The sequence below is a fragment of the Mercenaria mercenaria genome, chromosome 19, assembly GCF_021730395.1.
Source record: "Mercenaria mercenaria strain notata chromosome 19, MADL_Memer_1, whole genome shotgun sequence".
In the NCBI taxonomy this organism is placed as follows: domain Eukaryota; kingdom Metazoa; phylum Mollusca; class Bivalvia; order Venerida; family Veneridae; genus Mercenaria; species Mercenaria mercenaria.
In genome coordinates, this window is record NC_069379.1 from 12,282,522 (window position 1) to 12,345,604 (window position 63,083).

General features: G+C 34.0%; 3 protein-coding genes across 3 annotated transcripts in view; 2 read left to right on the forward strand and 1 right to left on the reverse strand.

Annotated features, from left to right (window-relative positions):
- Positions 1-2,074: 2,074 nt before the first annotated feature.
- LOC123542108 (fibropellin-1-like) lies at positions 2,075-27,018 on the reverse strand. Its single transcript, XM_053531167.1, has 12 exons — positions 26,523-27,018; positions 25,266-25,376; positions 24,913-25,023; positions 23,715-23,825; positions 23,360-23,470; positions 22,169-22,279; positions 21,815-21,925; positions 11,061-11,171; positions 9,903-10,036; positions 9,114-9,210; positions 6,901-7,065; positions 2,075-5,406 (listed from the first exon to the last, which is right to left on the reverse strand). The coding sequence occupies exons 1-12, from the start codon at positions 26,800-26,802 to the stop codon at positions 5,156-5,158; spliced, it is 1,704 nt and encodes a 567-aa protein (XP_053387142.1). The 5' UTR covers positions 26,803-27,018; the 3' UTR covers positions 2,075-5,155.
- A 14,786-nt stretch (positions 27,019-41,804) lies between these two features.
- LOC128550876 (uncharacterized) lies at positions 41,805-44,978 on the forward strand. Its single transcript, XM_053530818.1, has 4 exons — positions 41,805-42,225; positions 42,692-42,711; positions 43,172-43,214; positions 43,704-44,978. Exons 1-4 carry the CDS (start codon positions 41,871-41,873, stop codon positions 43,724-43,726), a joined length of 441 nt encoding a protein of 146 aa, XP_053386793.1. The 5' UTR covers positions 41,805-41,870; the 3' UTR covers positions 43,727-44,978.
- A 1,908-nt stretch (positions 44,979-46,886) lies between these two features.
- Positions 46,887-63,083, forward strand: part of LOC128550875 (CBP80/20-dependent translation initiation factor-like) — an 18,444-nt gene continuing 2,247 nt past the window's right edge. The window contains exons 1-4 of the mRNA XM_053530817.1: positions 46,887-47,000; positions 60,882-61,206; positions 61,327-61,523; positions 61,949-62,040. Coding sequence (XP_053386792.1) covers positions 46,893-47,000; positions 60,882-61,206; positions 61,327-61,523; positions 61,949-62,040 — 722 coding nt within the window. The 5' untranslated portion in view covers positions 46,887-46,892. The remainder of the gene's footprint in view (positions 47,001-60,881; positions 61,207-61,326; positions 61,524-61,948; positions 62,041-63,083) is intronic.

The following is a 63,083-nucleotide window of genomic DNA, read 5'->3' on the forward strand; positions in this document are numbered from 1 at the left end:
ATACAGTTTCTGGTGGGTTGAGGTATCTATCGGCCAAGTCGCAACTCGCTCCTGGTCATGCCTTTTACATCTCTGAAGTATATGCTCCGCAGTCTTATCTTCTTCACCACATGGACAAGTTGGCGATGATGTCAGTCTGTATTTCTTGTACATGTGAGCATTGAGCTTATTGTGTCCTGAGCGGAGCCTGACGATCATCACTTGTTCAGACCGATCAAGGAGATGAAAAGCATCTTCCTTCATCCTTGGTCTCGTTAGTGCCTTGATGATGGTGACTTTCTCCTTGTAACTCATAGGTTCTGTTGGTTGTTCTGACTGAGCTCCTAGCTTAGCCAGTTTGTCTGCATCTTCATTGCCTGCAAGTCCACAATGGGATGGAATCCACTGAAGTGCTACTTTGCAGGTTATACTCAGGCTCTGCATTCTCCTGACTAGCTGCGGAGCTTTATTGTTGATCAGAGCTTCCATGACAGACAGTGCATCTGTGAGAAAGGTTATACTCAGGCTCTGCATTCTCCTGGCCAGCTGCGGAGCTTTATTGTTGATCAGAGCTTCCATGACAGACAGTGCATCTGTGAGAAAGACGACTGAGGAGCTTTCTTCTGCCGAGTCTTCAACCATTGAGACGGCCTTCATGAGTGCTTCAGTCTCTGCCTTGTAATTGCTGCAGTGTTTTCCTGTGGCTGCATATAGTGTTTCTCTCTTGCCAGATGGGTATTGAATGAAAACTCCTGCTCCTCCATCTTTGACGGCGCATGTGGCTGATCCGTCTCTATAGACATGAGTCCATAATTCCGGAGGATAGTCTTCATTGATCATAGCAAGTGTGAGGCTCTTCCAAATGCCTTCATCCTCTTGCTTCCCGCGGTCAAGACGAGGAACAGCAAGTCTCACAGTCACTGAGGACAGATCATTCGCTAGTAGGTTTATGATGTCTTCACTACCTAGAGGAGTCGTTGGTATGCTCAGCTCAGTTTTGAACTCTCGGTTGAGTTTCTTTGCCTCATGTACGAAGCTGCTACGTTTGAGCCGATTCTTTGTGTAGCCATCTAGCTTGGCTTTCATGGGATGGTCTTGAAAAGACCTGAACTTCTCTGCTTGAAGCAGCACCTTTGCATGTCTTCTGTCTTGTAACGGCTGTGTGCCTGTTAGCTTCTCCATGAAGGAGATTGGTGTAGACTTTGTAGCACCTGTCATGATCCGCAATGCTTGGTTCTGAACCTTGTCTAAAGCCTGTTGGTTAGTTTTGGCAGTAGTGGACCAGGCAGTTGAGCTATACTCTAAATGGGGTCTCACTGTTCCCTGATATACTGTCTTGAGTATTTGCTCATTTGCTCCCCACGTTGTTCCAGCAAGTTTGCGCATCATGGCAAGCTTCTTACGGGCCTTCCCTTCTGCTTGACTAATGTGGGGCTTCCAGGTTACCCGTTTGTCAAAAGTCACTCCAAGTTATTTTGCCTCGTCTGCTTCACTCAGCGAAGTATTTCCCATCTTGATTTTACCCGCCCTCTGCTTTGACGACATGGAGAATAGTGTGGTGGACGATTTCTCTGTATTGATCGATACACACCAATCTTCAGCCCAAGCTGAAAGCGTTTTTTTGAACGTGGCATTCTCTGTTGGATATTTATCCTTGTCTTTTTCCTACTGAACTGAACAGAAAGATCATAGATTTTTTTTTTAATTTCAGCAACCAAAGGTTGCTCATTTATTATCCCCGTCATTGTGGAGAGTGGGGTCGGAGAGCCATCCACCACTTCCCCTTGCAGAATCATGTATGGCAACTACACATATAATTTTTCTTAACTAATAATAAAGATATAGTTAAACTTCGTTTAAAAATGGTTTTTTCGTTTTGTTTTTTTTCCATTTACAATGTGTTTGTGCTATTCTAGCCAAGCAAACTGCCCTATATTGTATAGCGTTTTAACTCTTCGTTTCAAAATGTTTGATATGATCACTTGATGCATGCATTTGTTTATAGTAAAGACTTTTATAGTATGTTTCAGACACGTTACTGAAATTTCGTTATTTTAAATTACAGTTGTAACTATGCTATAGTGATCCAAGAAGGTTTCTTTTTACATTGTAGCAATATCTAACATTTTGTTTCAGTGTTCAAAATGGATTGGTAGATTTTGTGGCTAAATAACACTATGTACCAAAGATACAAGAATTATATTATATACAACTTAGTTTCAAAACACAGATTAGCCTAATTTATACTAAAAAAAAGGTACACTGTAACAAGTTTTTGTACAGAAACAAATTTGATATGGATGTAGTGACTGTTTTGGTTTTCTTTTACTACTGTGTAAACCTACATTACAGTCAATAGGATCCTTATCTAATGAAGGTGTACCTGAATATTCGGAGCGTTTGTAATTATAATAATTTACATAAGTTCCATTTCTAACATAATGAACATGCTGTAAAAAAAACATATATGTATACAAATGTATTTCTTCAGTCTGTGTTAAATTTGAAAAAAAAAAACAACAGAGATACAGTATCAAATTTCAAAAACCAGTGATACAGCTAAGGCAGTATGCTTTTGCATCTATCATCTACAAAAAAAACTTTTAAAAGGTCTTCGGTGCAAACTACTAAGGTTTTCTTCTTACTGTAAGATATTCAAGAGAAGAAAAAAAAGTTGGGGTGGGGGAGGGGGCGAGAAGATGCTGGCGGAGGACCTCATTGTAATGATAATGGGTAGGCTTTAATAACTTTTTGCTAATTCTTTCTCTAACAGTAGTGGTTATTAAAAATGTATTTATTTAGATACACATGTACGTGTATATAGTAATATAACTTTTAAATAAAATTATAACAGACTTTTCATATAGTATGTATGCTATTCACCTATTGAGATATTTCTATAGAACTAAGTTTCTTTTCCCATGACTTTTCAAATTTTTCATGTTTGAGAGTTTGTTTAGCAACATATTTTTCAATGTTATATGTGGCAACAATTTGAGTCTTAAATTTTTCTAGACTAGGCCTTTATCTTTTCAACCTACTATAATATATATAATGTTTCGCATATAATATTAGTTTGTTTAATACATTTTCCATCTTTGTATTACCAAATAAAATATCTGAAATAGTCAAATCTTCAAAATTCAGAAAACATTTATTTTTTATGTAGGACTGAAGCTGTAGCCAAAATTGTTTAATTACTTCACAGTTATAAAACAAATGAATCAAAGTTTCTGGCTCATTCTGACAAAAAGAGCAAGAGTCTTAATTAATAATCTTCATTTTTTTCAGCAAATAATTTGTGGCAAGGATTCTATGGTTAATCCTGAATTGGAACCATATTTTTGGATTTTTTGTGAATTTATAAGCCATATCATATATCGAATTCTTTTGAAAAATCTCTGCTTCTGTGGTATTTCTTAGTTCATCCTGCCATTTTTGTAAAGAATTTGGATAATGTCCTACATTCTGCATTGCTTTATAAATTTATCTACATCCTTTTTTATCCTTAATTATTACTGCAAGACTTTGCGGAATATGTATATGATAGTTGATCTTCTTTGGCAGATGTTGGATATTGTTTACTTCAAGAAATTCATTTCCTGCTGTCAGCATTCCTCTATATTCTAAAAAGTTACTTCTGATATTGTAAGTGACTAGAAAATCATTGTATGTATAGAATTCTCCATCTTGATTTAAAAGATCACCTAAAAACAAAATTCCACCTGAAATCCATCTATTTATACAAACACTTGAATTTCCAACGTTAATTCCAGGATTAAACCATAAATGAACAGAATAACTTTGTGTACTATTCCCCGGTGTTGCATTTAAAGAGAGAGCATAATAACTATAAAGAACATCTTTCCAAAAAGGGTTAATATCTAAATGTAGTTTTGTTTTAATATAGTCTATCCCATACTTAGAGATTTGCTTTACAACTGGACAAATACTATCTACTAACTGACTAAATTTATTATTTGAATTAATGAGTCTTCTTATCCATGTTGCTTTTAAGCTATTCATAAAACATTTTAAATCTATCATTTTTAGCCTCCCAAACTTGTAGTCTTGGGTTATAATATTTCTTTTTACTTTGTCTCTAGAGTTATTCCACATGAAGTTGTAAAAAAGGCTCTGTATAGTATAAATCTTGGCCAGTGGCGGATTTGGTATACTCAAAAACAAATGATTTAATTTTGCAAGAGCAAGGGATTTTATAACAACTAGCTTGCCTATTGGAGACAGGAATCTTTTAGACCAACTTGCAAATAGTTTCTTAATTTCTTCAATTTTTGAATCATAGTTCAGATCTATAATTTCAGATAATTCTGTGGTAAATTTAACACCTAGGACTGTAAAAACTTCATTGTTCCATGCCAAGTTATATTCTGGGCAAAGAATGGTGTTACTATTTTTTGTGATCCAAACCAAATCACTTTTGTTTTCTCCATGTTGATATAAAGGCCTGAAATTCTAGCATAAAATTTTAATGTTAACATTGTGTTCTTTAGAGATTTGTTTGTACCATCCAAAAACAGACTAGTGTCATCTGCATACTGGGAATACTCCTTTCCATATATCATTATTCCTTTTATATTTTGATTATTTCTAATTAATATTGAAAGTATTTCAGCACAAAGAATGAACAGGTAGGGTGACAAGACATCTCGTTTGCGACAACCTCTCTGTAATGGGAACCATTCAGACATATGTCCATTTACAATGACACAGGATTCAATATTTGTGTAAAATAATTTGATCCAGGATTTTATGGAATGGCCAAAGTTAAAAATGTCTAAAACTTGGTGCATAAAATTCCATGAGACAGTATCAAACGCAGCCGCTAAGTCAATCAGAAGTAGTAAACCAGGCATATTATTTTTTTCTGTATAAAAAAGCAAGTCATATAACATTCTGATGTTTGATGCAATTAGTCTAATACATTTTTTGGTAAATAGCTAAACAATGCTGTAGCTGTAAATAAAGTCTAAGTGACATAGTGATGCTAGTGATACGATTATGCTTAAAACAAACCAAAACAGTCAAATCTTAATAAATATTATTTTATTGCAGAAATATGATCGAAATCTGTTAGATGATATTATGTACAACATGTTAAAAAATTATAATATACCGGTATATATGTTTATCAACAATAATGTTATATTACTTTTTAATTTCTTCTCATCATCATCTTGCTACTTTTTAACGATCTGGAAACAATAAAACCATTATAAACCATGCCTTTGCCAGTCCTAGTACCAGGTGTTAGATACAGCCCATTTAAGTTCATTGTATAAGCACTTTTATACCACCATGCACCCTGGAAACTTACAGCACTGTTACTTATTGGAGATATGTCTGCATCATGGTCGTAGGTAGAAAAGTTGGCGCCATTATGAGATGCTCTACCGTCACCTTTAACTAAAGACAGTAAGTACGTAATTAACTAAGTAAGTAGATAACGACTTTGTTTAGGAAGGCTACATATTTGGGTATTCTCAATCTACCATGTGGTCCTTATATAGTAATGGTAAAGTTAGATATAGAGGATAATAGGTCTACATATCATAGTACTGTAACAGTTGTTATATATCTTACGACATTACTAGAACAATAAACAGTATACTTATTATGAGAAAAGCTGCTTAAAATTTTAACATATGGTAGGTCAGTTGTATCTTTATTTTATTTTAGTCTATTCAATATATTTTTTTTCAACAAATAGCAAATAGTGGTAAACTACTTTCTGAAAATGTTTATAAAGGTGGAGTTTGATTTGATTTGTTTCTGTGCCTAAAGAAAAATCTAATAACTCACAGTAGCATAAGGCAAAGGATAGCCGTCTTCAGCCTTGTTTGTATACTCAGGTGCAAAAAAGTGTGCACATGCTCAGTTGTAAAATAGGTATCCGTCTACAATTTGCAACATACTATGCTCGGAGCATGTACTATAGACCTTTCTTCAATTTTACGATAAAAACTGGGTGGAGTCATAATAACTAGTGATAGTGGAATTTTGCACTATTTGCACATGCTGCCTATCGGAAATGTACATGTCTACAAAAACGTGTTTTGACAGATTTTTATACCTTTGGTGAAAGGAAAACACATTAGATTTTAAATCTGTGCGTCACGACTTAGTGAAACTCAGCGAATTGAAGCATTAAAAATGTTTCAACGGGGTGACAACGTTATTTACGTCAGCAGAACGTTTGGGTGCCAAAGTAATGTCAATTCTTTTGCATCAGCAACTTCAACAAACTAATCGAGTTGCTGTACGCCATAGATCAAGCAGACCTCGGGTAACAACCGCTACTCAAGAATGGAACAAAATTCCTCGTGACGTCATTCTTCTGTTACGTTAGGCATAAGCGTTGCCATATCAATGCTTGAATAAATAGTAGAGAAGGTGGTCACACACGATATTTAAACAAATTAATGTTTGAGGAACAGGCAGTTTTTTATCATCTGAAAAAAAAGAGATTTACAACTTCCGTTTTAAACCCCTGTTGGTTTTGAATAGCCAAGAATCCCTTTAAATGTTAAAAGTTTGAAAATAATCGAAACATATTAAATTGGCCATAAACTGAGATAAATTTTGGTACCAAACAGTACATACTTTTAGACAAAATAATCTACTTTGGACAACATAATCTACTTCAATTGACGAAATCCTGAGTGCACACTTTCTTTTGCGTTTGAGTATATATACTGACTTCCTGATTGCCGTCTTTAGCCTTATTTGGATATACTTGCTGCCCGATTGCCGTCTTAAGCCTTGTTTGTGCATACTTACTTCCCGATTGACGGCTTTAGCCTTGTTTGTATATACTTACTTCCCGATAACCGTCTTTAGCCTTGTTTGTTTAAACTTACTTCCTGATTACCGTCTTTAGGCTTGTTTGTATATACATACTTCCTGATGAAGCTATAGAAGGTCCAAGATGTAGTGTATACGCTGGTCCAGGAGCAAGGCTGAAACTTCCAAACGTTTGATATGCCTTTGTGCCGTTTGCAGCTTCTAAATCTATACGTAAACTTGTCTGACCTTGACTAGCTAGCTCTTCGATGCTACTCAAACCTATAATTAATTTACTGACATGAAGAACATTCCTTCAGTTTGAAAGCCAGATTCATTTTGGTATGAAATATTCAAATTATACAATGTCATAATGGAACTGATTCACTGCAAATGAGTGAGGCAGTGAATAAATGTAAAATCAGCAGTATCTCGACTTTTCAACTATTATAACTATCTAACATAACAACATTTTCCTAAGAAACTCGATTGAGCGTAAAAATGTTAGAGAAAAGTATTCTAGAAAACATTTATATAAATCTACTTGAAAGAGTTCTTTATCCTATATCCATATTTTGATACTATTAAGATTCTTTCTCCAAGCAAATTGCTTTAAACAGACTGGAATTTGTCCCTTTAAATTGAAAGAAATGAAAAGTTACAAAAATTAATATTTTGTGACATATTCTCCACTATCAGTATAGTGGCTAGTCTATTGAGAGATTTATGTACTAAACAACTTTTCTAAAGCCGCACGTTGTTTTTTTTGTGAAATAAATTTGTTAAGCCCGTTGCTGTTACTACAATACAACCCTAAAATGAAGAAAACATTTTTAAATCACCAAAATCTATTTTATTTAAGATTAAAATATGTCTCATTTGTCGCTGAATAAATCATTGTTTGGAGTTCAGCTGCATAGGAATTATACATGTATCACGAGGGCGAGCCCGAGTGATATAATAATACGCATCTGAACGACACGTCAAATAATGATTTTATTCAAGAGCAAATCACTAAATCAGACATATTATTTCGATTCTAGCACGTTATCATCGACTTTAAAGTACATCCTTCACAGCATTCATTAAATACTTGCCCGTTTTCAATTGGTTTCTTTTCCAGCGCCGCGATGCCCTTTTACGCCATGACGTTATGATTGTGACGTGATGTCAGAACAGTGAATTGTTTTCAGCCTTCTTTTTTTAATAGGAAAGTGAATCAGACCGTGTTAGAATTATTGTTTCAGCGCACATATCCCGTGATAATGTAATTCACAATTTACGCATATTTGCCGCAAACGTATTGACTGCAAACTTGAATGAAATATGACAAAACTTGTCATACAATTGTCAACACTCAGATGTGCTCTTTATATATATATATTTCGATCAATTGCCATTTCATTGCAGCTGTCACTTCTCAATCGATTCGCTGCCGACTGCAACCGTTGTTTTAGAAAGATATATCTCATTTAGTGATTTGTCGCTGAATAAATCATTGTTTGGAGTTCAGATGCGGAGGAATTATATCACGAGGACGCAGCCCGAGTGGTAAATTAATACGCATCTGAACGACAAACAGTGATTCTATTCAAGAGCAAATCACTAAATGAGATATATTTTTTTCGATTCTAACACGTTACCAGCGCCTTTAAAGTATATCATTGACGCCATTCATTAAATATTTGCCAGTTTTCAATCGGTTTCTATTCCAGTGCGCCGCTATGCCGTTTGACGTCATAACGTAATGATTGTGATGTCAGAACAGTGAATTGTTGTATAATTTTTCACTTTCAGCCTTCTTTGTTTAATAGAAATATAAATTGGATCGTGTTAGAATGCATTTTATTTTACCCTGTAATGCCAATTGACAATATTCATGCAATAACTCAGTCTCATGTGCTTTGGCGGCTTCCTTTGGCCTCGACAAATATATTGTTTACATAACAACTGTAACAACTGGCGCATGCTGCATTTGCAATTTCAGAATACGTAACCTTACAGCTAATGCCGAAGGTCATTACGGGCCTACGTACTTAATGTCCAATTTTCATTTTAAAGATTTTGATTCTGTATTTCACAGGAACACAAACGTACATAACAACAATAAAATCCGAAGTGTTAAGTTTGGGAAAAATTTGGGGAAAGTTTGGATTTACTTTTATCAAGTTTCTGTTACCAGATATAACAAAGTATTGTGATATTGTAGCCGTTTATATACAGTAAGTATACATGTACATTTTAACTGTGTTAAATTTATTTGATGTTTATGCAATATCTAAAGATCAAATAATTTGGTTAATTATGAGCATAGAATATATGTAACTAACCTAGCCAAAATTCTGCGTTCAAGTCTCCAAATCCAGCTTCGTATTCAGAAAAGTTTCTGTAGAAATCTACCGACCCATCAAAGCGATTCTGAAATACCTGTGAAATGTGTGTCAATATTATACATTAGTAGAAATCTGAAAAAGGTTTATTTCCCTGTAAATTGAAATAATTTGAAAAAGAAATGCAATATTATTTCTTTCTAAGAGCTCTTATGTATTCAAACATTCACACAATTGATATTTGGTTATTTTTTTATCAAACATGTTATTAAAAAGCTGGAACAATTCATCAAATAAATGAATATTTGTCATTTGTTTGTATAATGAACGGAAGAATATACAAATATTAGATTTCTGTGTTGATGTTTTTAAATATCTAAAACTCTATGAGCATTGTAAAACTGATTTAGGTATTTTAGTTCGTTACTGTTGTCTTCTTGAAATTATGGCTTAGCTTTTGACTGCCCCTTGGACTGAATTGAGTATTTTACATGTTTCCACAATGACTTGTTTTGTTACTAACAAAAGACTTGGAGCGCCTGTGATAAATTACAGACTCCGGCACATACTGAAGCGATTTGAATGATAAGCATATTTAATGTATGTATTTGTAGACATGTTAATCCTAATTCTAATCTTTAGTTAGAATATCATACACATTATACACTAAATCAGTGCGGACATGCAATAATTTGCGTGATTTTGTCGTGTGCTCCGTTTGATGAACACTTCCGGACATGTGCAGAGGACCGCTCCAGGTATGCAGTGAGCAACATCGTTTAACCATACCGTCCATCCCCCGCCATCTGTAGACATATCACAATATACATCAATAAGCCGGTGATTTGTCCATGTTGTAATTGTATAGATTCCATCAGCACTGCTGTTGTCGAAACGCAATATTTCCAAACAATCAGATAATCCTGAAAAGCAGGTTTTTCGAGGCTTAAATTCAACCTCTACTCAACGTTTTCATGGGTTCTTTGTTGGCAAAACATTAACTAAGCTGACTTAGAATTCACCGAGCTCTTACTTTCTTGCCTCTCTAGGGTCATCACGTTAAGTCACGATTCAGTCGACTTCGTGTGAACTCATATATGAAATATCACAACAGTTTGTGCAATAAGACAATGACGTGATTCATGTCGTGAACATAGATATATTTGACATACGCATCATATAATAACCAGACATATTTACCAAATAAATAATACTGCTTTAAACATATTTCATTTAAGTTATTTTAAAAATCATTTAAAATAACAATGGCTAATGAACTAGACAGAAAGCTGCTGAGCTAACGGAAATCTTTTCTCTTAACATATTGTAAAAATAAGCATTCGTGGCACGATATTATACAAAACCAGTTAGGAAGTTACATCATAAAGAAATAAAACTGTAGTGTTTTAAAATGTGAATTAATTACAGTGACTAATACTTTCTGAAGACTTGGGGTTTTAGTAAAGGTATAACTTACTAATTTAATATATCAAAAAAGGAATATATGTAACAAAAGCGGAAAAACAGTATAGGTAATACTATAAGACTAGACACGAATGATGAATCACAATAATAATATTATTGCTGATAGAATTGATATTTGTGACGTGCTTTTTTTTTAACTGATGTAATAAAAATCGCCAAACGATGGTATATAGATTGCATTACAGTTAATATTACGTTTACACTCACTAATGTTGGTTTGGACAGCTCTAAATAATGTACCATTGGATTCTCAATAACATGAGTTATCTAGTTACCCAACATTGATCAGAAAACTTGTTTAAAAGGTGTCTTTAAATGGCAACTAGGAATAAAAAAAAAATGAAAGATTTGCCCAGTTTAATTGCTTAAGTTAACATCAATATCTATATTGAAAAAAAAACAAGACTCTGTGTGCCACTCTAAACAGAGCTGACAACAAAGATACATGTATAATCTACTTACCGTGTTCGCAGTTTGTTCCATTAATACCATCATCGCATAAGCACGTGTATTTATTTATGGCATCAATGCAGGTTACATTTCCACATGGACTTGAACTGCACTCATCTATGTCTTAAACAAGAATATGCTTAAATATTGATCGTTGCACTCTGAAAGCTATCATTACAGACTGAATGCAGTTGTGTATCGCCTTTTGTAGGAAGAAAAAGGTATTTATGGAAAAAGGGAGATTCTGAGACTCAAAAGTAAAAAGGTTAACCACTTACTGTGTTCGCAGTTTGTTCCTTTAAATCCTTCATGGCATACGCATCTGTAATTATTAATGCCATCAATACATGTTCCATCTCTACATGGACTTGAGCTGCACTCATCTATATCTTAAACATGCATATTTGAGAATGTAGAATTAATGTTACATTCATTAATGTCTTAAAGAACAAGAGCTGTCCGTAAGGCAGCCGGTGCTCGACTATTCAAAGTACGAAAGGGGGCATAATTTGGCCAAATTGCCAGTCAGGGCTATGGGACTTGATGTTGGTTTTATAATCCCAAAGATACATGTGAAGTTTCAAATCAATATCTGCATTAGTTTTGTAGATAATAACGTGCATGTAAAACTTTACGCAGGATTTTCTTAGTCCAAAAGGTGGGGGGGGGGGGCATTATTTAGCCAAAATACATATCAGAGTTATGGGACTTGGTCCAGTGCGATTTGTAACTGACCTAGAAAAGGAAATAAATTTCAAAGCTATATGCCTTCAAATGATATCCATATGTACTTGCACGCAAAACTTAAACCAGGATTTTCTAAATACAAAAGGGGACATAATGTGTCCAAAATGCATGCCAGCGTTATGGGACTTGATGCTATCACCTAGTTTTGTAACCCCGGGGACACATGTGAAGTTTCAAATCAATATCTGCATTTGTTTTGGAGATAGCAACGTGCATGTTTAACTTTAACCAGGATTTTCTTAGTCCAAACGGAGGTATAGTTTGTCCAAATACATGTCAGAGTTACGGGACTTGACCCAGTGAGGTTGGTAATTGACCTAGACAAAGAAAAAAAAGTATCAAAGCTTCATGCCTTTAAATTATAGCCATATGTACTTGCATGCAAAACTTCAATCAAGGTGTGACACCGACGCCGACGCCACAGTGTGAGCAGAATTGCTAGACTATTCTCCGAAATGTCATATTGATAATTGCACTTTGAAAGCTATTGAAACAGACTGAAGGTAGGTGTGTATTTAAATTGCCTTTAATGAATATGGAATAAATAAACGGATCTTTTGTACTCAGATGGAAAGGGAAAAGCAACTCCTGCGTTCTCAGTTTGTTTAATTATGCCCATCATCGCAAGAGCGACTTTAAATATTTATGCCATCAATGCATGTTCCATTTCCATATGAATTCCACCTGCACTCATCTATATCTTAAAGATAAATGTTTAAACATGACATATTGATAATTGAACGTTGAAATCTATTAAACCAGACTGAAAGCAGTTGTGCAGCACTTTTTATAGAAATATACAAATTTATGGAACTGATAAACATACATTTTGCGAATCAAAAGTGAAAGAGTTAATCACTTACTATGTTCACAGTTTGCTCCATTAAACCCTTTATCGCATACGCATCTGTGATTATTTATGCCATCAATGCATGTTCCATTTTCACATGGACCTGAACTGCACTCATCTATGTCTTAAAGAATAAAGCACATTATATCAATAATTGAACTTTACTAAAACGGACTGAAAGTAGTTTGTGTTTTCACTGCATTAAATAATGCACGTTTGAACATATAAATCAATGTTGCCCTATGAAAGTTTAAACGAATAAAATTAAAGTCATATGTCGGGTGTATCTTACTGTATGCACTTGAAGAAGCTTAATTTTGATTGTACTTAATTGCATTTAATTTTTGTTTAGGATGATGTCTTCACCCAATCATTGACTTAAGTGTAGGTAAAACAAGCATATATTTTGAGTGTACATGTATTATTTTCTTCATATTGGAAAATGGTCTTTGGCATCTTAGTATTTCTTTCATTACAAATCACAACTGAATGAAACCCTAGTTTTAATTTCAATCAAATAATCAATACTAATGAGAAGTGTGCAACACCTCCAAACTTAAGTGGAATTCTACTTTAGTAACCCAGAATGTTTAACATCACCTCAGACGGACAAAGAATATAAAAACAGACCAAGAACGGGAAAGATTTTTTTTCAGTCACATGGCATTCATTTTTGTCGTGTGTGAGTGCCCTGTGGTTTTCCACTGTTTTTTACAATTTTAGTAGAGAAAATGTCCTGTAAACATTCGGTCATTCATCAAATTTAACCCGTTTAATGAGATCTACTTTGACTAAAGGAAAACTGCTACTGCTATTTTTGAAAGCTAATATTTTCAAACATTTTAATATTATCTTCAATTCCCTAAATGCTTCCGGGTGTAGTTGATATTTTAAAAGATTTTAAACATTTGAGGGAATTAATTGAAACAACTTCACTGTGCAGCAGATATTTAAAAAAAAACTCACTAAAGACAATAATTATGTTAAACGTACCTTTTTCAGAAGTTGCTGCTAAAGTTATAACAACTGCAATGAGCGTTGCTATGATTACCACTGTCACGAGAATACTAACCACACAAATCACTTTGCGACGTGAAATAAACTTCCTGGGTGTATTTTTAACATCCTGAAATGACTTTTCATAATCTGACGTTTTATTCACTTCATTTTGTTTGTTTGTCTGCAACGCATCGAAATCATCCGATTGCAATTCTAATTCCTGCAATGTTGATTGACCTATTTTGTCGTTAGCGTCAATTTTATATGCGCTCGCCATTAAAATAGCAATTCGTGTTTCGCTAAAATACCTACCCGTTGCGCCTGAGCGATTCCAATTGTATTTATAATATTGTAGAGGTAGTCGATAATCGTTTTAAATGTTCACATGAGCGTATAACCGTTAATCAATTGGACTTGACTGCCTTGACATTAATTACAGTAGCTATAATAATACATCTTTAAACAGGATATGGTTCAATTTCTACCCGTCATAGGTACACATAATTAGAAGGTCAATGCCATTGATAGTTCTATATTCGCTCGTGTTTGATATAGTATCCATTCGTCATATAATTATGCACCGGTAGTAGTTTTGAATAACTTAACAATAAGTGTTACAAGTTTAAACATGTATATATCTAAAAGTCACAAATAAATAAGTTAATTGATTCCAGTTTTGTAACATACACTTGTTTTTGTTTAAGGTATTATACCCTTAAATATAACTGCGTATTGAAAAAAATCAACAAAAACGAAATAAGCATCAATAATATTATTTAAATACCATCCAGTTATATCGGTTTTAGTGAGTCACCGAAATTATATTTAAATAGTTGCAATATACAGTTCGGAGACTGACCATCACCTACGTCTGTGTTTTGTAACGTTAAAGTCAACTTAACCTTCCATTATTTGAAATACTGGTCAATTTCTTGGTCTTTATATGGTGTTATGACTTAGGCGACCTGTGGTTTTGCACTTTTTTCACTTTAAAATGATTTCCGATCTTCAACTCCGACGTTCGAATGTCTGTACATGGGTATAAAACTAATTCGAAAATAAGCGATATTCACGTTTACTATAGAATTAAAATCTAATACATCAGTCCCCTTATTTATCATGTCAATATTATAATAAATATGTATATAACGAATGTCTTCTTTGCTTGATCATTTCCGATGTTAGTGTTTAGTGATTTTAAAGTCCTCGAGTGTATAACGGAAATAAACAAAATTATAATTACACCACGCTAGTGCAAACTCCATTACCGCAACGTAAAATTTAAAATATTTCAATTTTATCTTGGGCCTCAGTTGCGGAATTGTTAAGGTCGCTGATTCAGAATCAATTGCCCCTAAATGATCTGGCTTGAAACCCCCCTTGGGGTGTAGAATCTTTAAGTTGAAAAGACGTGAAAAATATAACTATTATCTTTATTTTCTCCATAACTGAAGAATATTTACATGAATGATTGTTAAAAATATAAGTACAGGAAAGGAACAAATTATAGACACAATATAAATAAGTACATTTGTCATTTATAACAGTAAATGTATCGTAGTATTATAGTTACAATATATACAAGTACATTTGTCATAAAGAACATAGATATCAATAATGATATATATATAATCGGTGAAAACCAAACAGGTGAAAGAAAAAAATTGTGTTGATTTTCCCTGGAACATTAATTGTAGCACACCGAATCGAAACGAAATATCAAGACGACTTAGATATGCAATGAAACTTCATCATACTAACTCCCATTCCTCGTACTACTATTGGGGTAAAGTTGGCTGGTTACCAGTTCATTTGAGGGTTGATCTCCTTATCACTGGTAATGTTCAGGCGATTTTCTGTGATATTATGTTAATATAAATGTTAAAGATATGTGCTTTGTAAATTTATTCCAACATGTGCAATACTTGATTAATTAATTTGCCTTTCCGGTGTCATATGATCAATTCGAAGGACAGCAATGGAAATGATAAAGTTTTATGCTCTCTTTTTGTGTCATCCTTGGTATTGATTATATATCATCTACAATTATACTTTATTTCTCACATTTATTATGTTGACATTGAATGTGTATTTGTTCTATGATACAATGTCTTATTTACCATATTAAATTACGGAGTGACTAAACGCGCTGTAATGATGCAAAGTGGGGACATATACAGGCGTATATACAAATATGACGCTGGTCTATGTTCAGACCAAAACAATAGATAAAATATCTAGATATAGTAGTCGCAACTTGACCGCTGACCTTAGGCTGATTATTCATATCGATTTTTTCATTGTGGAAATCAAGGGTGTTTAGGGTAGCCGTGTAGCATATGGAATGATTTTGTATACAGTGCAGTATCAATGTACATATACTTACATTTGATCAGTTAAAACTTTCCAATACACTAATTTATATTTCCCTTTTCTCGTGCAACTTGTGTTTTAGGTACACTCTTTTTCAATAATAGGTTGTGCTTTATTATGTATTATAATGCAAAGGTCAACCATCGGGGTCAAGTTGCGTCCATTATACATGTATTAAAAAGGTATTCATTCAAAACTGAAAACATTTTAAACTTAGATATACAATGAAATACCTGCGCAAATAACATCATTTGAAAACCTATGCAAAAGCATTACATGTCAATGTTTTAACACTACACAAAAATGTGTATACAAAAGTATTTAAAAGAAACAATGTGCCTTTGGACTCCAAGTCGGTTGGTTTGAGCCGTTCCACAAGGGCTTGCTTTGGTATGCCGAATGTAGAGGCCCCAATACCCTCTGACACTGTATGTAGGCCAATCTACGGCTGGTGTGTGTCGTCTTTGGTGTTAATCCACCCGCATGTATTGTCAGGGGCCTTTCGGACCTCTGCTGTCAGTATGCAAAAACATTACCGACGGAACAGTTCATATCACCCGACTGGGGTCCCACCCACTCAAACCCCTACTAGGTCGTCCATGATATTCACAGGCATTACAAATATAACAAACAATTTGATTGGCTGACTAACTCTTGGGAACGAGATAGCTAAGTCATGGTAACGAGTTAACTATGTCGTGCGAACGACTAACTATGTCGTTGGAACGAGATAGTAAGTAGTTCCCACGACATAGCTAACTCGTTCTCACGAGTTAGTAAGTCGTACCCTCTTTTTATTGCACTATTCTTTTTTTATTACACTACTTTTTTATTGCGCTACCCTTTGTTTTAATATACCATATATTCATCAACATCAGTTTTATATTGCTTTTAATTTCTTCTTATCATCATTTTACTACTTTTTAACGATTTGACTAGCACAAAAGCGTTATAAATCATGCCTCTGCCATTCGTTGTACCAGGTGTCAGGTACAGCCCATTTAAGTTCATTGTAATAGTTCTTTTATACCACCACCCACCATGAAATGTTACAGCCTTGTTGGTTGATAAGGATGTGTCTGCATCATGGTCGTAGGTAGAAAACCTTGCGCCATTGTGAGATTCTTGTGTACTGTAAGCTACATCTGGAGAGGCTAATGATAAGTAAGTAAGTAAGTAAATAAGTAAGTTAGTAAATAAGTAAGTAAGTAAATAAGTAAGTAAGTAAATAAGTAAGTAAGTAAGTAAGTAAATAAGTAAGTAAGTAAATAGTTAAGTAAGTAAATAAGTAAGTAAGTAAATAAGTAAGAAATTAAATAAGTAAGTAAGTAAATAAGTAAGTAAGTTAGTAAATAAGTGAGGAAGTAAGTAAGTAAGTAAGTAAATAAGTAAAGAAGTAAGTAAGTAAGTAAATAAATAAGTAAGTAAGTAAGTAAATAAGTAAGTAAGTAAATAAATAAGTAAGTAAGTAAGTAAGTAAAAAAGTAAGTAAGTGAATAAATAAGTAAGTAAGTAAATAAGTAAGTAAGTAAATAATTAAGTAAGTAAATAAGTAAGTAAGTAAATAATTAAGTAAGTAAATAAGTAAGTAAGTAAATAAGTCAATAAGTAAATAATTAAGTAAGTAAATAAGTAAGTAAGTAAGTAAATAAATAAGTAAGTAAGAAATTAAATAAGTAAGTAAATAAGTAAGTAAGTAAGGAAGGAAGTAAGTAAGTAAATAAGTAAATAAATAAGTAAGTAAGTAAGTAAATAAGTAAGTAAGTAAGTAAATAAGTAAGTAAGAGATAAATAAGTAAGTAAGTAAGTAAGTAAATAAGTAAGTAAGTAAATAATTAAGTAAGTAAATAAGTAAGTAAGTAAGTAAGTAAGTAAATAAGTAAGTAAGTAAATAAGTAAGTAAGTAAATAAGTAAGTAAGTAAGTAAGTGACGGATGTTGGCCTCATATATTAATAGTTATGTGAGATATTGCAGATTATAGGGAATCATATCATAGTTCTGTTGTAATCTATTTTACATACACATGTTTTGTGAAAAGGTGCTTTCAACATATGGTAGGCCAGTTGTATCTTTATTTTAATCTCCTCGATATATTTATTCTTTCGAAAAATTGTAAGATATGCTGCTTTCTGAAAATATTTATAAAAAAAGGAGTTTGCTCAAAATAAATCCAATAATTCACAGTAACATGAGGCATAGCATGGCCGTTTTAATACTTGTTTTATATACCTACTTCCCGATGAAGCTATAGTAGGTCCAAGATGTAGTGTATACGCTGGTCCAGGAGCAAGGTAGAAACTTTCAAACATTTCATATGCTTTTGTGCCGTTTGCAGCCTCTAAGTCAATGCGTAAGCATGTCTGACCTTGACTGGCTAGCTCTTGGATGTTACTCAAACCTATAGTTAAATCACTGACATGTTGAACATTCCTGCACAGCCAAATTCAATTTGGTATAATAGATTCAAAATACTATCAATAGTGATAGAAGTGATTCACTGCTAGTGAATGAGGTAGTGAATAAATGTGAAATCTTGATTATCTCTATATTTATCTACATAAGATTTGGCTATGAAACTCTGAACTGAGTGTAAAAATGTTAGAGCAAACATACTATTAGGGACAAATATGTGTCTGAAAGACGATAATGAGCTCTTTACATTTCATATACATATTGGAAATATTAGACTGACCCCTTGACTATGATATATTTTTTTTCTTATTCTAAACTATAAATATAGCCTGTCTATATCTTCTGTCCAGTATTATGATATTGTAAATACTATTACAATCACTTCTATGAGAAAATTGCTAACAGAGACTGGAATATGTCCCTATTAAATAAAATAAAAGAAAAATTACACAAATCTGAAATTTTGTGAGAAATTCTCTACTATCAGTAAAGTGGCTAGTCTACTGAAATATTTATATACTAAATAACATTTCTTAATCCGCACGCTGTTCTTTGTTGTCAAGGAGCCTTGGGCACAACATTCAATGCTGATTTAGTATTTTGTTATTACGACATAACAATAATCAGTATAACAATCACAAATAAATTTGTTGAGCCGTTGTTGTTACTGGTATACAGCCCTAAAATCAAAAAGGCATGTTTTAAAGCAGCATGCCTCCAGACTTGGCTAAAAAAATAATTTTTCTTTCAAATTGAAGTTTCGGTCATATTACGAACATTAAAATATGAATTTTTGTTTTTCTAAAATATTTGAAAAATTCCAAATCAAGAAAAAAAGATGACCGCGCCGGGAATCGAACCCAGGACCGCCGCGGCAATAAAGACATTTTCCCTGCGTCGTAACTAATAGCGCTGTAGCTGAAGTAGTGAATAATGACTTTAAAATATAGATATTTGTAATCGAGACAGTTTACCTGGAGTAAAAGCGTGACAACCGCTTTTCAATTTTCATCGTAAAAAGCAGTAAAAACAGAAAATTCTCATGTGTTTCCGTAACATAAAGTTTGTCAGTAATTAAGTTTTAAAGCCTTCTTTAGAAATATAGCATTTATTTCAAGATATCTAAAAAATATTTTTATTTTGTTGTCGAACGATCTGGAGGCATGCCGCTTTAAGTCACCAAAATCGGTTTTACTTATCGTTTCAGCACATATATCCCGTGAGTATTTCATGTGATTCACAATTTACACATGTATGCCGCAAACGTATTGACTGCAAATTTGAATGCAATATCATGATAAAACTTGTCACACAGATGAGCTTATCATATATGTCTTTCAATTCATTGTCATTTAATTGCAGCTGTTACAGCTCAATCGATTCACTTCTGACTGCAACCATTGTTACGCCTTATTTCACCCCGTAATACCAATCGACAATTTCCATGCAATGACTCATTCGCGTGTGCTATTGCCTCATCCTTCGGCCTCGACAAAAATATCGTTTACATAACAACTGTAACAACTGGAGACCGAAGTGTGAAGTTTGGGAAAAGTAATTTTGTGGCAAAAGCTTTGAACAACTTTTATCAAGTTAATGTTACCAGATATAACAAGGAATATTATAATTTTGTGATATTGCAGTTAGTATGTACAATTAACCGTGTTAAGTTGATTTGATGTTTATGCAATATCTAATGGCCAAATAATTTGATTAACTATGAGCATAGTACATATTTAATTTACCTAGCCAAAATTCTGTGTTCAGGTCTCCAAATCCAGCTTCATATTCAGAAAAGTTTCTGTAGAAATCTACCGACCCGTCAAAGCGATTCTGAAACACCTGTGAAATGAAATGTATGTCAACATTATACATAAGTACAAATCTGAAAACGTTTAAATCCCTGTAAATCGAAATAATTATGAAAAACAAATATTGTATTATTTCAATTTGAGAGCTCATATGTATTCAAACATTCAAACTTTCGGTATTTTGTGTTCCAACATACTTTTTTAAAGCTGAAACATGAATATTTTGTATTTTACCTAGTTTAGATTTACATGTTTGTAAAACGAACGGAAGAATATACAAATATTAGAATTCTGTGTTGATGTTTATAAGGTAATATCTAAAACTCTATGTACATTGTAAAACTGATTTAGACATTTTACTTTGTTGCCGTTGTCTGCTTGAAGTTATGGCTAAGCCATTGACTGTCCCTTGGACCGAACGATTATTTAACATGTTTCCACAATGACTTTTTTGTTACTAACAAAAGACCTAGAGCGTCTGTGATAAATTACAGACTCCGGTACATACCGGATTGAAGCGATTTGAATGATAAGTATATTTAATGTATATATTTTGTAACCATTTTAATCCTAAACTCTAATCTTTAGTCAGTTTATTATATATATTATACACTAAATGAGAGCGGACACGCAATAACTTGCGTGATTGTGTTGTGTGCTCCGATTGATGAACACTTCGGACATGCACAGAGGACTGCTCTAGGTCTGTTGGGAGCAACATCGATTAACCATACCGTCCACCCCCACCATCGGTGGACATATCACAATACACATTAATAAGCCGGTGATTTTTCCAAGTTGTGATTGCATAAACTCCACCAGCACTGCTGTTGTCGTAGCGCAATATTTCCAAACAATCAGATAAGCCTGAAATTTATGATGAAAGTTATTCGAGGGTTAAATATACTTTCTTCTTAACGTTTCAGGATTCAAAATTATATTTAAGAGCTGCACCATGAGAAAACCAACATAGTGCTTTTGGACCAGCATAGATCCAGACCAGCCTGTGCATCCGCGCAGTCTGGTCAAGATCCATGCTGTTCGCTAACGGTTTCTCTAATTGCAACTGGCTTTGAAAGCGAACAGCATGGATCCTGACCAGAAAAGGAATCAGAAAAGGAATAAATGAATCAAAAGCGGAAATACTGTAGGTAATACTAAAAATGCTAAACGAAAGAAGGGAAACATAAAAAGACGAACGAACAGGAATCACATTTGCTGATAAAATTGATGTTTGTTCCATGTATTTCAAGACAGACGCCAAACGGTAGTTTATAGATTGCTTTAATATTATAATGTGAAACGTTTAGACTCACTAATGTTAGTTTGAACAGCTCTAAATAATGAACTATTGGATTCTGAAGACGTGAGTTATCTAGTTACCCAACATTGATCAGAAAACTTGTTTAACAGTTGTCTGTAAATGGCAACTAGGAGTAAAAAAAACTGAAACATTTGTCCATTTTAATTGCTAAAGTTAACATCAATATCTATATTAATAGGGAAAAAAACAAGATTTTGTGTGTGACTCAAAACAAAGCCGACGACAAAGATACATGTATAAACTACTTACCGTGTTCGCAGTTTGTTCCATTAATACCATCATCGCATAAGCACGTGTATTTATTTATGCCGTCAATGCATGTTCCATTTCCACATGGACTTGAACTGCACTCATCTATGTCTTAAACAAGAATATGCTTAAATATTGATTGTTGCACTTTGAAAGCTATTATTACAGTCTGAAAGCAGTTGTGTATCGCTTTTATAGAAATAAAAGTATCTATGGGAAAAAACGGAGATTTTGCGACTCGAAAGTGAAAAGTTTAACCACTTACTGTGTTCGCAGTTTGTTCCTTTAAATCCTTCATCGCTTAGGTAGATTTATAATTTTCGATTTTAAAAACAGAAATGTGTAAATACTTACTGTGTTCACAGTTTGTTCCATTAAATCCATCATGGCATAAGCATTTGTAATTATTGGTGCCATCAATGCATATTCCACTACCGCATGGACTTGAGCTGCACTCATCTATATCTTAAATAATTCACGTTTAAACATATAAATTTGTGTTGATTATCGCTCTTTAATTGTTGAAATGAATAACATTAAAATCATACGTTGGATGTATCTTACTGTATGCCAAAATAGAAGCTTAATTTTGATTGTACATTAATTGCATGTAATTTTTATTTGGGATGATGTATTTTCTCAAAAATTGACGTAATTATTAACAAATAACTGTTATATTTTAAGTGTGCATGATGTATAATTTTCTTCATGTTGAAGAAACATCTTTGGCAAGTAAGTATTTCGTTCATTACATATCAAACTGAATGAAATCCTGATTTTAATTTTAATTTTAATCAAATAAACAATATCAATAAAAAGTGTGCAAGACCCCTCATGCCCCTAGCTTAAGTTCTATTATAGTAAAACCGAATGTTCAACATGACCTCCGAAGGACCAGAGAATATAAAAACACGGAGTCCAAGAACGGGGACACTTTTATTTCAGTCGCAACGCTTTCATTTTTGTCGAGTTTGAGCGGCCTGTGGTTTTCCACTGTTTTTTAACAATTTTAGTAAAGAATATATCTGTAAACATCCTCTCAGATTTCAAATTTAATCCGTTTAATGAGATCTACTTTGACAAAAGAAAATCTGCTATTTGCTGGTGCTCTCGGGAGATCAGAGGAAATTAATTTTTGAAAAGTTGATCTTTTCAAACAATATATAATTTTATTTTCATTTTCTTTTAATGCTTCCGGGTGTAGTTGATGTTTTTAAAAGATTATAAACATTTGTAGCAATAACTTTAAATATGTTCTCTGCAACAACGTTTTTGAAAACAAACTCACGTAAGACAATAAACGATTTATGTTATGCGTACCCTTTTCAGAAGTTGCTGTTAAAGTTATAACAATTGAAATAAGCGTTGCTGTGACTACAACTGTCACGAGAATACTAACCGCACAAATCACTTTTCGACGTGAAATAAACATTTGTCCATTTTAATTGCTAAAGTTAACATCAATATCTATATTGATAGAAAAAAAGACTTTGTGTGTGACTCAAAACAAAGCCGACGACAAAGATACATGTATAAACTACTTACCGTGTTCGCAGTTTGTTCCCTTAATACCATCATCGCATAAGCACGTGTATTTATTTATGCCGTCAATGCAGATTCCATTTCCACATGGACTTGAACTGCACTCATATATGTCTTAAACAAAAACATGCTTAAATATTGATTGCTGCATTTTGGAAACTATTATTACAGACTGAAAGCAATTGTGTATCGCTTTTATAGAAATAAAAGTATGTATGGGAAAAAAACGGAGATTTTGCGACTTTAAAATGAAAAGTTTAACCATTTACTGTGTTCGCAGTTTGTTCCTTTAAATCCTTCATCGCATAGGTAGATTCATAATTTTTGATTTTAAAAACAAAAATGTGTAAATACTTACTGTGTTCACAGTTTATTCCATTAAATCCATCATGGCATAAGCATTTGTAATTATTGGTGTCATCAATGCATATTCCACTACCGCATGGGCTTGAGCTGCACTCATCTATATCTTAAATAATTCACGTTTAAACATGTAAATTTGTGTTGATTATCGCCTTTTGAATGTTGAAATGAATAACATTAAAATCATACGTTGGATGTATCTTACTGTATGCCAAAATAGAAGCTTAATTTTGATTGTACATTAATTGCATGTAATTTTTATTTGAGATGATGTCTTCTCTCAAAAATTGACGTAATTATTAACAAATAACTGATATATTATGAGTGTGCATGATGTATAATTTTTTTCATGTTGAAGAAACATCTTTGGCAAGTAAGTATTTCGTTCATTACATATCATAACTGAATGAAATCCTGATTTTAATTTTAATCAAATAAACAATATCAATAAGAAGTGTGCAATACCCCTCATGCCCCTAGCTTAAGTTCTATTAAGGTAAAACCGAAGGTTCAACATGACCTCCGAAGGACCAGAGAATATAAAAACACGGAGTCCAAGAACGGGAGCACTTTTATTTCAGTCGCAACGCTTTCATTTTTGTCGTGTTTGAGCGGCCTGTGGTTTTCCACTGTTTTTCTTAACAATTTTAGTAAAGAATAATAAATTATATCTGTAAACATCCTGTCAGATTTCAAATTTAATCCGTTTAATGAGATCTACTTTGACAAAAGAAAATCTGCTATTTGCTGGTGCTCTCGGGAGATCAGAGGAAATTAAATTTTGGAAAGTTGATCTTTTCAAACAACATATAATTTTATTTTCATTTTCTTTTAATGCTTCCGGATGTAGTTGATGTTTTTAAAAGATTATAAACATCTGTAGCAATAACTTGAAATATCTTCTCTGCAACAACGATTTTAAAAACAAACTCACTAAAGACCATAAACGACTTTTGTTATACGTACCCTTTTCAGAAGTTACTGTTAAAGTTATAAAAGCTGCAATAAGCGTTGCTGTGACTACAACTATCACGAGAATACTAACCGCACAAATTACTTTTCTTCGTCAAATAAGCATTGGTCCATTTTAATTGCTAAAGTTAACATCAATATCTATATTGATAGTGATAAAAGGACTTTGTGTGTGACTCAAAACAAAGCCAACAACAAAGATACATGTATAAACTACTTACCGTGTTCGCAGTTTGTTCCATAAATACCATCAGCGCATAAGCAAGTGTATTTATTTATGCCGTCAATGCATGTTCCATTTCCACATGGACTTGAACTGCACTCATCTATGTCTTAAACAAAAACATGCTTAAGTATTGATCGTTACACTTTGAAAGTTATTATTACAGACTGAAAGCAATTGGGTATCGCTTTTATAGAAATAAAAGTATTTATGAAAAAACGGAGATTTTGCGACTCGAAAGTGAAAAGTTTAACCACTTATTGTGTTCGCAGTTTGTTCCTTAAAATCCTTCATCGCTTAGGTAGATTTATAATTTTGCGATTTTAAAAACAGAAATGTGTAAATACTTACTGTATTCACAGTTTGTTCCATCAAATCCATCACGGCATAAGCATTTGTAATTATTGGCGCCATCAATGCATATTCCACTACCGTATGGACCTGAGCTGCACTCATCTATATCTTAAATAATTCACGTTTATACATGTACATTTATGTTAATTATCGCCCTTTGAATGTTTAAATGAATAAAATTAAAACCATATGTTGGATGTATCTTACTGTATGCCCAAATAGAAGCTTAATTTTGATTGTACATTAATTGCATTTAATTTTTATTTGGGATGTTTCTTCTCTCAAAAATTGACGTAATTATTTATAAAATACTTATATTTTTTGAGTGTGCCTGTATAATTTTCTTCTTGTTAAAAATACAACTTTAGCAAGTAAGTACTTCTTTCATTATATATCATAACTGAATAATATTCTGTTATTTATTTATTTTATTTTGTTGGGTTTAACGTCGCACCGACACAATTTTAGGTCATATGGCGACTTTCCAGCAGCTTTAATGGTGGAGGAAGACCCAAGGTGCCCCTCCGTGCACTATTTCATCACGAGCGGGCACCTGGGTAGAACCACCGACCTTCCGTAAGCCAGCTGGATGGCTTCCTCACGTGAAGAATTCTACGCCCCAAATGAGGTTTCGAACCCACATCGATGAGGGGCAAATGGTTTGAAGTCAACGACTCTAACCACTCGGCCACCGAGGCCCCGAATAATATTCTGATTTTAATTTTAATCAAATAAACAATATCAATAAGAGATGTGCAAGACCCCTCATGCCCCTAGCTTACGTTCTATTATAGTAAAACCGAATGTTCAACATGACCTCCGAAGGACCAGAGAATATAAAAGCACGGAGTACCAGAACGGGGACACTTTTATTTCTGTCGCAACGCTTTCATTTTTGTCGTGTTTGAGCGGCCTGTGGTTTTCCACTGTTTTTTTTACAATTTTAGTAAAGAATACATGCTGTAAACATCCGGTCAGTTTCAAATTTAATCCGTTTAATGAGATCTACTTTGACAAAAGAAAATCTGCTATTTGCTGGTGCTCTCGGGAGATCAGAGGAAATTAAATTTTGGAAAGTTGATCTTTTCAAACAATGTATAATTTTATTTTCATTTTCTTTTAATGCTTCCGGATGTAGTTGATGTTTTTAAAAGATTATAAACATTTGTAGCAACAACTTGAATTATCTTCTCTGCAACAACGATTTTAAAAACAAACTCACTAAAGACAATAAACGACTTTTGTTATACGTACCCTTTTCAGAAGTTGTTGTTAAAGTCATAGCAACTGCAATAAGCGTTGCTATGATTACAACATTCACGAGAATTCTAACCGCACAAATCATCACTTTTCGACGTGAAATAAACTTTCTGTGTGTATTTTTAACCTCATGAAATGAGTTGTTTTCATGATCTGACGTTTTATTCACTTCATTGTTTCTGTTTGTCTGTAATGTTTCGTAATCATCCGATCCCGATTCTAATGTTGATCGACCTATTTTGTCGTTAGCGTCAATTTTGTATGTGTTCGCCATTAAAATAGCAATACAAAATGTATTATTCCCGTTTCGCTAAAACACATACCCGTTGCGTCTGAGTTATTCCAGCCGTATTTATGTATTAGCCAAAGGCATAATGTATGCTGCTTATTTTGCTAATAACGTTTGTTTGTTTATTTTTATTAAGTACTGTAAAGAGACAGCCGATAATCTTTTCAAATGTTTACCTGAGCGTATAACCGATATCCGTTATACCAAAGTCACACATACGGCGTGGATAGCTACGTCTAGCCACAAATATAAACGTAGTAATTCGTATCGACCCGAACCTGAGCCTTACCTTAAAGTAGTAATACGTATCAATACGTACCAATCCGTACGGCTCAGGTACGGATCGGTACGGATTACTACGTTTGTATCCGTGGCTAGACGTACCTATCCGCGCAGTATGTGTGACTGGGGTATTACGCTAAATCTATTGGACTTGACTACCTTGTCACTAATTACAGTAACTGTGCATCTTTAAACAGGATATAGTTCAATTTCTACCTGCCATAGGGACACATAATTTGAAGGCCATTGTCACTGATAATTCTATCTTCGTTCCAGTTTGATATTAAGTGTTCGTTTTTGATATACCTATGCACATGTAGCATTTTTAAACAACTTAAAAATATTTGCTACAAGTTTAAACATGTACAGATCTAACAGTTACAAATTAATAAGTTAATTGATTCCAACTTTGAAACATACATTTGTTTCTGTTTTAGGTATTGTTTCCTTAATAATAAATTATACTATACAGTTCGACGACTGACAAAACAAAGTGAAGGGTTAATATTACGTCACTATCACAAACGTTTGCGTTTTGTAACGTAAACGTCAACTTAACCTTCCATCATTGGAAATACTTATCAATTTCTTGATCTTTATATGGTGTTATGACTTGGGCGACATTTGGTTTTCCCCTTTTTTTACTTTAAGCGAATTTTCGATCTTCCTCTCCCACGACCGAATGTCTGTACATGGGAATAAAACTAATTCGAACATAAGCTATAGTCAAGTTTAGCATAGAATAAAAATCTGCCACATTAATCCCCTTATTTATCATGTCAATATTATAATAAATATGTATATTACGAAAGTCTTCTTTGCTTGTTTTTTTCCAGTGATAGTGTTTAGATGAGGTGATTTTAAAGTCCCCGGGTGTATCAAATAAATAAACAAAATCATGAGAACACAACGCTTGTGCAAACACCATTGAATATGCATTTGTCCTATAATATATTGTCTAATTTACCACAATAAATTCAATCAGTCAACACTGTTACCAAGTTCATAAATACTGAGTAATATTTCACTTTATTAGGATGCAGTGATGCAAAGGTAATACGTATACAGGCGAATATACAAGGATGCCGTTGTTCAAACCAAAACAATAGATAAAATATCTAGATATGAAAAAAGTATTCGTGCAAAACTGAAAACAATTTAAACTTATCTATACAATGTAATACCTGTGTAAATAACAACAATCAATTGAAAACCTTTACAAAAGCATTACATGTCTATGCTTGTCACTGCACAAAAGGGTGTAAACAAAATTATCTACTAATAAGCTTTGATAATGTGGCAGTTGAGTCCAATAAGTCCAGAGGTGTTCAAAGATAATCCGTCACAGTTCTATTGTAAAGAAATTATTGGATTTACCTGTACTGGAAAATAAACATTGTCGAATGTACTGAGGTCAATTGGCACACTATCAAAGTTTATTAGTAAACGAAACAATGTCCTTTTGTCAAAATAATAACAAAAACCAAACAATTAGATCTACTATAAGAGCAAAAACAATTACAGCTGAACATAGCAAACGTCGAATGGTAAAGGACTTCGGACACTTTCTGTATGAATTTGCCTTCTCCAAGACTGAAACATAAACTACTCAGAAATAAATATTCAATTACAATTATCATCAAGATATACACTTGAGATTATTTCTTGAAGTCAAATTTTCAATATTTGTTTCGTAAAACAGTGATATTTTGCTCTAAATAAAATTACGTACCCTGTTATGGACATATAAAAGCTATTTATCTTTATATAACATTGTCCCCCACCTCACCCCCCCACCCCCCCCCATGTATTAACCATATTTAACAAGCATATGTAGATATTATTTAGACACATTTTCTGTAACCGTTCTGTTGCTGCAAGGGGGGAACAGTATTTTTAAACAAACAAAAACATATAACTACAGGGTGTTCCAAGATGTAAACTAACCAATACTTTTTATATTCATTTTAGATAATTTGATTGCCACATATTTTTACATCTGTTTGTACATGGGCTATCATTAAAAACAATGTATACACCCGAACAGAACGTTTGTCAGTAAATGTAAAGCTTAGAGTTTCTCTAATACACCACTTCAAAGAGTCTATAGGGACATTTCATCGGCAAATCTGTACCAAAACAAATATAACAACCCCCGTTCGCACGGACACGCATTTCTATATTATTGTATTGCTTTTTTAAATACGAATACCATCTCATATTATCTTAACACGGAAGTAACGTTAAATTGAGAGGCAAACCGGTGCCGATATAAATTTTGTCGGAGAGGGTTTCCGTGCCGGCTGCAGAGAGTCAAGATGGATCCTGTGAGGCAAAATATAGCCGACCGAGAGGGATCCCGTGCACTAACGAAATCGAAAGTAGGGTGTTTTTAAGGAAACATGATGAATAGTAACCACATAAAGTGTATTTAGAGGTAATATGGGATCACATCTAAGGTACTAAATATTTGCTATATTCAAGAAAAGTCGTACTTAAGTTTCATAAACACGGCACGATGTTTATCCGAGCAAGTACCCTCGGTCTACTTTCCAGCTTCGTTTAGGATTGTGACAACGGATAAAACAAATATAACGATAAAAAGAAATGGTAGATCCCCGTGCCCTTCCGTGGATTATATATTTTTATGCGCAAACCTTTGTTCGGGGCGAAAAAGTTTATTTTCAGTCCTCCCTGGCAAAGCGCCGGCGTTGAATGCCATTGTTTACAACAAAGTGTCCTGTGCGCTAACAGAGAGGGATCCGTTTTCTCATTTTGCACAGAGAGGGATCCGATATGGGTATACACCGTGACATTGGTTTATATGTGATTCAAAACGATTTGGATATTGATTACATTTGATTATATACTTAATGAAATTTTTGCATTCAACATGTAGGCTAGAAGCATATGATAGTGTCCGAAGTCCGTAACATTCCTTAAATGCTATCTAATATTTACACTGACAAATTGATATTTTAAAGATTACTGAATTATTTGGTATTGTGTGTAATATAAATGAGATTCCTTTAATTAATTTCCGAAAAGACAATCTGTATTTTAGCGTGTCTTATAATAGAAAACAATGAGTATTTTAATGTGTAAAACCTCTTTAGCTCTAATCCCCATCCTCAAATCCCCGGTTCCATACAAATGAAGGGCAGTTTATACATTGTGAATTAACAGCTACATTGTATTAATAAAAATAATATTTAATGTTGCCTGTATTGGTTTTCAAAACTGTATGCGAACTGAACAAATCATGGTGTATTTGTATCTGACAACGCGGAGCGTGTTTGGGTAATTAACAGAAATATTGCACAGTTAGATACATCACGAATAAAACAAAAGCATCAAAGCAAGCAGCCTCTGATACAGCAATTCAAATGGAAATAGGGGTACATGCAAATATATACACGTGAACTGCCGCTGAACAAATGTACACATTCACATTAACAAAAACAAATGATATGGTAGTAGCAAATAGATACAAAATGTACACGAAAAGTGGACACAAGAGGGCATCGCCATTGTACGCTCAATGGCAAAACACTGTTGAGGAGTTTTAACTAGCTTAATGGGCCAAACCTCACTTTGTTACACAAACCATGTTCATATTTCACAATAGTATCCTCGGCCAGAGAATCTTTTAAATACATATAATTGTTATTAATAGTGTATATTGGAACAGTAACACATATGCGCTTCGAATGGAATTCTTTTCATTTTAGATGATATTCTATTATACCTGCATTCTTAATACTAGAACTTACAGATATTTCGATTATATTGTGGCGAAAAAATCAATTATTCAATAATCGGTATATATTCGAATAAGTCCATGAAACATATCAATAATAGTTCAAAATGTCACAAGGCTCTAAATCATCATACACATATGAATTTTTGGCTCAAGACATTTAGTGCCGAAATTTCTTGTCAAATTGATACCGAAACGACTCACTAACAAAACGACCTGTCAGTGGACTGAAACCGACCAGTTTCAACATTCTGTGCTCTCTAGCTTTGAATGATAAAGTAAATGCTGTTGGTGTTGTTGTCTCTATGCGTTCTTTTGATGTCATGTTTCATAAAAATACCGATTAAAGTCTTATATCTGAAAGAAAAACAGTAGATAATTAGGCACATTCAGAGATATTCAGGAGTATTCAGGGAATTTGGGGAGATTCTGGTTCAGTTAGAGACATTCGGTCATAAAATGATTTACACATGCATATGAAATATATGAGAATTTTAAGTGTCTGGAGACCAACTCTACTTGTGCGTTGATTTCTTTGTTTTGGGTTTTACGCCGTTTTTCGACAGTACTTCAGTTATGTAACGGCGGGCAGTTAACCTAACCAGTGGTCCTGGATTCTGTACCAGTACAAACCTGTTCCTCGCAAGTAACTGTCAACTTCCCCACATGAAACAGAGGTGGAGGACAAATGGTTTCAGACACAATGTCTTCTATCAAATCGTCTCGAAGAACATACGCCTTGCCCGGGGATCGAACTCTCAACACCGCGATCCATAGGTCTGCGCTCTCCCTATTGAGCTACGCGGGCGGGCATCGTACATTGAACACAAGCTTAATTATATTTATTTTACACATGTTCATTTTGAAAGCTACATCGCAATTGCATTTCACAAATAGAGAAAACCGTTCACATGTACGAAAGGAAATAGGGCGAAAGAAGACTTAAAAAGTCTTTTATGTTGTGCTTTTATTTTTTGGTTGCGTTCTGTGCTACTAAGGGATATTTTCAAAGATTTTATTCTCTCATATATTTCATGAAAAAATGGCAACTTAAATCTTTTATTTACAATGTTGTTTGCTTCCTTTTTAAAATTATTCGAAATGATCAAATGTTGCGTACTGTTGAAGTATACACCTCTTAAACAATAAACTCGTCAATTGACGGCGGTTGTTGAAATAGCACACGTTACAACGCACGCGTTCAAATGACAACGTCCGTTGACACGCACGTATCTCATTTTTATGGCGACATAACGTATGTAAAAGAATCGTAACCAATCGAGCGTTGTGATCTCTCGAATGCTCCGAAGAGTGATAAATACTATTAAGCGATTCACTTCAAAGATAAAGACACAAAATATAACGTTTGTTAAAAAACACAGGACTAAATCAGTATACCAATTCAAGGGAAAGATATGCTGAGATTAAGGCTACATTTATAATCATTAGACTGCCAATAATTTGAAAACAGTAAATAAAGATGTTGCAATATCGATAGTTGTACCTATACGCGTGTGTGTAATATATCTTTTTTCGTAATAATAAACCTTCGCTTCGAATAAATCAACACGTCCAAAATTTCAGATAGAGGTTTCAACGTGTACGGCTAAAGTCTCAGTCACGCTACACCGTATAGCGTTAACGGACGATTAACGTATAACAAAATTTTCAATCCATTCGTGTCCGTTCGAATGCGTTTCTTTTCCGTTTCTCGTGCGGCGCCTGCGCTCCTTGTCCGGCGACGTTTATTCCATCCGGAGGAAGGTTTTGAGCATGTTCAAAATTTAGAACGTACACCACCGGACAAAGTTGTCCGTTAGATGTACGGTAGCAATGCGCTGATATGCGTTTTGTTCGTAACTCGTGCGTTCCCTATTCTGTACTTGTACGGTTCGCTTCCGTTCTTGTCTGGTTCGCATCCGTTTTAGTCCGGTGGACCTGATTCACGGCCGGACTACTACCGGACATGCAACGGATGTAACGTATGTTCAACGGACGACAACTGACAAGAACGTTTCTCATGTGTTGCGCTTACGTTTTACGCGGTACAAATCCGTTACTAGTACGATGATATCCGTTAATTGAACGTTGTTCGTCCTGTATATGTGCGTTAATCTTGCGGTAATTGTGCGTTTTATGCGCCCCTTACACCGATCGCGAGAGCACCGAGCAGCAGCGGAGATACCTTTCGCCACCAGATAACTTTCTGCCGCAATTTTTCTATACGTTTGGCGTCCGTTAACGCTTTACGGTGTAGTGTGACTGACACATTAATAATGTAGAATTTGAAGTGTTCTGAATTTTGACATTTCAGTGTAACCGTGAAAACATGAATTTGTGATAACTTTAAAGAATACCTGCATCATTTTCTTTTGATGGCTGAACAACTGGGGTACCACCTGGCTGATTAACAAAGAATAAGATGTGGATAATTCATAAAAGAATATAATATCTTAAGAATTAAAATGTTTTAGTTATTATAAACAAATATTATTTGATATATATGTTATTGCAATAAATAAAACTAAAGACTGCTTTAAATAGCAAAAGTTCTAGACATTCTTTTTATTGCATATTCATACCTGTTTTCTTATATTTGTTTATTCTATTGTGAACAAACTTTTTCAAGCCCTAAGTTAACATGAAACAAATGAAAAATGATCTTCTGCTAAAAGTTTGAACAAATCCGTCACTTGACCAAAATTTGATAATCACCACCTGTGACGAAAATTGTACATTAACAGACATTTAGAAAAACTTTCAATTTGGATGTTAAATAGAGAAAATGGATAGTATTACTTACATCAGATAACACTCTTGAATCTACAAAAGGAATATATCAAGTTGTATTGTTTCTACACAGCGAGCGTTGTTATCAGTGACAATTATGTACATATTTCGCTTTGTTTTTGTTTTTTTTTTATGTTTTTTTTTTCCTTTTTTAATAAATAATAAATACTGTATGAAATACAGACTCAACCAGTTTTTACTTTTTATTTACTAGTTAGTAAAAGCTCTTTTAATATTTTACAAACAAAAAATAATGATAATAATGTGTTTTCTATACTTTGCAAAATATATAAGTACTTTCTATATTTAGCAAATTAAGATTGTTTCTATATTTTGCAAAATAAAGTACGTTCTAAATTTGGCAGTTTATTCATTATTTCACAAAATACAGTATTTTCAAAGTTTTGCAAAAATACAATACTTTCTATATTTGACAAAAATCTACTTTCTATATTCAAAAGATGTCCCTAAATCTGTTTAAATTTAAGTTTAAGTAGGTACAGTAATAATTTCATGTTTTATCGTAATATACATTAATTTCTAGTATTAATTAAGAGTTACTTACCAACTGAAACAATGCCACTGTCTTTCTTTTTCTCTAAGAAAATAAATAAACATCAAATTCTTTATGAACAGAAAAATCAAACCAATAGGATGACTAGCAGACTGCCAACTTCCCCGCATGAATCAGAGATTTCAGACACAATGTCTTTCATCAAATCATCACGGAAAAACAAACGCCCTGCCCGTGGATCGAACTTACGACCCCGTGACATGTAGATATACGCCCCAACTATTCAGCTAAGCCTGTCTTAAGCTGAACTCTAATATTACAGAAGACATAGTATTAGTATTGAATTGAATCCGTGATTAAAAGGACCAGAAAATATAACTTCACTTATTCCTTGTACATGTTGACCTTTTGCAACCGCCACATAAATTTCTAGCAAGCAACGACTATTTTCCCGGGCGGTACATTAATCAAAGCCTTCATCATTATCAAGTGTTTAAGAAAATAACCAGACTGTTGAAAAACAGCTCAAATAGTGTTTTTGTATATTCAACTTTATCTTCATCATCTTTAATCACTCTAAAATAATCAAAACTATTTCATTGTTTACAATCTAGTATCAAATGATAAAAAAGTTTAACCAAAGTCTTTATCAAAATGTTTATGATAGCAGAGATCTCTTTTCTTTAGGTGGAGACCACAAATCACTTAAAGTCAGCTATAAGAATATTATTTGGACGCAGACAATAAACGGCCAACTGTTTTGGACTGGTCAGGATGACACCTTTCACACTCACCTCCTCCCCAGTCAAACTCCTAACCAAACTTTAGACTACACATTATTTGAAAGGTTGTAGTTTGACGTTGTTTTAAAATTTACCGCCGATAATTACCTAAAATTAACCGAGATATCTTCAAAATATAATAAGTATTTTCAAGTGTTTTATATTTAAAATCAATTTATTTATTTATTTTCTTGGGTTTACAGTGTATGTTATATTGCGACTTTGTCATATATTTAAAGATATATTTAAATAATTCAGAAAGCAATCATTGTTACAAAAAATGTAGATCAAACAGAAGAAATGTTTTTAAATATGAACTCACAAAGTATTCAAGAGTTTACCTTTATCCCTTGATCTTTTGGAATCCTGACGCATCACAACGCAAGTGCAGTGCATGAGTTTCCTCTCTAAAGCGTCTATTTTGGCTTGTTTCAGGTGATCTTTCACGTGTATAAGTGTGTGATTCACCTTGTTTTCAACAACCTTCAGTGCTTTATCTATCTCATCTATTAAGATATCACATTCTTCTGGGCTGTGATCCATAATTCCAGACCTTGTTAGATTCTTTTTAAGCTCGTTATTGAATAAGTCCTCAACTGCATGATGATTTTCGTCAAGTTTCTCTGTGAACTTTCTAATATATGTGACAGCTTCTTCCGCCATTATAACAGAAAAAAAATACAAAAAGAGAAAATATCAGAAAATAAATTCAACGTGTATATATATCAATCGTATTTACGTAGTTATAATGTACATATCTATTTGTATAAACTTGTTTTGTAAATCTTTAATAACTTCCTCAAATGACTGTAACTGTAACCATCAATAGCAACAAGACATGTAAAAGGTACATTCATAAATCAAGGGCGTATTCAGAGAGAAGTCAACAGGTGCAAACGCACTCCCTTTTTCCGCAAATGTTTCAAACTTTGTTCCATTTACATACTTTTTATGCAACTTCTATTTGTTATTTTGTTGTTGTTGTTGTTGTTGTTATTGTTTTCGCTCGCTCTGCTTGCAAGCTTGCATATCTTTTCTTTGTGAATTGTCGCATGTAAAAATAGTACTTCCGTAAATTATCTAGATAGCTTCCTAATATGAAAGCATTTTACAACCCAACCGAAATTTTGGTCCAACAATGTCGTAGACCAAGTGAGTCGATATCAGAAATACTTGAAATCAGACGCGCAGGTGTACAACAACTGCTTTATCAATTTCACAATATTTAAAGTATTAACGACCTATATGATATTCTAACACGAACAGCAAATAATCTATATATAAAGAGCAAATTTTATCTTGGGTTATTCTGCAATAACCTACGCGCGTGCAATGACGTCATCCAATCCAGGTGCGTGGCAAGGTCGTAAAAAGTAGTTACCATTTTTTTTCTAACATAGTGACTGTTGATATTATTAGTATGTCGTGTTAGAATCAAAATAAGTTCCAAAGTGTGATTTATCGTAGAATAATCCCAGTTTTTCGTTCTTATGCGAAATAATATATCACACAGGTCTACGACCTTTGTGATATACTTTTATGCATAAGAACTCAAAACACGGGTTATTCTACGATAAACCACACATGGCAACTTAGTCTTTCTTAATTAATCCTTAGCCTGCTGGCGGCAAGTGATTCTGCCTTTGCGACCAGGTCTGCAATCCGTGCAGTCTGATAATGGTCTGTATTGTTCGCTATTCAGTCAGTAAATTTTCAGTGAACACCCCTTCGAGTATTAAATGGTATTGTCCAAACTGAATGATGGACGGGTCCATTTCAGAAATTTAGCAGAGTAAGGGTTATTAAACAGCAGTTCAAGGATAGAAGTTTACTAGCACCCACAACGTTCGTTGACATTCTCTAACGTTTGGTGATGTTTTTATGACACAATCATTATTCACTAATTTAGGAGAGGTCACTTCCCAGGTGGTGAGTCACATCTGAGAAATATTTCAAATTTTCCTGATTCTGCTTGTTTCTTTGATAAACCGGGTTCAAGCCCTAGCCCTCATAGTTCTAAGACATACGTCATATTACAGGAAATACATTCCAGATTTTAAATCTTTTCTAGAGGAGGAACTCATACCTATTCGCACCCCCATTCTAGAAAATCCTGGCTACGCCAGCCCTATACAAACACAGTTCTCTTTCTCCTCTTTCAAAAGTTTATTTGAACATTTAGAAAGATCATGATATTGCTTTGTAAACAGTGAAGTACAACCAGTTGCGTTATCACTTACATCTGGATAGTGTGAAAACTTCCGTATCTGTCAGAAATGAAAAATATGCTTTAAACTAAAAAAGAGATATATGAATAATTATATAACATGACATTGTATAAACAAGTAGCTAATTTACTAAGGTATCAACACGCCTTCAAATTTCTAGCAAACTTATATAAAAAATAAGCTTGTACATTAATCAGTTTATATAAATTACAACTTTAATAACGTTCTAGATAGATGTTTAATATCAGTTTATCCTTTAGGTAATACCGTTCGACGCTTCCTCATACAAAAAATAAAACATTACCCACACAAAGTAAAATTAATAGATGTAAGATACGATATACAGACTGAAAGAGGTTGAATACTAAGTAAGTTCTATATAATAACGCTGTTAAAATGTATCAAATATTGATGCATGGTAGGCTCATATAATTTTGGTATCATTTGATAGTGTATTGACTACTGTAAATGTAAATTATATGACAAAATATGTTATAGAATTTTTATGTTTTACTTTATAATTTTAGTGATACTCCGACAGAAATCCATTTAGTACAATATAAGATTTATTATTTCGCAGTAAAAAAAAACAGGACTGTGGTGATCCGTGCATACTATATAATAGTCATCTTATTTACTAATTCGTGTTCAGCAGCCACAACTCTTTCAGATGATGCCACAAAAAATCATGGGCTCAACATGCATCGAGATGTTATCTATTCGTGGATCATATACCTTAACTACAACGCCACTCTGGAAATTCACTTAAATGCATACATTGCAATGAAAATCTACCTTTATCAAATATATTTCTTAAGACTAATTCTCAATAGACCATCAGGTACCTAATGTGTAGTCACTATTGAGTTTTCTCCATTTGTGAAAATAAGGGAAAGTGCTTGAGCACTTGTCCAGTATCACGTTAACTTTATATCAGTTAGGTGCACACTGATAGCCACACTTTAATATAGGAACTTGTTTAAAAGTCCAGTATACTAGCACAACCGGACTATGCTTGTTTGCAGCTTTGTCTTTTTTTTTTGCACCGCCCTTTATTCTGAATCCCTTTCATAGATTATTAAGTATCGCTGCAAAAACTTTTTTAATGTAAATATTGATCCGTAGTTACACATGTAGGTTAAATTCTAATTCTAGAATTAGTTCACACAATTGCCTTTTTATTAGTTTTATTGTATAGACTCTAAATAAGGTAAAAGATTGCTCTATTTTTCCATGATTCGAATGCTCTTTGGTCTTAGCTTTAATATTACATGTCGTCAAACTGCACAATTTAAATAGAAGGTTTTGGATATTTGTAAATGTTTAAAGCCTTTTCAGTTGCAATAGTAGGTTTTGCATATTTGTAAATGTCTACAGCCTTTTCAGTTGCAATAGCAGGTTTTGCATATTTGTAAATGTCTGCAGACTTCACTGGCAAATCATATACAAATGACTTCGCATTTCTGACATCATGTACCTATTTTACATGCTACGCTAAGTATAATTAATGGTCTTTATACATTTAGGGTGTCTCAAATTCTCCTTCCAACGCAGACTGCTTAAGGCTTTAAATTATGTTGTTTTTTTTTTTTTGTTTTGTATTTTTTTTTGTTTTTTTTTTTTTTTTTGGTTTAACGTCGCACCGACACAGTTATAGGTCATATGGCGACTTTCCAGCTTTGAGGGTGGAGGAAGACCCCAGGTGCCCCTCCGTGCATTATTTCATCACGAGCAGGCACCTGGGTAGAACCACCGACCTTCCGTAAGCCTGCTGGTTGGTTTCCTCACATGAAGAATTCAACGCCCCGGGTGAGGCTCGAACCCACATCGGTTAGGGGCAAGTAATTTGAAGTCAGCGACCTTAACCATCCGGCAACAAAAGCGGCACTGCCGCTCTACAAAGCGGCTCGTTGCAAAAACGTGTATGATTGAAATTCTTCGCACTTTAAAAGTTTTTGATTTATATTACCGCACAGAGTACAAGTTTGTTACAATAACTGACACAAATTGGCTATTCCTGTTTCGCGCACGTTCCATTTATAAGATATTCATTAGTTTTAGAAAGAGTTTGTTATAAGTCTTTATACACCAATATTATACAGAACTCCTGGTTACATTTTATTCTTACTGCATGCTTACAAGTTATTTCCGAAACGGCAATATTCATTGTTTTCTGTCTTGCCTCTGAATCTTACATCGAGCACTTAAGATAATTCCTATCTAAATACCGCAGTATAGATGTAAATATACTTCTCTATTTTGCTTCTTTGTAAGTATAAAATGTATTTTGCCACTTCAATTCCGAATATACAGTTTTAGTTGTTGTTGTTGTTTTTTTTTTTTTTTTTTTTTTTTTTTTTTTTTTTTTTTTTTTTTGTTTTTTTTTGTTTTTTTTTTTTTGTTTTTTTTTATTCATCGAGTAACTTGAAACAGGCAAAAATGAAAACGAATAGCCAGAAGTTTCTTTAAAATGCATTTTTTTTTTTTTTTTTTTTTTTTTTTTTTGATTAGGAAAATCGGCGTTAAACTACGGTGGTGAAGATCTAAACGTTGGGAATATTCATGACGGGAATATTTCAATGATCCAGTCAAAACAAAAATTGTAAAACTTGTAAACCTAGTTTACCTCACGGTCGAACAGTTTCAATATCTAATCTTTTTACTATCACCTGGTGATCATGTGATATCTACAAATGTAACTTCAAACATTAAATACGATAGAACAGAAGGGACATCGACATTTTTGTAACTAGCTAAAACCCAGTATTTACACTTTTCATATCTGTATCAAACTAGCTCAACGGTATGACGTGCCGATTATGTTCAACAAAATTGCCTCGTGTGTTCGAAACCCATCGACAACTTCTTATATTAGCATTTTGTCAAGAAACAATATTTTATCATTGCAGATATGATATAAACTTTTCTGTGCCGCAACCAGGTAGAAATTTCCTTAGTCGACAGGGCAGGTGAGAAAGCTAGCATGTTACCAATGGAATATCAATTGAAAGCATAATGTATAGAAAAAAACGCATACTTAGGAAATAAATGATGAAAACATATTGAGTAAATACATATTATATGTAAACAAATTGATCAAAGTAGATCACAAAGGTAAACGGAACAGAAAAAAAAGAAAAAAAAAACATTTTATTTAAAAAGACCCAAATTAAAACAAACGGTTTGATCATTTGTTGTAACAGTATCGAGAGCGCACTTTTTTCATATACATGTTAGTCAGTTAAAAGAACGAAATATATATTTTTACTGTTTAAATTATGTACAAGTATTATGAATTAATGTTTTATAAATTATCATACAATAGGCTCGAGCACACCTTTGCGCGGATATCACACAACATGTATATACAAAGCAATTTATACATGAAGAAGGAAGTAAAACGATAATACTGTTGTGATAGGTGAGTATATAGGTAGCATATCAATGAATGACGTAAATTTCCTTTTAGTATATCAGTGTTTCCGAAAAACTGAAAATAGCATAGTTGTTATATTTTATTTTATCTGGTAAACAATACAATTGTCTTTCTTTGTGACAAATCATGTTGAATATAATTTCATTTTTGCTCGTGGACTTGCCGTGGTGCAACATCTAGAGATTACTAGAATTACGTCTAACGGATTCCTAGCATGGCTTGATTGTTTGTCAGTTAAACGAAAAAGGAAGTACGGTCTATCATTGTGTATTCTGTGTTAAACAACGGATTGACGCGCGGACCGGCGAGAGAACAATACGACGCCAATGATAACGTCAGGTTTATTACTACTGGAATAAACTATATTCAGCATAATATATTATGTAAAAACGTGAAAATATTGTGTGATTTTATTTCGATAATATCATGAAACAAATTAATGTGAATACAATATCTTTAGATAAATATTTAAAACTTATGAGGCTGATCAGATGGTATGAGTTTGGCGGGTAGTAATGAAAAAATAAGGCTATTCCAAAGTGGATCTTCTAGTTTGCCAGAAGAAAAACAAGTAAGGTGTGATAACATAACATCTACAACAAATTTCTTGATACAAACGAAGGTGTTTCAAAAACAAAGCATAAAATACAAATAAAGCTATTTTACTGCCAAACAGCAAACTGTAACAAATTACATGACTTAACAATTTTTTTTCAGGTTTCTTTTTCAACCTAAAACCCAAAATTTACGTTAAACATAGGTCCAATTTAGTACGACCTTTTAGAAAACGAATGATATATCTTCAAAATTAGGCACAGGTATTGCAATGAGATAAAAAATATACGTTTCTAGAATAAATCCTGTTGAGCAAAATATCCTCTTTCAAATTAACATCATTCAAGGTTATGAAAGTTTATCAGTTACTAGGAAGTTATTAAATTAAAATCGAATATATTTGGAAACCTACATCATTAACAGGTCATTCCCAGAAGGCTCATTGTAGTTATTTTCTTCGTTGCATGTCAAATCGCAGATAATAATTATTATGTTTTAACACAATTCAAGAAGATAGTGATTAAAAGTCCTATTTTAAGATAAAAACTTTTATCTTACGTGTGACGTGTATTGTTTATATGATTTAAAAGACAACAGCTGGATAAAGTCCTATATTGCAATTTGACTTTTGATACATATGTTTGTTTTATATATATAGTTTATTTACATTTAATTGCATAACAAAACGTTCACTCTCCTTGAGAATATGGCTTCGGCAAAACTGATTACTGATAAGATCAAAACGTTTGTAGAGAAATATGACGAGAATCATCACGAAATTGTGAGCGAATTCAACAAACTGGAACTGAACAAAGTTCTCTGCAAAACAGACATTCAGGGCTACACTTCTAACGAATGCAATGAAGTGACAGCCGTGCTAGATAAAGCATTGGGTATTGTTGAAAGTAAAAGTAAGGAACATATTCTTTACCCACTTTTCACTGCAAAAGATCGTTTGCAAAAAGCACGGATAGAGGCATTAATGAAGCAGCTTGAACATTGTACCTGCAAGGCGGGAGATTTAACGTTGGTGAAAGATCCAGAATGGGGACAAACTGACGGTTAGTACTAGTATGTCTTGTGGATTATTGAAAGGATATATGAAATAGATGTTACTGGTTCGTTTCAGTGCAAGAACATGATAATGGCTATGATTTCAACATCAAATGCACTTACTGTTTTACTATTTTAAGAGAGACGCGGTAGGTGACTAGTGAAGGAAAATTTGAATTTTATTTGTTTTATTTTCATTCTTTTATGTCAACTACATTTTACCCTTTCTATAAGCGATACGATACGTGCAATGCTGAATGTTGCGATTGGAAAACTGATAATAACTGTGCTTTGACTCTTACAGATTCCTTTGCGAACGTATCTGTTTGAGTTCTTTGTAATAAAAAAGTTCAATAGTGTTTTTATTAATGAATGAATTTGATACGAATTTTCAGTTATTCATCTTTCTTATTCATCTGCAAGACTAAAACTGTATATGTAAAAGTTACATAATTAATTCATTGTTCTTTTCAGACACGCGACTAATATCCGAAGTAAGTATAAAACGTTATTTTATAATGGAAAAATATCCGAAGTAAGTATAAAACCGAAGTAAGTATAAAACGTTATTTTATAATGGAAAAATATCCGAAGTAAGTATAAAACGTTATTTTATAATGGAAACATATGAAAGACAGCAAAAACGTATAATTCATACTAGCGTAAATATAAAATATCCATTAATTTTATTGTCTATAAAGCTTATTAAACCTTTTTCATTCTTTTCTTGGCGATTGGCCATTGGCTTTGCCTGTTTTATGTAATATAATATACTTGGATGGGATGATAATGAATCTTTCAGTCTTCCCTTCCACGATTTTATCATGTTCACGCAGCACTGCTTTATAACTTGGTTTGTTGTTTCTTTCTGTATCAGTTTACTTATTTGAATTTACTTATTTGAAGATGAACATGTCATCAACATTCAGTACCTTTGCTTTTTCTTAAAATTAGACAGGTGATGGACTCGTTGTACAACCAACAGATTCATTCCATGGTAACTATGTTACATTTTGTTAATATACTCCACAGGCACGCCAGTCGACTCGTTTATAAACACGTTTGACCATTAATATTTATCTTTCAGATATATCTTTGTTATATATTGGAAGCATCTATGTCAGCACCTCTTTGAAAGCTGTTGATCAATTTTCATTACTATTTCCCTGATAAATTATCGTTCGGTGTTTTCTGGAATAAGTAGTATAATGCTGTATAAGAAGTTAAACATAAACAGTCTGAGTAATATATTTTTTGTATTATTGTATTCCTTGAAACTAAACTGCACATTTTTTTTGTAAGCAGTATGCATTACGTATCAATATCAATTTTACCTGTGCCCTACATGTCTGGCGTCGTTTGAAGGTAAGGTACCTACAAGGCGACAGAAAAATGTTTGTCAAATAGAATAAAACTCATATTGAAAATGAATAACTTGTGTCATCAATATTGATGTTGAATGCATTTTCGTTGTTATTCCTTGCAGACTCACACGTAGAGGGACAATAAAAGGGTCAGCAAAATGGCAGATTGTATAGCCGTAATAACTGCATGGGTGATATCTGGTGGCATCAGACTGAAAGAAATTTGGCAACCATAGCCTTTTTTTAATGATACATTATAACTGATTCATTGATTCACAGCAAGATACATATAAATCAAAAATTAGTAACGAGAGCTCTAATGTGTAATAAGGTGGAATGAAAATAAAACCACAGATTTGATTTCAACGTAATTTAATACTTCAATATATGGTATATAAAACAAAGACAAAAAAAACATTGGAAAAGCCTGAAACTGAAGCGATACAACAGAGCATGACATGTATAGATACCATTATGATAAAAGAACAAAGACAAATTTGAAAACAAATTGAAAAAGTAGAGGCAACAAACACATTCAAGGAACACAGTGGAGCACCGCCCTAGAACTGTTAATAGCATAACTACTACCTGGTTAATGATTCGCAACAAAAATATTGTTTGCAACAAATTGAACGAGGATAGAAACGATAATGTAAAATATGTGTTGCATTTATTTGTCTCTTCGTTAAAATATGTTGTTTGTGCCTTAAAACTGTGCTATTTTTATTTATTTTCCACTAACTGTTTTATCAAACATCAGAATATATCAAACTTGACTTAATGTATACAAACTCATTGAGAGATCGAAAACATCAAAATGTCATATCTAGCTGCAGTTATTTGTTGAAATATCTTTCATGTAGTTAGTAACAAATCCATACTGTGTTACCTTATACAGTTAATTAAACATACAGTTGTTATCACCTGTATTAAGCAATCATTTTATTTACCAGTCAGCTTGATTCCAAAAAAAAAAAAAAAATATTTTGTTCTAATTTCAACGTATCTAGATCTCTTGTCTTCTAAAGCAGTTACCTGCCTTAAGCAGAAGTATTTTTCACAAAGTAGAGTTTGTACGCATAGGAACATTTACTTTATCTTAATAAACATACCGTGTACTTACTATTCATATTTTTAAACAATAAACCTATCTATAAAGACCACACTTAGGAACCACACTTAGGGTATGAAAAGAGTGATCTTTGTTGATACCGTGTATTCTCTATACACAGGTAAAATTTAAGCTGTTTCGGCTAAACGAAAAGAAATGGTGGTCTTCATAAAAAGGTTGTATAACAGTGACATTAATTAGGTAGTTCTTATCAAAGGATTTTATATATCTTTAAAAATACTTTCTAGTATATTCAAACTCTCAATATTCAGATTATTTGGGTTGATTCAACATCTTGTATAGTATATGGCATTTGAAATAAAGTCATAATTTTGTATCGTAAAAAGTATTTCTTCATAAAAGTTTACCCAAACTCCAGCAATGTTAAGATGTCACAAACTTATTAACAAAGATGTTTGAAAGCTGGCGACAGGTGATTCTGTCTTTGCAACCAGTGCAGCCCAAGATCAGCCTGCATATCATGGTCTGCACTGTTTGCTATTCAGCCAGTAAACTTTCGGTGACCATCCCTTTGAATGAAATATGGTATGGCCCAAATTAAACGATGGACCAGTTCATTTTAGAAATTTAGCAGGCTAAGTGCTAAGGCACACCGTTACAATAATGTGTCACATGTCGACTTTCCACCTATAATGATAGCTGATGATCGGATGTCGGATAACTAGATATCGTCTATATTTGTCATGATTTCTTGTATTCGTACAGTAACGAAATTCGTCCGAAAGTAGATCCTATAGATGCATTTTTGTGAAGAATTGTCATAATTTTTATAACTGGGTTATAACCAACATGTTAATAGTGTTTACCATGTGAAATAGCCAGTTGCAGAAATTTAATATAACGCATGCTGTTCAATGGTAATGTAGATGTGTTAAATTATAAACAATCAATAATCACACATTGCCAAATATGAAAACATTTATTCCCGATAGAGAAACACCGATATTACATATTAGCACCAAATATGAAGAAACTGCCTTTCTCTTAAAAATACTGACACAGCAAGGATAAATATCCAACATAAAAAACTTTCATCTCTCATTTATAGTACTATAATATCCCGAGCAAGAATGGCAGACTGTACATAATCTGACCTACCTCAAACGTAGGACTACATACATTGCAATTTATGTTCTAAAAGCCTGATTTGTACCACTGACAATATCTTTTTTTTGTCGAGTACATATAAAAATAGTCCATGGAACGGAAACTTATCGTGCCTACATTCATTCGACCATTTTGACATGTTTCCTGTGTTCATATTTCATGGGTAATAAATATAGATCTATATACGTCAATTTCGGTTAATATTGCCGAAGGGCTATACCAGGCATAGGCCTACCACTGGGACTGTAGGCCTATTTCCTTTATTTGGCCGAAGGTTCCTTTAAACACGTAACGAACAAGACTATTTTACTTTTTTCTGAGAAAAAAAAAGCGTATGGAGGAAATGCAGGATGTGCTATCATATAGCATGCATTTATGTCAATAACGATACGGATCAGTAGCCTGCAACCCCTAAACACTTCTAAGAAATTAAGTCTGGGTCATTAAAATCATTTCTGATAAAAAATCAATTGTGGCAATGCAGACAAGTTGACCGAAGCAAGCGAGTATAACCGCTACGTCCAAGAGATAATAATTGCTCATTCGTGAGGTAATTTCAGGCATATCACTACCAAATCACATGTAAACCTCCCGTGGTCTAGTAGATCTAGTTCAAATATAAATAGTGTTAATTTTTCTCTTTCCTCGCGCCCTTTCTCAATAGACTCGTGTATTCTTTTACTCTACCGCGCTTCAGTATGTATCACTTAGCATTCTTTCGAAATCGTCATGTTTCTTTCGCATGCTATGTAAAAATGGCTGCGTATTTTTTGAAAAGTGAAATTGAAAGAAGCGAAAAGGAATAAATTCAGCAGGTTGTATTTATCGCCCCCCCCACCCCCCGCCCCACACACACACTTTCTTTTTGTTTTTTTAAAGTAGCGATATAGTTCTTTATAGGAATATAAGTCTCTGAAAATCTGATATGCTAGAAAATGTCGAAAAAATAGATTTAAATTGAGTGGATTTTATATATAATAAAGAACATCAGGATTTAGTGGTGTTCATCCTTACCTTGTCCGGGACTAAATAACTCAGATAAAGCGTGCATATGCACCGTCCAGATTCCAAAATGGCCGCAGTCGGACGTGGTAGAGGCAGGGGAAGAGGATTGTTGGCTAGAGACCTGCCACAGGAAGCACAAACACGACCTGGTGATAGTGCATCTGGAGACTCAAAGGTTTATGTACATTTCAAGTTAGAAAACTTGCTTTAATCCTAGAGCTTACGCAAACGGGAAGCTATTGAATATTTTGGCTCTGTAACGAAATAGTGGGTGGGGTATGAAATATATTTTGATTTTGCAGATTAAAAAGAATTTGATGATTTACTTTACATACTTGTTATGATATCTAGTGTATTGATTCTGCAAGAAATGAAAATGCAATAAAAACATCTATAAATCGTATACACGTGCTTTGTGAGACAAGATATCGGCGTATATGTTCCCATGGGAACCATCGGCATTCAGCGCATTTGTTTGGTCAATAATGATGATATATATAGGAGAGATCGCCGTGACGTCACGCGTTAACATCTGTTTATCTGGTGGTTGGCAAAACAAATGATTTTAACACCGTTTGCGTATTGAATCAGAATTTTTAATTTTTAATAACTTTTTTGCTCATTTATGGATTTTCAAAATTCAAAAAGATTTGAAATACTAACAATCTTCATATTTTTGTATCCAAATATCTTTTATCAATGAATAACCGTTTTAAATGACATATAATTTTAAAAGCGGCGTAGTGATTTTCACAACCTTTAGAAAAACAGTGTAAGTTAAGCGTTCATAATTAATCCATTTTATTTCGAAATAACAATTAAAAGTAATCAATAAATTGCTTGTTTTATAACCTTTCCATTGATCAAAAAATTATTTATGTAATTTGTGTTTTAAGAAAGTTTAGACCGTTAGAAAAACATCACTGTTTACAAAAAACATGGACGGTCGGCTTCTGCCCACCCGATCACTGTCTTATCAGTTCTAAAAATAGAATTTGTATACAAACACGATCTCTCCTATTATAAAAACATTTATATACAGTCCAGAACCCAAAAATCACGAGGTCAGGGGTTCGAGCCCCAGTAGGGACCTTGGTATTTTCTCTCCCAGGGTTTACTTTAATGGTGTAAGAAGTGTTTGATCAACGTGAATTCTAGACAAGCTTACTGTCGCTGAGTGGCTGCTTTTTAATTTCTGACTTTTGCAGCCATCGCGACAAGCCAAAGTATGTCAAAAACCTGGGATCTGCTGCGAGCAATATTTGCTCGCATCTCAAATACATGAATGGAAATTGTTAAACACTATGAAATTTATACCATGTCCACGAAGAAAGACCCTTTTTCTCGCGATCTGCACCAATGATATTCTTGAAATACACAGCATTACTTGATACCGGCCATAAATCCACAGCTATCCCGCAATATTGACCTTGTTTTTCAGCCATGATATTTTATGATGCGTTGTTTTGATCCTTATCGACCAATCAGAAAACGCGCACCTTACAGCATTTACATTTCAAGTATTGGAGAATCTGTGGAAACCTGTACGCTGAATTCTCGTTTTTTTACGCCATTATGAATTTAAAAGAAATGAACACGAAATATGATGTATACTGTGTTGTTTATTATTTAAAGCGTATGAACAACATACAGAAAAAAATATATATACATAAAAACAGCCTAGAGAATATAAAAAGTCACTTTGTCTACGTGTGCAAACCTCACGGTGTGTATTTTAAGTTACTGAACATATTTTTTCCAGGACGGCCCTCTCAAACAATTTTCAGATCCCGTGATTGTTTTCATGTCACTGTCAGTAAAATATTTTACTAAACTTCTTGCGTAGGCAAATATTAAGACCAGTTAAGTAGGGACGACATGTGCGTATTTATTGAAATGCTCAAAACCGGAGGAGCTTACAGCCGTGTCGTCCTGGGAAGAATATAAAAAAAAAACGTTAGCGCAAAAATATTTTATACGAGATTGAAATTCGGCAAGCGCGCGGGAAATTTCATTAGATCTACCGTATTTCCTTTGATAACTTGAAAGTGTTATCAATGTATGTCTCTAATCAACTTGATTTTATATTGTTGACTGTATAATGTATGATGGTGACGCATGTTACTAATGGGTGGTTTTCAAAATAATGAAGCTTTTTCTTCTCTCTCACCTTACTTTAATTCAGTTTAGTTTTAGAATGTGTTTTGGAGCAAATTATATCCAAATCAATGTAGTCAATAAATGTGTGCAATTTTATCTTGATGGCTCAAGCAGTTTTGAAGTTATATTAAATTATATAGCTAATTTTGTCCCCTGTGCACCCAAAAAAGTGTGACATTTTACATGAAGTATGGTTTTCAACTGTGGCTTACTTTTTAAAACCATGTTTTATTGTTACAGCTTTGGCCTTTTTATGTAACTTAAACTCTGCACATTTAAATAAAATACTTCTTTTCATTTACCTACATCTTATTGTTACCAATATTTCACATCTTGTGAAGGAACCCCCTTCACAAAAAATAGTGAAAAAAATACTAAATTTAAATGTTGAACACTACAATTTCATAACCTTATTACTTTTCTGAAGTCTTAATGTTTTTCTAAGATCTTTATCCTTTCAGCAGTGAAGACACATTATGATTTTTTTCTTTAATAAATCAACTTTCTCAGAAACTTGATGGGTGTCTATACACCTAAAAATGTCCCCTGTGCACCTTTTCAGTTGTTAAGTGTCAGATTTCTTTTATTCTTTAATTAAAATGGGATTTTACTTTATTTTCCTTGAAAGGGAGTTACAACAGATACAAAAGCAGTGTTCAACTTCACATATTACTGACTGTTAAACATTCACAGAGCCAAAAGTGATGTCCCCTGTGCACCCTTTTTTGACATATATCAATTGTCATAGCATTACTGTAATTTGCAGGGGCAGTTCTATATTCTTAGCAGTGTGAATGCAAAGTTTAGGCATTTCTTGATAATTTAGCATTATATAAGAAACCCTGGACAATTTAAAATTCACTGTTTGCATTTTTTTCTGAAGTTGCCAATTTTCAAGTTTAAAAGTGGAAACATCAATTTTATTGCTTCTTAGGCTCTTAAGTTTACCTAAATATGTAATGTTCATTAGTAAATATTATGTAGTTAAAAGAATTTTACTTACCATGAACATATTCTATGAATAAATTTTTTGATACAATTTGTCCCCTGTGCACCCTTTTTAGTAAAATTATGAAGTATGTATGAATTTAACTATTCCATTTTATCATGCATGGCATTTTGTCATTTTTCTACTATGAATAAGCATTGCATGTAAATTAAATGATTTCAATGTGTTAGTTATGTATAAAGTCACTTATTTTTCATTTAAAGCATTACATTCTGTTGAATTTTCATGTTTTTGTAGTGAAATTTTTTAATTTTGTAGTTATTTTGTGGAATAAACTAATTTTTTAATAGTATTTGTCTAAAGTTGATTACCATTAGTCTTTTTATGAATAGAAAGCTAATAATGGATGAATATTACACCGATCTTCAGTATGTGTCCCCTGTGCATCTGTAAAATAACTCAATTTTGAGTTGACAATTCTAGAAATTAGAATTACTGGACATTCTTGAAATTTGGCATGTGGTTTATAAACATGCAAAGTGTGAGAAAAAAATAGGTTTTATAATTATATGTTAGTTATTTTACATTCAGCAACAACTTTTATAGGTAAAGTTTTATTCTCATGTCAGATTTGTGCAGAAAGGGTGATTTTAAAAACCAATGTCCACAAACATATGATTAAATAAGTTTCAAACCATACACATACACCCATTACTTATCATTTATGTTGAAAAAATTACTGTTATACATATTTCCTTGTCATAAAACCATGCAACATTTATCACCCATCTTACTGGAAATTCACTGAACTTTCAAATTAAAGGCTGAAATATTTTCTGATTGGCATTTCTCAACACTTTCCTAAAGTTATTTCCTTCAAATTTGAAGTATTTGCTATCATAAAAAATAGGTGACAACCATAAGAAATCAGTTTGAATTTTCAACCCCTATGTCACACTTTTGCTTCATTATTTTGAAAACCACCCTAATGTACTAACTAACGGACCTTAACAAACGAGCTCCTTTCTGTTGTACTTATGCATATTTTAGTTTTTTTCTTCAGATAACAAAATCAAATAACTATGCGTGGTTATATTTCTTATAAATATAATGAATTACAAATTATATGTTTCGCGTAATATGCGTATCTTTTGTAAATCGGCATAGTGACTATATTTAAAGAAAACTTGCGACATTCAATATTTCGCCAACAATGCGTTGTTAGAAGTCGTTTTTTCATTATTAATAAAAAAAATAATTATTTTGCTGTCCGAAGAATCTAAGGGCATTTACTGAAGTAAAACTTATTGCAAACGAGATGTCAATTAATTTGCAAACAAATTCAGCTTAAAAAGACTTACTATATCAATTTGCACCCCTGTTGCAATTATTGGTAATCTATTTGATTGTGACAGACGATTAATTACAATTATCTAATATTCAAAACGTAATAAAAATTATTTAGAATAAATAAAAAAAATCTATGCTTCGAACTTTCGAAAGAATTTGCCGATTTGGAATCGGTCTTGTAACCGGTATCAATACATTATTTAACTAAAAAAGCATGTGACGGGTATTAAAAAAATCGTTCAAAGTAAACCCGAGCTAGTCAAGATGATGGTCAGAAATAAACATTTATTTCTTGGAGATATCTACTCTTATGTCGCGAACACCATTTCCGTAAATCTCGTATACAGAAATAACTTTTAATAAACTTCTCTCAGTTATTTTTTTTCTGATTGAACAGGGATCTTCCAAAAAATAATTAAAACAGTTGTTTATATAAGAGAAGTTTATGTACCCGGTAATTTCAGTTCATATTTCCCTTAGGCTCGCCGATTTTCAATGTGTTATAAAAACGTTTTGTGTGCATATATTTCATTTTTCTTTTGTATTTCAATTATTCATGTTATATTCGAATGAATTTTGTCATAAAGCCAACAAAAATACCACTTACTTAAAAAAACGGGTGTATTACGGTTATGGAAATTTCCTGGCGCTCACCGAATTTCAATCTCGCATAAGACCATTTTGCGCGAACGTACTTTATTTTCGTTTCAAAAATCAATTATTTTTATTATATGTTTGTATGTGGTTAAATTCAGTCATAAACCCTGCAAATAAAACATTTATTAAAGAAAAACAAAACAAAGCAAAACATAATGTCAGATTTAATGCATGGATCCTTGCACTTTTCTTTTACATTTTGTTGTTTGGAAAGATAATACATTTGTGAATTTAGAAGATTTCTATTAATTTCATTGTAGCAGACAAAAAAAAAACATGGAGAAAAAATGATTTTACAATACTCACTAACGTTCAACAAATTAAAATCATGTGAGAGGTGCATTACGAAAAAAAACAAAACGGGAGACGAAATTGACCGGTTCACCGGTAGGGCGATTTGACGCGGTACATATTTCACCACAGTTGGGCGGTTGTTTACATAGGACACAGGAGTCTGAAATTCTATCAATAAGACCATAGAAGTCTATCTTTACAAAAAATACCCCCTATATATATAAAATAAACACCAGGTTTATTTTATATATATAGGGGGTATTTTTTGTAAAGATAGACTTCTATGGTCTTATTGATAGAATTTCAGACTCCTGTGCATAGGATTTCAGCTAACGTGTTTCGTTTTGAAACTAACATATTTTTTACCAATTTACTTATAGAAACAAGCAAGATTATCAGGTATTCGTCTGTATTTATTATGTATAACAAGTAGAGTGCAGAAAAATGTGAAAATTTGGTGTTAAATGCGAACTTCATAAAACTCAATTTCCACTCGGTTTTTGGCATATTTTGGTCCGACGTTACAGTTTGACCGTCACAATATAAAACAAACTGTATACGTCGGATTAGTTCGACTACGTGAATTCCTAATAACTTTTCACATTCACTGAATTCTATTTCTTGATGTTGTTGGGTTAGTTTAGTTAACGATCATGGCTGTGCGAATGTCACTGCTAAACAGCCATCTAAAAGCTGCTACAAATAAAATACAACCACATACATGTAAGTTATAACAAATAATTATAATTAAAAAGGCTTCTCTAACCTGGCACACCTTTTTACGCACATTATTTTAATTTGTTTCAAATCTAGTTCACTTCTGTTTTGCTGATCGCCCTCACATAAGTAACTCCCCTTAGATATTTAAACAAAGAAACAAAATGTTCTGATTGTCACAAAATAAAGTAAATTGAGCAATGTTTATGACAATGTCAAATTTCCACAGGGCACTTGATTTAAGAATGATAATTTTCTTTATCCAGGGGTGTGGAAATCCCAATATTTTTCACTTGTTCACAGACAAATGAGACTTAAAAATCTGCTTGTCCGCAGTCAAAACTTACTTGCCCAGATTTTCAACATTTAAGCATGCATGAAACTAACAGTATTTCTTTGTCTTGGACAACAATCTACAGGTAGTAACAAAAGCAAACAAAATATAAGAGTATACTGTAACTGTTTTAAAAAACAAGCGTGCAACACTTGATTGTGTTCGTCTGCGAGGCAGTCGAGCATTAAACAAAAATGCCTAGAAGACTGCCCATCATGCCATGCGAAACGGTATTAGGACATATGAAGCTTTCAGACTCTTACTGTCACGGTGCGAGCTCTTTGTGCTTTGTTGATTTTGTCAGCAGACGAAGTTGCAATGACGAATTTGTCCCAAACTTTTTGATAACTATTTTACGTTTCCAGTTTCTATTCGCTGAGTTATCATGTGCAAAATTACACGAGACCGAGACAGGGAACAAATCAGAAAGCAGAAAAAAATATGCTAAATTTAGACACAGTATGGTTTTCCTAAAACTGCTGAAATCAAGAGACGCTAGGCGGGTGAAACATTCGTCTTGTACGTCAAATTCGCTTACAAACTCCATATACTTGAAGCAATGTTCAGCGTTTCAAAATTATTCTTTTCTCATTTCAAACCAGAAAATTTATGCTTGTCTGTAGGCAAGCGAAATGCAAAAACTCACTTGTCCATCGTCAAAAAGTCCTGAGTCGGACATAGGAATTCAACACCCCTATGTCCCGTCTCAAACGTGAACATACTTTGCTTACTGTGCCACATTCACGGATCTATTAATACGGACAATTTATGTTGAATATCACGTTTGAAATCTAAAGGTTTTCATTCTCTTAAGTGATTATTAAAACATCCTGCAACATATTACAAATCATTGACATCTTCATATTGCCTAAAATGTTACTTTATGGAAACAAAAACGATGAACACTTCCCAATTACAAATTGGCATTTGCTTTCATCTCCGCTTGTTGCTCGCAATGCGATGCGATGAAATGCATGGATATCCGATCTGATTGATACACTTCAAAATACTAAAAGAATACAGTATACAAAGTCATGTAGTACTTTAACAGCTTTTACCAAGTAGAACATTATTTACATAATATGACATATTAGTATTCACACATCAATATACCGCCTCAGTAGTCTAGTGGTAGAGCGCCCGCTTTGAGTGCGGGAGGTCGTGGGTTCAATCCCCGGCCGCGTCATACCAAAGACGTAAAAAATGGTACTAGTAGCTTCCTAGTTTGGCGCTTAGCATTAAGAGGATAGTGCTAGGACTGGTCAGCCCGTTGTCAGTATAATGTGACTGGGTGGGGTATCATGCCACGAGTCTACGGCGTGATATTCCAGTGAGGCAGCACTATAAAGTTGGGCATTGTGCTCACTGCTACAAGTAGACACCGTCGTTTATATGACTGAAAAATTGTTGAAAAAGACGTTAAACCCGAACCCACACACTCACACATCAATATAACTTTTCTTTGTTTTATGTATGCTAATAACTGATGTCCAGGGATCGAATTTAGCTGTCACTGAATATTTTCGCGATCAGGTTCGAAAATCGACAAATTCTCCAAAACTGTCCTTTGATCTTTAAAAACTCCTTTGTGGTAGTTATTTTACAGATAGTCACATTACCGCTTGAGGACGTTTTATACAAACATAATTATCAGATACTTCTTAGTGATCAGTAACAACAGTAGTTGTGCATGGGGTATGTTAGGTTCTTTCAGAGAAAAAATTGCAGAGTTACGGGACTTTGTTTTTTGTTACTATACTATATATACATAGACACAATCTTGTGCGCACCATCTTTCCTCATCCCCTTGACACAGTTTAATGAAACTTCACACAAGTGATCAGTAACAACAGAAGTTGTGCATGGGGCATGTTAGATTCTTTCAGAAAAATGTTTTGCAGAGTTACGGGACTTTGTTTTTTAGCTCACATGTCACAAAGTGACAAGGTGAGCTTTTGTGATCGCGCAGCGTCCGTCGTCCGTCCGTCTGTAGACTTTTGCTTGTGACCACTCTAGAGGTCACATTTTTCTTGGGATCTTTATGAAAATTTGTCAGAATGTTCATCTTGATGATATCTAGGTCAGGTTCGAAACTGGGTCACGTGCGATCCAAAACTAGGTCAGTAGGTCTAAAAATAGAAAAACCTTGTGACCTCTCTAGAGGCCATACTTTTCAATGGATCTTCATGAAAGTTAGTCAGAATGTTCACCTTGATGATATCTAGGTCAAGTTCGAAACTGGGTCACGTGCCTTCAAAAACTAGGTCTGTAGGTCAAATAATAAAAAAACCTTGTGACCTCTCTAGAGGCCATATTTTTCATGGGATCTGTATGAAAGTTGGTCTGAATATTCATCTTGATGATATCTAGGTCAAGTTTGAAACTGGGTCAACTGCAGTCAAAAACTAGGTCAGTAGGTCTAAAAATAGAAAAACCTTGTGACCTCTCTAGAGGCCATACTTTTAAATGGATCTTCATGAAAATTGGTCAGAATGTTCATCTTGATGATATCTAGGACAAGTTCGAAACTGGGTCACGTGCTATCAAAAATTAGGTCAGTAGGTCATATAATAAAAAAACCTTGTTACCTCTCTAGAGGCCATATTTTTCATGGGATCTGTATGAAAGTTGGTCTGAATGTTCATCTTGATGATATCTAGGTCAAGTTCGAAACTGGGTCAACTGCGGTCAAAAACTAGGTCAGTAGGTCTAAAAATAGAAAAACATTGTGACCTCTCTAGAGGCCATATTTTTCATGAGATCTTCATGAAAATTGGTGAGAATGTTCACCTTGATGATATCTAGGTCAAGTTCAAAACAGGGTCACGTGCCTTCAAAAACTAGGTCATTAGGTCAAATAATAGAAAAACCTTGTGACCTCTCTAGAGGCCTTATTTTTCAATGGATCTTCATGAAAATTGGTCAGAATTTTTATCTTGATGATATCTAGGTCAAGTTCAAAACTGGGTCACATGAGCTCAAAAACTAGGTCACTATGTCAAATAATAGAAAAAATGACGTCATACTCTACATATGCAATCTTGTGCGCGCCTAATCTTCCGAACCCTTGCACACGTTCTTTTAGATAAATATTCTGCAGAGTTATGGGACTTTGTTTCTTGTTAACATACTATGTACATACAGTCTGCATATGCGATCTTTTGCGCGCCTAATCTTCCGAAACCTTGTACAGTATTTAATGAAACTTCACACAAGTGATCAGTACCAACCCTAGTTGTGCATGGTGCATGTTACGTTCTTTTAGATAAATATTCTGCATAGTTATGGGACTTTGTTTGTTATGCCCCCGAAGGGAGGCATATAGTTTTTGAACAGTCTGTCAGTCTGTCCGCAATTTTCGTGTCCGGTCCATATCTTTGTCATCGATGGATGGATTTTCAAATAACTTGGCATGAATGTGTACCACAGTAAGACGACGTGTCGCGCGCAAGACCCAGGTCCGTAGCTCAAAGGTCAAGGTCACACTTAGACGTTAAAGGTCATTTTTAGCTCACCTGTCACAAAGTGACAAGGTGAGCTTTTGTGATCGTGCGGCGTCCGTCGTCCGTGCGTCCGTCCATAAACTTTTGCTTGTGACCACTCTAGAGGTCACATTTTTTGTGGGATCTTTATGAAAGTTGGTCAGAATGTTCATATTGATGATATCTAGGTCAAGTTCGAAACTGGGTCACGTGCCTTCAAAAACTAGGTCAGTAGGTCTAAAAATAGAAAAACCTTGTGACCTCTCTAGAGGCCATATATTTCACAAGATCTTCATGAAAATTGGTCAGAATCTTCACCTTGATGATATCTAGGTCAAGTTTGAAACTGGGTCACGTGCCCTCAAAAACTAGGTCAGTAAGTCTAAAAATAGAAAAACCTTGTGACCTCTCTAGAGGCCAAATATTTTATAAGAGCTTCATGAAAATTGGTCAGAACGTTCACCTTGATGATATCTAGGTCAAGTTCGAAAGTGGGTCATGTGCCATCAAAAACTAGGTCAGTAGGTTAAATAATAGAAAAACCTTGTGACCTCTCTAAAGGCCATATTTTTCATGGGATCTGTATGAAAGTTGGTCTGAATGTTAATCTTGATGATATCTAGTTCAAGTTCGAAACTGGGTCACGTGCGGTCAAAAACTAGGTCAGTAGGTCTAAAAATAGAAAAACGTTATGACCTCTCTAGAGGCCATATATTTCATGAGATCTTCATGAAAATTGGTCAGAATGTTCACCTTGATGATATCTAGGTCAAATTCGAAAGTGGGTCACGTGCCATCAAAAACTAGGTCAGTAGGTCAAATAATAAAAAAAAAATTTGTGACCTCTCTAGAGGCCATATTTTTCATGGGATCTGTATGAAAGTTGGTCTGAATGTTCATCTTGATGATATCTAGGTCAAGTTCGAAAGTGGGTCACGTGCCGTCAAAAACTAGGTCTGTAGGTCAAATAATAGAAAAACCTTGTGACCTCTCTAGAGGCCATATTTTTCATGGGATCTGTATGAAAGTTGGTCTGAATGTTCATCTTGATGATGTCAAGTCAAGTTCGAAACAGGGTCATGTGCGGTCAAAAACTAGGTCAGTAGGTCTAAAAATAGAAAAACCTTTTGACCTCTCTAGAGGCCATACTTTTAAATGGATCTTCATGAAAATTGGTCAGAATGTTCATCTTGATGATATCTAGGTCAAGTTCGAAAGTGGGTCATGTGCCCTCAAAAAGTAGGTCAGTAGGTCAAATAATGAAAAAACGTTGTGACCTCTCTAGAGGCCATATTTTTCACGGAATCTGTATGAAAGTTGGTCTGAATGTTTATCTTGATGATATATAGGTCAAGTTTGAAACTGGGTCAACTGCGATCAAAAACTAGGTCAGTAGGTCTTAAAATAGAAAAACGTTGTGACCTCTCTAGAGGCCATACCCTTGAATGGATCTTCATGAAAATTGGTCAGAATGTTCACCTTGATGATATCTAGGTCAAGTTTGAAACTGGGTCACGTGCCTTAAAAAACTAGGTCAGTAGGTCGAATAATAAAAAAACCTTGTGACCTCTCTAGAGGCCATACTTTTCATGGGATCTGTATGGAAGTTGGTCTGAATGTTCATCTTGATGATATCTAGGGCAAGTTTGAAACTGGGTCAACTGCGGTCAAAAACTAGGTCAGTAGGTGTAAAATTAGAAAAATCTGTTGACCTCTCTAGAGGCCATATTTTTCAATGGATCTTCATGAAAATTGATCTGAATGTTCAGCTTGATGATATCTAGGTCAGTTTCGAAACTGGGTCACGTGCGGTCAAAAACTAGGCCAGTAGGTATAAAAATAGAAAAACCTTGTGACCTCTCTAGAGGCCATATTTTTCAAGAGATCTTCATGAAAATTAATGAGAATGTTCACCTTGATGATATCTAGGTAAAGTTCAAAACAGGGTCACGTACCTTCGAAAACTAGGTCAATAGGTCAAATAATAGAAAAACCTTGTGACCTCTCTAGAGACTATATTTTTCAATGGATCTTCATGAAAATTGGTCAGAATTTTTATCTTGATATATCTAGGTCAAGTTCAAAACTGGGTCACATGAGCTCAAAAACTAGGTCACTATGTCAAATAATAGAAAAATTGACGTCATACTCAAAACTGGGTCATGTGGGAACAGGTGAGCGGTTCAGGACCATCATTGTCCTCTTGTTCATGATAGTGCATTCGTGTCCGGTCCATATCTTTGTCATCCATGGATGGATTTTCAAATAACTTGGCATGAATGTGTACCACAGTAAGACGACATGTCGCGCGCAAGACCCAGGTCCGTAGCTCAAAGGTCAAGGTCACACTTAGACGTTAAAGGTCATTTTTCATGATAGTGCATTCGTGTCCAGTCCATATCTTTGTCATCCATGGATGGATTTTCAAATAACTTGGCATGAATGTGAACCACAGTAAGACGACGTGTCGCGCGCAAGACCCAGGTCCGTAGCTCAAAGGTCAAGGTCACACTTAGACGTTAAAGGTCATATTTCATGATAGTGCATTGATGGGCGTGTCCGGTCCATATCTTTGTCATTCATGTATGGATTTTAAAATTATTGGGCATGAATGTGTACCACAGTAAGACGTGTCGCGTGCAAGACCCAGGTCCGTAGGTCAAAGGTCCTTAACTCTAACATCGGCCATAACTATTCATTCAAAGTGCCATCGGGGGCATGTGTCATCCTATGGAGACAGCTCTTGTTGTTACTATACTGTATACATACAGTCTGTATACATAAAGTCCACATAATTATGCAATCTTATGTGCGTCAAATTGCAATGTACTGTGTCAGTGCATGCGGGGGGGGTACATTCATTACCTTTAGTGATAGCTCTAGTTGTTTTTGTTTTTTGTCGGTGATTCGCTGCTGCAAAAATGGCACGCGGAAACTGAAAATGCTAGTGACACCATGGGCAGTGACTTGAAAGAATCTATAACTCCAGCCAAAAGTCCAATTAATCATCAAGTTCTTTTGTTTGTACTTCTGAAACCAGAAAGTCCCAGCCTGTTCAAACCGTGAAAATGTGGGAAACAGAGCTAACATTAAACTTTTATATATGAAACAAAACAACTTAATAAATTTAGCACATAAACAGCCTTTAAATGATTTCTAGTTGAACCCACCATTTTGCTAGTGTAAAAAATGTCAGAAGAAAAAAAATGCTAGTGGAAAAAATGTTAAATTCCATCCCTGGATGTAGTGTTTTTATGACCCGAAGGAGAGCATGCCATGGATGGTAAAGCATTTTAAAAGAAATGATTATTAAGTCATTTTACCTTTATCCAAAAGTTGAAAATAATTGCTATGTCACTCAGAGTCAGATTCACTGTTTCCTCTTTTTCACAAGTGAGCACTTGCATATAATGCATGCTGATGAGAAAGGGCTAACTTTGATTTGAAAGTGCACACCATTATTTGAATCCCTTTGTCCGTCCGCTCCATATCTTAAACCCTTCAAGGATTTTCATGAAACTTGGGTCAAATAATCACCTCATCAAGACAATTTGCAGAACTCATGAGTCAGCCATGTTGGCTCAAGGTTAAGGTCACAACTTAAGGTCAAAGGTTTGAGCCTTACATTTTATGTATGCTCTGTATCTCCTAAACCCCTTGAAGGATTTTCATCAAGATGATGTGCAGAAATCATGAGTCAGCCATGTCAGCACAAGGTCAAGTCACAACTCAAGGTCAGCATATTGCTAGGAACAAAATCATTGATGTCGTCATACATGGACTATAAAATCTACTTAACAACATCAATGCTTCCACCCAATACCATCAACTCTTTCACTATCCATAACAGCAGCGAGGTATATACCCAACTTTCAGACTGCCTTGTTATTGGAATTTGATAAATTATTTCTATATAATTATGTTTCAACTGACAGTTAAAAAATAAATAATGAAAAGGATATCAGTTTCGATTTTTAAATGAATTAAAGACAGAAAATGAGAAAGTCATAAAACGTGCATCAGTGTATTCTGTTGAAAGGCCTGAACTCCATCATTATTTCAAATTAATTTAAGTTTAACTTGTTCAAAATTTGTTACTTGAAATTTTCACAGGCTACAGAAAATGGTGTGGAAGTTAAGAAAGAAGAACCTGGGATGTCACGGCAGGACAGCATCTTAGAATTACAGCATGTTCTAGACAGTCTGACACTCGACGTCAGCGATCAGGAGCTAAACAACTTGTATCAGTTAGCGGAATCTGCCTCCAGTAATGACAGTGACATAAAGCGTGTCACGGAGCAAGTGTATTCAAAATTTACCTCGGACAGAGAATATGCAAAAACTGGAGCTTTTATTTGTGAAAAACTTGCAGCATTGGAGGTGAATGGGACAAAGTTTAGGTCGTTATTGTTGTCAATGATTCAAGCAGATTATAAAGGTAGGAATATTTGTCTTTTCTCAGATCTATCTTCTGTTTATGCAGATACGGTGGAGGTGGTGATTTTGAAAAGTTTTTCTCATGGCGCGGCACATTAATTATATTTTTTCTATTTTACAGATAAAGACAATCTTCGTTCGAAGTCAGTGTCAAAATTTTTGAACATTTTAAGTTTTATGTGTCAGATTTTTGGCACGCTGAGGACCGCGGGAGGAGAAGTATTTAAGCCTCTAGTCTCACCACTATATGAATGTTTCAACATGATCCTGGACAGTGACCACAGTGATAATGATGAATTTGAATGCCTTAATGAACAAGTAAGTTATAAGTTATTGTATTTCACAGATTAAAGAGTGCATCTCCTTAACAAATAAACTGACATAATTCACTAAAATCTATTTTTAGAACATAAAATCTAGTTTTGGAACATGAATCTAAGTTATGTGATTGAATGTGTATCCCTAAAGAAGGGCTAATAATGCCCGAAACAAGACGCATTAAATGAAATTTAAGTACAGTCATGTGCATTGTGTTTGGTCATGTCTTGTGATTTCAGTGAGTTACAAGTATAGAAGTAAGTTTTAACACATTCCTGTAATAACTGATCCTAAAAGGATGGACACCAACACTTGTTTTCACAATTTTTTTACACATTTTGAAATACTTGTATTACTTATAATTCTTATTCATCCAAAAAGAATATATAGCTATGATTTTATAAGTGTTAAACCTATGATTTCAGTTACAGTCTATTGGTAGAGATCTAGAACAAAGCGACAGGGATAAAATGGAACAAATGATGGTTAAAATCAGGTCAAAGGTCATCAGGAATGGGTAAGTTGGCTTGATTTCCAACAGTATTTAACCCTTATCCTGCTAAATTTCTATAATAAACTTGTCCATCTTTCAGTTTGGACAGTACCTTTAACAGTAAAAAAGGGGTGCTTACCAAAAAGATACTGGCTGAATGGCGAACAGTGCAGATCATAATCAGACTGCACGGATGATTTTCCATATTGACGTTTAAATTTGATATCGGGTGTGTGGCATCATTTGTGACGTCAGTATAATGAATGTCGATTTTCAATTTCACTCGGGGCTTAATAACAGATTTGCATCATTTATATAATAATTTTAAGTGTAGATGCGTGTGTAAAAGATCATTATATTTGCATCAAGAAATATGTATTCTTTCGCGGAATAATATTGCGCTTCTGAAGTTGTGCAATATTTCCCCTGCAAAACCCATGCATATTGCTCGATACTATTGCTCAAATCTAATAACCTATAATTGTTATGTCCCCCCTTCAAAGAAGGAGGGGTATATTGTTTTGCAGATGTCGTTCGGTATGTAGACCAATTGGTTTCCGGATGATAACTCAAGAACGCTTCAGTCTAGGGTCATGAAAGTTGATAGGGAGGTTGGTCATTACCGGCAGATGACCCCTATTGATTTTTAGGTCAGTAGGTCAAAGGTCAAGGTCACAGTGACCCGGAACAGTTAAACGGTTTCCGGATAATAACTCAAGAAGGCTTGGGCCTAGAATCATGAAACTTTATAGGGCGGTTGATCATGACCAGCAGATGACCCCAATTGATTTTGAGGTCAAAGTCACAGTGACCCGGAATAGTTAAACGGTTTACGGATGATAACTCAAGAACGCTTGGGCCTAGAATTATGAAACTTTATAGGGCGGTTAGTCATGACCAGAAAATGACCCCTATTGATTTTGAGATTAGTAGGTCAAAGGTCAAGGTCGCAGTGACCTGAAACAGTTAAACCGTTTCCGGTCGTCAGCTTGAGAACGCTTGGGCATAGGATCACAAAACTAATAGGGAGGTTGGTCATGACCAACAGATGACCTCTATTGATTTTG

What these genes read in the sequence shown, in the direction of transcription:
- LOC123542108 (XM_053531167.1), bottom strand. Translation starts at nt 26,802, where the DNA reads ATGGCGAACACATACAAAATTGACGCTAACGACAAAATAGGTCGATCA. An exon ending in AACAACAACTTCTGAAAAGG is followed by an intron (nt 25,377 to 26,522) that starts GTACGTATAACA and finishes GAATTATTTAAG; the next exon opens with ATATAGATGAGTGCAGCTCA. An exon ending in GGGAACAAACTGCGAACACG is followed by an intron (nt 22,280 to 23,359) that starts GTAAGTAGTTTA and finishes GAATTATTTAAG; the next exon opens with ATATAGATGAGTGCAGCTCA.
- LOC128550876 (XM_053530818.1), top strand. Translation starts at nt 41,871, where the DNA reads ATGGCTTCGGCAAAACTGATTACTGATAAGATCAAAACGTTTGTAGAG. An exon ending in AGAATGGGGACAAACTGACG is followed by an intron (nt 42,226 to 42,691) that starts GTTAGTACTAGT and finishes TGTTCTTTTCAG; the next exon opens with ACACGCGACTAATATCCGAA. An exon ending in ACCAACAGATTCATTCCATG is followed by an intron (nt 43,215 to 43,703) that starts GTAACTATGTTA and finishes TATTCCTTGCAG; the next exon opens with ACTCACACGTAGAGGGACAA.